At 45.2% G+C, this 72,089-nt stretch overlaps 1 pseudogene across 1 annotated transcript; it reads left to right on the top strand.

Moving 5' to 3' along the window:
- Positions 1-24,474: 24,474 nt before the first annotated feature.
- LOC311320259 (glucosidase 2 subunit beta-like) lies at positions 24,475-69,733 on the top strand (annotated as a pseudogene). Its single transcript has 8 exons — positions 24,475-24,556; positions 24,960-25,027; positions 58,388-58,431; positions 59,138-59,238; positions 61,412-61,479; positions 62,990-63,107; positions 64,951-65,074; positions 69,558-69,733. The product of its transcript is annotated as a glucosidase 2 subunit beta-like (transcript).
- The last annotated feature ends 2,356 nt before the right edge of the window (positions 69,734-72,089 follow it).

Here is a 72,089-nt window from a genome sequence, read left to right as displayed (position 1 = left end):
TGAAACAGGAAGTCCCCATAACTCCTCCATACATTATCCGATTTGTCCGATATATCTCACGCTTCATGACGGTTCTGTCCTGAACACATCTATGTGTCAGTATTGCGTCATACTTATAGCGCCACCTATTGGTGAAACAGGAAGTCCTCATAACTCCTACATACATTATCCAATTCGTCCGATATATCTCACGCTTCATGACGGTTCTGTCCTGAACACATCTGTCAGTATTGCATCATACTTATAGCGCCACCTATTGGTGAAACAGGAAGTCCTCATAACTCCTATATACATTATCCAATTCGTCCGATATATCTCACGCTTCATGACGGTTCTGTCCTGAACACATCTATGTGTCAGTATTGCATCATACTTATAGCGCCACCTATTGGTGAAACAGGAAGTCCTCATAACTCCTCCATACATTATCCGATTCGTCCGATATATCTCACGCTTCATGACGGTTCTGTCCTGAACACATCTATGTGTCAGTATTGCATCATACTTATAGCGCCACCTATTGGTGAAACAGGAAGTCCTCATAACTCCTACATACATTATCCGATTTGTCCGAGATTTCTCACGCTTCATGACGGTTCTGTCCTGAACACATCTATGTGTCAGTATTTTGTCATACTTATAGCGCCACCTATTGGTGAAACAGGAAGTGCTCATAACTCCTACATACATTATTCGATTTGCACCAAATTGCCGACGATTCATGAAGGTCGCATTCTGAACACATCTATGCGTCGGTATTGAGTCACACTTACAGCGCCACCTACTGGTGAAACAGGAAGTACTCATAACTCCTACATACGTCATCCGATTTACTCCAAATTGCTCACGCTTGATGAAGGTCGCATCCTGAACACATCTGTAGGTCAGTATTGAGTCATACTTATAGCACCACCTACAGGTCAAGCAGGAAGTCATCATAACTCCTACATACATTGTCCGATTTACTCAACATTTCTCACGCTTCATCAAGGTACCGTCCTGAACACATCTATACTTCGGTATTGAATCACGCTTAGAGCGCCACCTACTGGTGAATGGAAGTTTCTCTCAGTACTGCACACCGAAATAGCACACCCTTTAACGGCGCCACACCCCGACACGCATGGGGTGCGAGGGCCCGCTCAATGCTGCTCGCAGCCCTAGTTAGGGCCCGAGCACTGGCGGTGCGAGGCCCTATTGTATTTCGAAGGATTATTATTCTCCTTCTCCTTCTACCTTCTCCTTCTTCTCCCCAAACAAATGCCTTTTTGGCGGCCTAAACATCGATGAAAACGGATGAAACTTTGCAGATACGTCAGTCCCGGTGAAAAATTTTAAAATTCATGGGTGACGGAAATAGGCGTGGCAAAACGGGTCAAGAGCGCCCCCTGGAAAATGTAAAATGGCGAGCCCCACCTTTCAGTTTGATGTAGGCGAACGAAATTCGGTGGGCTTATGTAGTTCATCGAGACACACTAAAATGTCTCTTGGAGCTATACCCAACATGCAACAGGAAGTCCGCCATTTTGCTCTTAATGTGCCATTTTGTCCTTGTTTTGACCATTTCCATGCCTCGTACTTCGACGAACTCCTCCTACAGATTTCATCCGATCAACTTCATATCGGGTCAGCTTCATCTTAAGACCTTTGTGATCAAAAGTTATCAAAAAAATTGAGTTTTCACCAAACACCCTTGCCGTGGCGCCCCGCCAAAGTTTGACATTTCGCCATAAAACACGAAGTCCTCATAACTCCTACATACATTATCCAATTTGTCCGATATATCTCACGCTTCATGACGGTTCTGTCCTGAACACATCTATGTGTCAGTATTGCGTCATACTTACAGCGCCACCTACTGGTGAAACAGGAAGTCCTCATAACTCCTACATACATTATCCAATTTGTCCGATATATCTCACGCCTCATGACGGTTCTGTCCTGAACACATCTTTGTGGCAGTATTGCATCATACTTATAGCGCCACCTGTTGGTAATACAGGAAGTACTCATAACTCCTCCATACATTATCCGATTTGTCCGATATTTCTCACGCTTCATGACGGTTCTGTCCTGAACACATCTATGTGTCAGTATTGCGTCATACTTATAGCGCCACCTATTGGTGAAACAGGAAGTCCCCATAACTCCTCCATACATTATCCGATTTGTCCGATATATCTCACGCTTCATGACGGTTCTGTCCTGAACACATCTATGTGTCAGTATTGCGTCATACTTATAGCGCCACCTATTGGTGAAACAGGAAGTCCTCATAACTCCTACATACATTATCCAATTCGTCCGATATATCTCACGCTTCATGACGGTTCTGTCCTGAACACATCTGTGTCAGTATTGCATCATACTTATAGCGCCACCTATTGGTGAAACAGGAAGTCCTCATAACTCCTATATACATTATCCGATTCGTCCGATATATCTCACGCTTCATGACGGTTCTGTCCTGAACACATCTATGTGTCAGTATTGCATCATACTTATAGCGCCACCTATTGGTGAAACAGGAAGTCCTCATAACTCCTACATACATTATCCGATTTGTCCGAGATTTCTCACGCTTCATGACGGTTCTGTCCTGAACACATCTATGTGTCAGTATTTTGTCATACTTATAGCGCCACCTATTGGTGAAACAGGAAGTGCTCATAACTCCTACATACATTATCCGATTTGCACCAAATTGCCAACGATTCATGAAGGTCGCATTCTGAACACATCTATGCGTCGGTATTGGGTCACACTTACAGCGCCACCTACTGGTGAAACAGGAAGTACTCATAACTCCTACATACGTCATCCGATTTACTCCAAATTGCTCACGCTTGATGAAGGTCGCATCCTGAACACATCTGTAGGTCAGTATTGAGTCATACTTATAGCACCACCTACAGGTCAAGCAGGAAGTCATCATAACTCCTACATACATTGTCCGATTTACTCAACATTTCTCACGCTTCATCAAGGTACCGTCCTGAACACATCTATACTTCGGTATTGAATCACGCTTAGAGCGCCACCTACTGGTGAATGGAAGTTTCTCTCAGTACAGCACACCGAAATAGCACACCCTTTAACGGCGCCACACCCCGACACACATGGGGTGCGAGGGCCCGCTCACTGCTGCTCGCAGCCCTAGTTCGGATTGTGATTGAAAATCAACTATGATCAGCAGAATCAATAAAGTTTCTCTCCAAGTATTTGCCGTTTAAGGCATTCTACTAACTTTTCGGTGTCGACCAAGATATCATTTTTCAAAAGACGTGTCTATGACAAATCCCATTCATTCTCTCGGCATTATGGAACGCTACCACTAGGGGGCGATGAGATTACTTTCCCTCCCTATAGATGGGTTCGCCGCCTACGTCACAGCAGAGTGCGTGTACTGTGAACTGTACAAACAGAAAAGGACAAGATGATGGCCTCAGATTCTTCAGCATCCCCTCGAGATGTCACCCTTTTCAGAGGAACCGCCGAAAGCTGTGCTTTAAAGCCATAAAGAGAGCAGATTGGGGACCAACAAACACTTTTTTGTGTGGTGCGCACTTCATCTCTGGTAAGTTTTCTAGCTAACGTCACCTCGGGGTTTTTTCTCATCAAATTACATTGATTTGACTGTTGGTTTAGATACTTATTTCTTAACTTACCGGTAATATAAGATTTAAGTAAACAGAAGTAACTCATAACCTGCACGCTAAACTAAGTTCAGGAATTGGAAGCCTAATGATAGCTATCTAACGTTAGCTAATGCTAGCTAGCACGCTACCTAGTGTTAGCTAGCTAAGTCAAGGCCCGAACTTGGTTAACGTTTATACAATATTGCAAATACTCCGACAAACTATTGCAAACCTTTTGTCTGTTACTGCTGGCTTTGTGTTCGCCCCGAACATTTGCAGAAACATAAGCGAACGGTCTGAGCTGGTAGTTTGTGTTAGTTAACGTTACTCTAAAATGGCCGCTGGACTAAGGGAAATGTGAATTGTTTGACTGCTGAATTTGAGACTCACATTGGGAGCTCGCTCGTGTCAGGCTCTCTAAGGCCATCACGAATCTTAGGCTAATATTACATATGCAACAGTGAAGGTGAAGCCAAGATAATGTTTTATATATTTTCCATTTGTCTGGAAAGTGGGAGACTGAGAACGATGCCACCCACGAGGTAAGCGGGGTACCATGGACAATAACGTTAGCTCGAAACAAAGATGGAGGCAGCTTTGTTTGCCACATTAGTAGTATCGGTGTGTATTGTTGGAGTTCACGAGTCAAAAACAGGCGTTCCTGTTAAAACTGCGAGTAGTAACGCGTGATTCACGGGCCTTATATATTTAATCTGTGCACTGAAGTGGCTAATGCCTAAACTAGCAACTAACTTCATGTTTCCCACACTGATGATTGACCGCCATTGACCGCATCTGTCCTGGGCAGATGCCGGCAGAGAATAAAAAAAAAAAGAAGAAGAATAGTATAGAATAGTGGCGTGTCACTAATTACTTATCGGCTGTAATGACTTGTTGAATTGTTAAGTTTTAGTCGCTTCTTCCCCTCTGCCTACTTTCCCATAGGGTCCTTATGTGTTTATAACCTTAATATTTTTTGTTTATTGGGCAGACTGTATTGCAGCGTGGAGTTTCTGGGGGAGGACACTGTCGGTTGTCCCAGAATCCTGGCTCTCCAAAAAGGATGGGTTAAGAACATGTTTGTGTGAACAATGTTTCTGATTGGTGTGCTACTTTTCAATTGTACAGAGAAGCAGGTACTAACATGGTTTCACTCACAGTTGCAGATGTGTTCCTGGCAAATGAACAAAGTCAGCCAATGGATAAAGAGCTGTGTGGAACCTAACCCTGACTGGGCGCTCCACAGAGTCCGGGTTTTCCCAAAGTCCACAACTGGTACTGTTTGCATTTTAAGCTGTTAAAAAATACTGATGGGGGAAAAAAATCATGACTCATTATTCTGAAGAAAAAGGATGGCTGAAATGTATTGATTATGGTACTTTATGCACACAGGGTAGTATCAGGGTCCAACCCCTATCCAGGAGTTTGGTTCTGGCGCCGGTGCTGTGCATGGAGGTTGGCCCCACCAGGTGTAATTTCGTATCGTAATTGGCTCCTTCCCCCCAGCGAGGTCATGTTCCATGTCCCCAGAGCCAGCCTTTCCGCCCTCCCGGGTCCAGTCCGTCGGTGCCCCCCGCCTTCACCGCCACCTAGTTGGCAGCGCATCCGACCCCGACAATTCCTCCCACGGGTGGTGGGTCCACGGGACGATGGAGGATGAGATGGTGTTGCCACGTTGCTTGTTCGGGCTGGGCACATTTCACTGTGACTGGACATTAGGCTGCATGTGACAAATAAAGGAATCGTGAATGTTTAATCTTGAGGAGAGATATGCAGGCCACTGGAGGGGGCCGTTGTCCAAGTTCGACCAGCACGTTGGTGCCATAATAGGGACAACAGCACTGTTGGGTGTGCGCGCCGCTGGCGATATGGATACAGACACCAGGGACACGCACTACCACCCCCTCTCCGCAGCAGACTCTCCGTCTAGCGCACTAACACACATCCAACTGTAGAATTGAGGTGACCGCAATCACCAAATGATGAAATGGTCATGGATTTGTTGGTAGGCATATACAGCGAAATCTCACGGTGCTTTTGCAGAACGGTCAAAGAATTAAAACAAAACACAACACTCATTATTTACACCAAAATCATAAATTATTAACACACAATCTAAATATTTTATCTACATCTTCAAGATCAACACAAATAACAAGCAATTCGGAGCGAAATTATTTAAACTATGACATATCAGATATTCTGACGCACACGTTTACAATGGAAATTATGGTTATGATTAGGACACGTTATTGGGAATTATGCAAATATAATTGCATTTCAATCATATATCATCCAACTGTAGAATTGAGGTAACCGCAATCACCAATTTTGCATAGTCTACATTTCCGCACTCAAATGGCCTACTTGCAACTGCTATTCAGTGTTCATATATTCTGTTCTTAGCTTAGAACAAATCCCAGATGAGAAACCATTGGTGAATGCCAGAATTTTCTGGATAAGACCCTGGCCTTATCACTGATCCCAATACAAACCCACTACCAAAGATAAGAATGGAGACATGTCATTCTCCAGTTGAATGACCACACCTCTGGATCAGATGTCCTCCTCATCTGTGAAACAAATTACTAGTATAAACAGTGTTAACAGAAATTAATCTAAAAATCCATTCTGCTGCACTGTACCCATCCATCCATCTTCATCCGCTTATCCGGGGTCGGGTCGCGGAGGCAGCAGTTCCAGCAGGGGGCCCCAGACATCCCTTTCCCTGGCAGCATCAACCAGTTCTGCCTGTACCCACCAAATAAAACAGTAGGTCAACATGGAAGCTGGGGAGATTCCAGGAGTTCCTCGTCACGTGGACGACCCTTACCTTCAGATCGAAGAAAAAGGCGAAGGTTGAGGGTTGGTAGCGCTGACAGAACTGAACTATTACCACTATCCAACTATAGTTAAGATAAGGAAATCAAATGTGATTAACTACAGCCACTTACCATCTCTTGTAGGCTGGAAGCCATCCCAGACAGGAGTGAGGATGGCAACGTCCACTGTGCTGGTGATGGCAGCCTCAGCCCTCTTTCCAGACAACATGGAGGAAGCAGACCTGCAGCATGTTCCTCCATCTTATATACCCTTGAACATCAGATGGATGGCAGAGTTATGTGGCGAGAGAACACCGCTTCAACATTTGCACACAGGCACCATCTCTACAGATGCAAATGAGGACCTTCACTCACAGCTCTGTGCACTTACCATTTCTCTATCTCTGTCTTCTCTTTTTTTGGTACCATCTGTCCTGCTCTTCACTTCTCTCTTTCTTCATTTCTGCTTTCTCCCTCTCTCACCTCTCTCTTTCCATTTTCTTTTCCTTCTCTATTTCAGCGCTCTCCCTCTCTACCTTTCTCTCTCCGCTGCCCTCTCTCTCTCCCAACCCACCTTCATCTCCCTCAGCTCCTCCCTGTAAGCTGCCTCTCTCTTTTTCTCTCCTCAATCTCTCTCTCATTCTCCTTCTCTTCTTCCAGCCTGTTGCTTTCCATCTTCCTCCACATCTCCTCCAACTCCCCACTCCTAGATCGCCTCTTCTCTCCTCCAACTCCCCACTCCTAGATCGCCTCTTCTCTCCTCCAACTCCCCACTCCTAGATCGCCTGTAGGCCTGTTGTGGTTGTTCACATGCCTCTGTAATATGATCTTTAGAAACGTCTTTCGAAACGAAATAGCTTCCCCACTTGCTCCAGCACGCAATCGTTGCTCCAGCACGCTGTGCGCATGCGTGCTGGAGCAAGTGAGGAAGCTATTTCGTGTCTAAAGATGTTTCTAAAGATCATATTACAGAGGCATGTGAAAAACCACAACAGGCCTACGCTCTATGTAAGCACAACTAGCGATTCATAAAGACAGATTTATGGGTTTTCCGGTTTGGCTGATGAGGCGATAGGCAGCTAAAAAGAGGAGCTCCCGGTCAATAAATTAGAAAGAAAGTTAAAGAATCCCAAACTACTCGAAATAGATCTTGAATATGAAACAAAGTGTTAAAGTTAGAGGAAGAACAGCTGCTAATTCGACAAGAACTGAAAAACAAACCGAGACGATGGAAAAGTTAGGAACGGGCGACGCCCACGTGGAGTCTGATATGCTAGCTAGCAGCGACGAGCAGGTGCAGCCAAGCTGGGTAGCTGCGCTTCAAACTAGCATACAGGTTAGCTTGGAAGTCATGCAATCTAAAATAGGTGCTAGCCAGCAGAACATGGATGCCAAACTCGATAAAATGAGTATGCGGATGGAGGAAAATCTGAAGGGAGTCCGGGAAGAAGTGGGACAATTGAAAGAGCAAATGGACAAACTGGGAACGGAGATGAAGCAGGGGCTGGATAGCTTCAGGGAGGAGACGAGAGCTAGATTCAAGGCTACCGATGTGGAGCTGCGTGACCAACGGAAGGACATTGAGATCCTAGAGGCCCGTACGGGTGAGGCGGAGGAATGGAATATCGAGGCTCAGGAAATTATCACAGCTTCGCTCGAACAACAGAGTAGGCTCCAAGAAAAACTGACCGATTTAGAAGGAAGATCAAGAAGAAACAATATCCGCATTTGGGGGGGGAAAGAAGGGCTCGAGGGGGATTCGGTCACAGAATATGTCGACAAGCTAATTCACACGGAGTTTGGACTGTCTGGGGATGCTAAGCTAGAGATCCAGAGAGCACACAGGGCACTAGCCCCCAAACCACTACAAAACAAACCCCCGAGAGCAATTATTGTGTTAAACGACGGAACTACGTGGGTCTCAAGAAAGTTCTCAAGGAGAAAGGAATCCAGTTTCAGTCACCTATGACCATGCTGAGGGTCCACTGGAACGATGGAACCAGGGTCTACAGCAGCGCGCAGGAGGCAGCGAGAGCGATGCGACAGCGAGGATGGAAGGTGCCGGATCAGGGAGAGGAAAGACCTACATTGCTGCAGAGAATGGAGGCGATGCGCAAGTGGACCAGGGTCGGGAGACGAGAGCACGGAGATGTTCTTGGATCGCGAGCAACAGGAGAGCTTAACCGTTTCAGGAGGAGCGAAGTAGACCACAGTGGTGAGTACGGAGGAACGCTGGAGACCGCCGAGACGAACAGCCCACAAGGAGGAAGAGGAGCGAAGTGACTTTTTCGGACCTAGCCTAATTGTTATGATCCCTGGTCCTTTACTGGGTGAGTAAGAACTCCGGGGGGGGGGCTCTCTAGTGGGCTATTGAACGGACATAGATAGCCTATGACTGATCACGAAGGCTAAAATGGCCCACAGTTGAGCGCAACCCGGAGGATATTTTTTCTTGGTTAATAATGCAGAACAGTACGTTTTGGATTTGCTAGGCTAGGCCAAGGGACAAACATAATCACCTGCATAATATATGGTTTATAAACTAAATGGGGAATATAACCCACCAACTCCTGACCGGGAGCCCCGTAGTTTAGTGTATACAACGTTGGACAATAGTGAGCTTGGGAGACTAACCGCGGACAGCGCAGAGGAGATCTCCGCCACTAGGGGGGGGCCCTTTCATTAGGGAAGGCTTTACCCCCTACCCACCAACGGGGAAAAAGGGGATGGATCTAAACACCCCAGTTGCCTTGGAAGTTCAAGTTTTGATTTTCAGTTTTTATTTGTTCAGAGTATTGGTTGCTATTGATTTACTGTGTATGCTTTCTGACATGTGGGGAATAGAGGGGCATTTTGAGGGGCATTATAATGAATAGTGGTGTAAAAATGGTGTCTTTAAATGTGAATGGAATGAATAATCCGGTGAAAAGGGGGAAGGTGTTGACAAAATTTAGGAAGGAGGGGATACAAGTTATTTTTTTTACAGGAAACTCACTTGTCATCACAGGAACATGACAAATTGAAACGGTTTGGGTATGACAATACATTCTATAGTTTGTGTAAAGAGAGTCACAGGAGGGGGGTGGCCACTTTAATTAAGAATTCTGTCAAGTTTGACATATTGAAGGAGATATGTGATAAGGAGGGGAGGTATGTGGTGGTTAAGGGTAGGATGGAAGGGCAAATGGTCACACTAGTTAATGTTTATGCACCGCCAGACAGTGAGAGGAAATTCTTTGAGATAATAATTGACGTCATAACTGAGGAAACGGAGGGAATTCTAATCTGTGCAGGGGATTTTAATGTAGTACTAAATTATAAATTGGACACGACGAGAACAAAGAGGAGTAGGATGCATATTAGTAGGTATATTAACCTACAACTGGCAGAATTAGGAATAATGGATGTATGGAGGGACGTGCATACATTAGCTAGGGACTACACACATTACTCTCACCGACATTCAACTTACTCGAGAATAGACTACTTCTTTATGACAGCGGGGGACAGACACAGGGTGGAGGACTGCAGGATAGGAGTTACGGACTTGTCGGGCCAAAGTGCAATATACCTGGCAGTGAATCTGAACAGTAGGAGGAGAAACACTGATTGGAGACTGAATGTAGGATTATTGATGTTACAGCCAGTGGTCTGGCTGTGGCTTGTGTGTCGTATGTGTCTGTTTTGTCTCCCCCTGCTGTCTCCCACTCCCCTTTCAGTCATCCAGGTGCTGTGGGCGTGGCCCGGTTTCCTGGTCATCAGTCACTAACTCCCTGCAGCTGCGGCCGTCCAATCAACCCACTATATATACCCTACTCATACTCATTCATTAGCCTTTGTGCCATTTTGCTGTGTGTGCTACTGGTTTGTATGTTCAGTTGACTTTGTATTACATGTTTTGTTAACCTTAGTTATGTTGCCTCTTTGTTGTCCTCGGTTGTAGCCATACTAGTTTTGTTTATTGTATTTTCTTAGTTGTCTTTATACACTGTATAGCTTTTTTGTTTGTTTAGCACAATGTTTGTAGCATAGCCAAAGTTTCAGTTAATGACCCAGGTGAGTGGGGGGGAATAGGCTAGCCACCCCGGGGTTTACACTTCTCAGCCCGTAGGTGACTCCCCTGTTTAATACACCAGTTTAGGAGTGTGTGTCAACCCCCTTGTCCTTTTATAGTCATGCTGGTCTTCACTCAGCTGGCTATTAGGTAGGGAAGGTATAGGGAAGTCTTTTTGTTTGGGTCAGGTAGGTAAGCTAGGTAGGTTTAGGTAGGGATGTTTTCTTTTTATTTGACACCGCTCTTAGTTCCCTCTGCTCCCTGTGGTCTATTTTGGCTTTGTTAAATAAATACCCATTTTTGTTATTCCTTAAACTGGTCTCCTCCTCCACTTTGTGCCCACTCCACCTCCACTGGTACACCACGCCCTCCAGGGGGCGTAACAAATGGGGGCTCGTCCGGGATCCTAAGCTATTGGCCTGCTGTGGTCTCTCGCTGGGTTCCCAAGCCGGTGTCCCATCTGGTTGGTGGGTGACACTTTGTGGTAGAGAGTGGTAGTTGCTCCTATTCGGTAGTGCGATATGGCCACCTTTAATTTGTCTCGGTTTTTGGAGGCTCCCACCCCGGAGGGGTTGGGCAGCTGTAAGGTGGCAGACCTCAAAGAAATCGCACAGCGTTTTGGTTTCACAGTTCCCAAGACTTTGGTTAAGGAGCAACTTCGTCAGTTCGTGTTTGATCAGTTAACAGAGAGGCAAGTGTTTGAGTCGGTAAATCCTGGGCCATCACTACCAGAGACTGATATTGCTGATCGTCCAGATTTGGTGCTTGAAGAGCAAAAGGTAGATGATGATGTGGATATGGATCAGGACGATGATGAGGTGTTGGCTGGCGCGGATAGCAAGGGTGCGGTTATGCCGCCATTTGTCCCGTTCTCCCCTACCCGTCTCAATGAGTCTCAGATGAGTGAGGATCACAGTCTTAAACTGCGCCTGGCTCGCTTAGAGTTGGAGGCTCAGGATAGGGAGCGTCAGTATAACTTACAGCTGGAGATCCGCAGGATGGAAATTGAAGCTGAGACCACGGTTAAAATGCGTCAGCTAGAGCTGGAGGCACGGATCGTCACATCTGTGCCCCCTAGAGGTAACCCGTCAGCTAGCTCACCCGCTCCGGTGGAGGTGGGCAGACCTTTTGAAGTAAGCCGGCAGATCACACTGGTCCCGCCTTTCAAAGAATCTGAGGTTGATTCGTATTTTAGCGCCTTTGAGCGAATCGCCAACGCGTTGCGCTGGCCGAAGGAGGTGTGGACTCTGATGCTGCAGTGTAAGATGTCCGGCAAGGCACAGGAGGTGTTAGCAGCACTTCCCCTGGAGGATAGCCTGTGTTATGAGACAGTGAAGAGTGCTGTTCTCCGCGCCTATGAGCTTGTTCCCGAAGCCTATAGGCAGAGGTTTCGCAGCCATAAAAAAGCTGCTGACCACACATGGGTTGAGTTTGCTCGTGAAAGAGTCTCTTTTTGACAATTGGTGTGCTGCCACTAAGGTGACTACATTCTCACAGCTTCGAGAGTTGGTCCTGCTCGAAGAAATTAAAAACAGTTCACCCGAGCGTTTGGTGACCTATTTAAACGAGCAGAAGGTAACGACTCTGGCTCAAGCGGCTGTCTTGGCGGACGAGTTTGTTTTGACCCACAAACAATTGTTTTCTTCCTCCTCTCGTTACGAGAGCAACAACAGGTCTGTTGGTGCCAGCGCACAGACACCAGCAAAACCTGCCGTGGAGGGGTCAAAAAGTAAAGGGGAGCGTGAGTGCTTCTATTGTCACAAGATGGGGCATGTGATTGCCAATTGTTTGGCTCTCAAACGAAAACTGCCTGCTAAGCCGCCCAAGCCTGTTGGTTTAATCAAAACCATTTCTTGTCGTGCCGCGTTAGAGGCACCTTTAGCTTAGCGTGGAGCTCCTGCGTTGTCTGGCACGCCGGACCCTAGCTACACACCTTTCATTCTGGAGGGGCTGGTGTCCTCTAATGGCCAGGAGGCTGACCAGCAGCCTGTGCGTATCTTGCGAGACACGGGCGCTGCCCAGTCTTTTATTCTCGCAGACGTAATACCTCTCCCTGATACCTCGTCCTGTAAATCTAGCGTATTGGTGCAGGGTATTGAAATGGGATTTGTCCCGGTTCCACTGTACCGTATCTACATGAGTTGTGACCTGGTGTCTGGGATGTTTAAGGTGGCCGTCCGGCCTAGTTTGCCTGTGCCAGGTGTGCAGTTTATCCTGGGGAATGACATTGCCTGGGGTAAGGTGTTGCCCTTGTTGGAAGTCTCTGAGGTCCCCAGCCTACAAACGCACGAACATGATGTTCATGGTGTGTTCCCTGCATGTGCTGTGACGCGCGCGCAGGCAAGACAAAACCCTATTGCTGACGAGGTCAGCCTGGGAGACTCGGCGCTTGCTCCAGTGTTCGCTTCTGATTCACTGCGCTCAGAGGGAGCAGTGCCATCATCCACTACAAAGTCAGAGGTATGTGGCTTAAAACTTGTGCATGACAGTGATGGGCTGGCTCAGCTACCAGTCACACGCGAACAGCTGGTCAGCGCGCAGAAACGCGATCCCAGTCTTGGGAAGTGTTTCTCTAGTGTGGTTGGTCTGAGTGACGTGTCACAAAGAACCAGTGGTTTCTTTGTGGAAAACAACATTTTAATGAGGAAATGGGTCCCGCACAGTGAGCTGGGTAATGAATGGAATACTGTCTTTCAGATTGTTGTCCCGGTTGAATACCGTCAACACGTCCTGTCTACCGCCCACGACAATCCATGGTCCAGTCACCTGGGTGTTGGTAAGACTTATGATCGTGTTCTTCGTCATTTTTTTGGGCCGGGGCTCAAGACAGATGTGGTCCATTTCTGTAGAACATGTAATACGTGTCAAGTGGTAGGGAAACCTAACTAATGTATTCCCCCTGCCCCTCTCTGTCCCATACCAGTCATAGGGGAGCCATTTGAACACGTTCTGGTCGACTGTGTGGGTCCGTTACCGCGGACTCTTACGGTAACCAATACCTGCTCACTATGATGTGCATAGCGACCCGATATCCTGAGGCTGTCCCTCTCCATTCCATCACGGCTGCCTCAGTGATAAAGGCACTCATAAAGTTTTTCTCCACATTCGGGCTGCCGAAAATTGTCCAGACTGACCAAGGGACAAATTTCATGTCCAGAGTATTCCAACAGGTTATGTCGACTCTCTCGGTGCAGCACCGTGTGTCCAGTGCGTATCATCCTGAGTCTCAAGGTGCTCTGGAGCGATGGCATCAGACCCTTAAGGCAGCGCTCCGTAAATATTTTCTTGAGACTGGGAAGAATTGGGATGAGGGAGTTCCGCTTGTCCTGTTTGCCGTGCGGGAGACCGTACAGGAATCCCTCGGCTTTAGTCCTGCGGAACTTGTGTTTGGGCACGTTGTGAGGGGTCCGCTGAAAGTCCTGAAGGACTCCTTCATGTCTGAGAATCCGGTGCCCCCTCAGAGCGTGCTACGGTATGTGAGCCGGTTCCGGGAGCGGTTGCATGCAGCCTGTGCACTCGCTAAAACTACCCTCTCTGTTTCCCAGGGTAAGATGAAGAGCAGGTTTGACAAGAGAGCTGCAGCGCGGGCGCTGCAGCCAGGCGACCAGGTATTGGTCCTTCTGCCCATACCAGGTGACTCTCTCTCGGCCAAGTTCTTTGGCCCTTATCGTGTCGAGAGGAAATTGAGTGACACAAACTATGTAATCCACACTCCAGACCGTCGCCGGCACTCTCGAGTGTGCCATGTAAATATGCTGAAGGTATATCACCCTCGTGATCAAGCTGCGGATAAGAGGTTGGAAGACAACACAGGGCCCGTGGTGTCTTCTGCCCCTGCTGTGGTGTGTTCTACCGACAGTGTTGATGATGGTCTGCGGGTGCGGTCTGTGCCACAGGAAAGCCCTCGGTTGTCCAACTCCGAGATGTTGCTGTGTCTGGAACCCCTTGTGTCTCATCTGCAGGTGGATCAGCAGGTTGGAGTGACTAACCTTATACGTTCTTTTCCATCTCTGTTCTCAGACGTCCCCTCACGCACGTCCGTTTTGGAACATGATATCGACGTGTGCGGGGCGGCCCCGATAAGGCAGCATCCTTATCGTGTCAACCAAGTCTGTTATGCAGAGGGAGGTAACGTATTTGTTGGAGAATAATCTAGCGGTGGCGAGTGGTAGTCCCTGGAGTTCTCCATGCATACTAGTACCCAAACCTGACTCCACCTTCCGCTTCTGCACAGACTATAGGAAGTTGAACAAGGTCACTGTGCCAGACTCTTTCCCGTTACCTCGCTTAGATGACTGTGTGGACACTGTTGGGTCTGCACTTTACGTCACTAAGCTAGATTTATTGAAGGGGTACTGGCAGGTCCCGCTCACTTCCCGTGCCTCTGAATTGTCTGCGTTCGTTACGCCTGATATGTTTCTGCAATACACCGTCATGGCATTCGGCATGCGTAACGCGCCGGCTACCTTTCAGAGACTGGTGAATGCCCTGGTGGGGGATATTCCCAAGTGCACCGCCTATTTAGATGACCTGGTGGTCTACTCGTCTTCCTGTGAGGAACATCTATGTACCCTCCAATCTGTGTTCCAACGTTTAGCGGCTGCATCTCTAACGCTAAACCTAGCAAAATGTGAGTTTGGCAAAGCCACTGTGACATACCTGGGCAAGCAGGTTGGCGGCGGACAGGTGCGTCCCGTGGAGGAGAAAGTAACTGCGGTGGCTGCTTTTCCTGTTCCCACTACCCGCCGTCAGCTGAGAAGATTCCTGGGTATGGCCGGTTACTATCGTGGGTTCTGCAGGAACTTCTCCTCAGTGGTTGCGCCCCTCACATCTCTCATTAGCCCGTCGGTCTGCTTTGTGTGGTCCGCTGACTGTCAGCTGGCTTTTGATTCAGTAAAAGCCATGCTTTGCAGTTCACCTGTGCTTGCTGCCCCTGACTTTTCAAAGGCTTTTGAGTTGGAGGTTGATGCTTGCGCTGTGGGGGCCGGTGCCGTCCTGCTCCAAGAGGATGCGTCTGGTTTTGACCATCCAGTGTGCTACTTCTCTAAGAAGTTTAGCCCGGCGCAGACTCCATACTCTACTATTGAACAGGAGGCACTTGCCCTTTTATTAGCCCTGCAGTTTTTCGAGGTTTATCTTGGTTCTAGTTCGTCCCCCGTGATTGTGTATACAGATCACAATCCTCTTGTGTTTTTGGGGAGAATGTACAATCATAACCAACGTTTAATGAGATGGTCTCTTATTCTGCAGGATTATAATCTGGAAATCCGCCACAAGAAGGGCGCGGATAATGTCCTGGCTGATGCGCTCTCCCGCGTGCATTGCGGTTTGTGAGTGGATGGTGGTGTTAGCTGTGTAAGCTGTTTTTTGTTTGTTTTTTTGGTTAGGCCTGTGTGTGGGGGGTTGGTGGAAGGGAGGTTCGCTTCCAGCGGTCAACAATAAGGAATTAGTAGAAGAAATAAAGAGGGATATAAATAGATACAGGAAGGAGAATGACAACGGAGAGGTGGATCCAACTATTCTATGGGATGCATTAAAGGTGGTTATGAGGGGGGAACTAATGGCACGGACAGCAATCCTCAAACGAGCCAGACTGGGACTATCAAAATCTGATAGGGAAGCTAAAAGAGCGAGAAGAACAACATAAAGATATGAATACCACCGAGGCGCTAGAGAAGGTTAAGGAAGTCAGGGGGAAGATTGACAAGTTACTATTGACAGAGGTAGAGAAGAAAGCCAGATTTGTGAAGCAGACTTATTATGAGGGCGGGCCGAAAGCAAGCAGATTACTAGCCAGACGTATAAGGATGCAACAAAAATCAAACACTATACATAAGATCAGGGATCCCAGGACTAATGGACTAGTAAGAGAGCCAGAGGAGATAGAGAAGGTATTTGTTGACTACTATAGGTCACTATACACACAACCGACAGCAGCAGAACCAGAGAGGATGAAGGCATTTTTAGATGGCCTGGACTTGCCATCAATAGGAAAACTACAGAATAGGCTCCTAAATTCTGATATTACAGAGGAAGAAGTAGAGGAAGTTCAGACAGGAACTTAGCCCTCTATTGTTGTCATCGCTTAGGTACACTATGAAGGAGGGCAAAACTCCCCCTTCTTGGAAAGAAGCCGTCATCACTACAATTCCAAAAGAAGGAAAGAACAAAGAAATGTGCAGTAGTTTTAGACCGATATCCATACTCAATGTTGACTATAAGATATACACCTCAATAATTTCAAAAAGATTGGAGACGTTCATGCCAGATATCATAGATGAGGACCAGGCTGGTTTTATAAGAGGAAGACGAACACAGGACAACATAAGGAAGACAATCCATATAGTGGAAGAGACACAGAGGAGGGGAGAGAGTGCAGTCCTGGTGAGCATAGATGCGGAAAAGGCATTTGATTGTGTGAGGTGGACCTACCTTTTTAATGTCTTAGAGAAGTTTGGATTCAATGATGAATCTGTTAGGTGTATTAGAGCATTGTATAATGAACCAACCGTAAGAGTGAAGGTGAATGGTAGCCTAACAGATAGGTTTATGTTGGAACGATCGACCAGGCAGGGTTGTTGCTTATCCCCTACGCTCTTCGCTATCTTCATTGAGCCATTGGCTCAAGCGATTAGGCAAAACCAAAACATAACGGGAGTAGAGATAAGGGGGTCAGAATACAAGCTGGGTCTTTTTGCAGACGACTTGATAGTATATATGACACGACCGGACATCAGCTTTCCGACCCTGATGGGTGTACTGGAGGAATATGGGCACTATTCAGGTTATAAAATTAACGTGACAAAGACGCAGATCTTGACGGTGAATTACACACCTACAACAGGGATTAGAGAAAACTACAAAATTAGATGGGACTCAAACGAAATGAAATATTTAGGGGTGTATATCACAAAAGGGATGGACAAATTATACAATGCAAATTATATACGTATTACCAGGAAATCAAGAAGGATTTGAGAAGGTGGTCAGTGCTCAATCTGGACTTTGGCTCGAGGATAGAGATAACCAAAATGAACATATTGCCGAGGCTGCTGTATCTTTATCAGTCTCTGCCCATACAAATTCCACCAAATCAATTCACGGAGTGGGACAAATTGATCTCCAGATTTATTTTGGGGGGGGGAAGAGACCTAGGATTAGGTTTACAACTATGCAGCTGCCCAAAGAGAGAGGAGGTATGGCAGTGCCTTGCTTAAAGGATTACTACTATGCAGCGCAGCTCAGGGCTGTGGCGTGTTGGTGTGACGCGACCTATGAAGCCAGATGGAAAGACATAGAGACGGAAGGGGAGGGTTACCAAATTCAGACACTACTAGGGGATAGGGAACTATTTAAGACACAGGGGAAATTATTGGATCCGATCACTAAATTCACTTTAGACATTTGGAACGAGGTAATAAAGAAATTCAAATTGGAGAAAGAGACCAACATTTTGAGATGGTTATCACACGATAGTGGATTTCGACCAGGGAGCGATGACCAGAGTTTTAAGGGATGGGCGAATAGGGGCATCACGGCAATATGCACCATGGTGAAAGAAAGGGAAATACAAAGTTTCCAATACCTGAGGGACAGATTCGGTTTGGGGGAAGGAGATTATTACAGGTACATGCAGGTGAGAGATAACTATGTAAAGGAAATAAAAATAGACAAGTCTATAGAGCAGAATAAGATTATCAGAATAATGATTGATGCATATGAAGGAAAGGAAGTTAGGGCTATTTCAGCCTTTTACCAAGCACTGTTGGAGAACAGGGGGAACTCAACTAAATGTGTCAAAGAAAAGTGGGACAGAGAATTGGGGATAGAGATGACCGAAGAAGAATGGAACAATATCTGTAGGGTCCAGCACTCAACCACGGCCTCGAGGGTGTGGAGGGAGTTTGGCTGGAAAAACATAATCAGATACTTCATAACACTAAAAGTGAAGGGGAGGTATGCGCCAGCTCATGATGCGTGTTGGAGACAGTGCGGCCAAGTAGGGGCAGACCACACGCACATATTTTGGAAGTGTCCAAGGATGGAGAAGTATTGGGGAGATGTATGGGGAGTATTGAAAGAGATTTTGGGCTATGAAGTGCCTAAGACTGGCTTAGTATTATACCTAGGACATTTGACGGGGGAAAACATACAGGGGGGAGACAGATATCTGGTCAAGGTTTTGCTGGCTGCCAGCAAAAAGGCTATAACGAGAGCTTGGTACAAGATTGATCCCCCTACAAAGGCGCAGTGGCTGGGGGTGGTAGAGGAAATTTATGATATGGAAAGGTTCACGCATATATTGAGGGTGCAAGGGGGGAAATTTGATGGAAAGTGGGAAAAATTGATTGAGTATAGGAAAATGGAATAAATAGGGGAGAAAAAAAAAAAAAAAGACACCATAGATCATTAGGATTGGGAATATACAATGTTACAATATGGGGGGGAAGGGAAGCTCACATGTCTAAATGTTTATTATTTTGTGTGTATTTCATTATTGTTGTTGTTTGTTTACTTTCTGTTGGCATTGTTTCGTTTGCCATTTGTTTGTTGTACACTGTGAAAATTTAAATAAAAATCTCAGTTACAAAAAAAAAAGAAGACAGATTTATGAAAACAACCATTTTGCGGCAGAAAATTGATTTTTAGAAACTGCATTCTCGGTGCCCCAACCACCGCCATTACATGGATATACTGGCTCGCGCTGGATTTTACATTTCTTCTACATGCCTCCGAACTACACCAAAGTGATCTCGGTGAGTCAAACGTCTTATAATATGTCGTAAATAAGGTCCAGGTTGTCAAAAACGAGCATTGTCCTTTAATGTGCATACCGCCACCTACTGTACCAGAGTGTGTAACATGTAATCTGCCTCCTAAGAAAGTAGCCTAAACAAATGCCTTGCATTCTTTGTTTTACATTCATTACTCACATTTAGGTTGCAAAATTAGTACTTTATTCATATGCATATTTTTATCATTGTTTTTATTAGGCCTAGACTGTACATCTTAATACAGAGAAAGAATGTGCCTACATATAATTATCAATCTAATTACAAATTACAAACAAAACAGACATTAAAGACCCACTATGTTGTTGATTTCATCTTAAACTAGAGGGGCTTGCACTCAGAGAGTGCAGACCTCCGCCCCTGCCCCCCCCCCCCCCCCATCAACTGCTCCCCCCCTTCCACATCCCTCCCTCTACCCTTCCTCCCACCACCACCTCTCATGTGCTGTGCTCTCCTACTGGCTTTTTGAATTGGTTACTGTAGCACCACCTGTAGTTTGCTCTTTCTGCTTGACATCTTTCCTCTCCAATTTCCAAAACGTTGCTAGTTTTGTGAAGACTTCCCATTCACATTCATTAACAGCCAAGCAGAGCAGTAGTGGAGGGAGGAGTGGGCTGGTTCAGAATCTGTAGACAGTAGTTTACAAGATGTACATTTGAGATGGGAGTTATACAGCCAATGACATGTTAAATCTATAGTCTATAGGCAAGATATAGTTTTCTATGAAGTCAATCATTTTAATGTGCAGATACTTTATTTTCATCCACCTGAAAGGGTCTGCAGTTTACAGTTTGAAGTTTACATTATTGTTTAAATGCAAGTTGAGACACTAGTCTAACAGGCGTCTCTGTGTTGCTTGACAGTATTGTCTTCACGCTCACTTGCCCATGCTGGGTTCGATCTTGGCTGTACAGAAATCATCACATTTCACAATAACAGATAGTAGGACATAAAGCATTAAACATGGTAATTTAGCATACTCTATTGAGGTAGCCTACAGAATGCATCGCTTCAACTATCCACACGAATGAGAAATATAACGTTATGGTGCATTCCATTTGTCTCGGGAGGTGCGAGTGGGAACTGGCAATGGTCACTCCCGAGATGAGCGTTCCAGTTGCAACAGCTTATCTCATTATCAACAGCTAATTAGTAGCTCTAGCCTTTGTTAGCAAACAAGTTGATAACAACGCACTACCAGAAGTAGTATTGTGCGCACAAAACACCATAATCAGCAATAGCTTTAGCAGCTTGTTTGTCGCTCTCTACACTGCAGCCAGTAGTCTCGTCAGGTGCAAGGCGAAATGTAAATATTGCTGATTTAAATAATAACACTGCTGCAGCATCATCCTCCATCCGCCGGACGGAAAAATGATGGTAGGCGGCTGTAGCGTTCTACCTTCCGGATCGAGATACGGATACTTTTAAAAAAAGTAAATAGACACCAGCCTGTTGACGCGAGCATAACTGATCATGGCTGGATCATGGATGTATTATAAGAAGTGGATAAGGCATGCACAGATGCAATCCAATGAAAGTTGCTCAGTGGCGCATGAAGCAAACCCCCAAGTGCATTGTGTTGCCTCTGGGTATGAAATGCGCTATACAAATAAAGCTTTGATTGATTGATTGCCAGGAACAGTCAGTTTTTGGTATAGTGGCCAAGCTCGGTATTGCAAGTGGCACCAAGAACCTGAAACCTATAAGGAAACGGAAACCTAAATCCCCCACTACACTGAAGTTACAGTAATATGGATACTGTAGAGCCACCTATGAATGAATCATGGTCAAAATTTAATGGTGAGTTCCTTGGCCCATGTTGCACCCCTCCACCGAGTTTCATGCATATCGGGCCAGTAGTTTTTGTTTAATCCTGTCCACCTACAGACACACACACACACACAGACAGACAGGGGCGAAAACATTACCTACCGCCCTGCAGGGCTTTGCTCCTGGGGCGGAGGTAAATATCAGTTTCAAAATTGATCTATTAGTGTGCTGGATTATTATAGCGAGAACAGCACCTCTTCCATTCCCACAGAGGGGTCTGGCAGCCTGTATTTGCACTATGTAACTTTTGACCACAAGCCGCAGTTTTCTCTCGCATGAACGTTCTGCTTTACCTTTAGCTCTCCTCTTCCAATTTGCCAGCAGACTCCGTTTTCCTCAGCTTGTCAGTTGTCAACAAATGCACGTGAGAGGCGTAACAGGCGTCTCTCAGTGTTTTACGACAATGTTACTGCGGTTGTAATGGCTCTCGTGGCCTTTAGGGGCCGCAAAAGTGCACAAAACTGGACCGCTACATAATGGGGGATTAAAGGATTGCTTCTCAATATTACAATTCTGTAACTGTATGACTTCAATTTTTATTTTAAAACGTAAGTAATTTACAAACGTTCTGACCACTCACCTGTGAGGTTAGAAATGTAAATTTCCAATAAAGTAAGGGTGGGACTGTGATGTAATATCATTGTCACGTTATTTAATTACATTGTGGTTTAATTACATTACGTATTTCTATAACGTGACAGCAACGTTGCCATACAGTGTCCTTGAGGATAGGTTATTTTGGGACCATATAGGCACGTTGTCGACAACATCGCCTTTTAGTAACGTCGCAATTTAGCAAACTATGACCAATGTGTCATGTCAGCTTTACATAGTGTGCTAGTAGCGTAGGCTACTACCAGTATATGGTGCTGAATCAAAATGCACGCCTAAAATACTATGCACATGAAAATAGATAACACTTAAAACATTTCATATATGTGACCGCCGCTGGTAATTTGGTCCTCAACTAGGCATTTTCATTTTTCATTTTTTTACAGATTATGAAAGTGCAGATTGTAAGCTTTCAAATGAGGTCTCATACATTGAAATCTGAACATATTTGAAGAAGATATGCTTATTTGAATGCTAGTACTGCCAAATCAACTTAGCTGAGAAATCCCCCTCCAAAGTTCTCCAACATTTTCACACCTCTGACTGCCAGGTAATGGGCGTGAACAATAGCCTGGTAACCCCTCCCCCAGCCACTCCCCCACTGGACGATCTGTCATTATCTGTCAGAGTGGCTGTCAACTTGGGGTATTACCTGAGAGTGGCAGCCAAGTAGGGTGCTCTCTCACTGATGACCCCACACTCTTTGAGTCAGTATTAATCTTGTGTTGTGAATGCAGTTAAGAACAATATAAGATGAAGTTCAAATGTAACGTTCTTTATTGTCACATACATGATATAAAGTACAAGCATAAGTAGTTAAGTGTACAAAAAAAGGCAACAGTCTAAGTGTTAAAGTGTACAGTCAGTTGTCTGTTTTATAGACAAGGTGCATAGTGTTCATTGTGATCAAGTGTACAACAAAGTAATAACAGTCCCCAGCTCAATACTCAAGGTAATAACAACAGTACTCAGCTCAGTATTCAATATTCTAACAATGCAGTCTGTGCAAGTGTGGGCAAGTCTGTGCAAGAGAACAAGCAACGCTTCAGTATACAAACAGGAAAACAGGAAAGGCTGTGGCCTTTCTCCTGCAGTGCTGTCCGTCCTGATGATCTGCAGTGAATCTACAAGCGGACAGTCTTGTTCTGAGCTGCTGTGGAGTTTGGCGGGGGACATGTGACGTCTCGTCCCTCATCAGAACAGAACTCTCTGATCTTGTCAAAGAGATACGTCTGTCTGGCCATGTCCAGTCCGGGTGGGGCTTGCACAAGAAGACCTTCTCTGGGGGGCAGGACATCAGGCTTGCGCCGGTGCATCACAGTGTTCTCTGGCCACAACCATGCCAGGTCTCTCAGCATCAAAACTGCAATAGAATAGAAGGAGGAAAATACATTAAACTATTGCCCACAGTACTGGCACTCCATATAGATAAAATAGTACCAGAATGTGTTGATTAAATAGACTAGCTAATGCATGATAGGATGAACGTATTCTCACCTGTTGTGCAAAATCAAAGCTGTAGTGCATAGTGATCTTCTTGCTGGCTGGTATGAAGGGAGAGCTGCAATTCCTTACAAGCTGGAGCTGGTTTTTGCTCATCCTGTAAACAAAACAAAGAAAAAGGTGTCAGACTACCATAGCTCATGCTCTCTCATTCTGTTTCTCTCTATAATATAGCTACCTAGCTCGATATTAGCTGCCACGCTGGCTAGTTTAGGAACAAAGGGCTAGCTCAGTTAACTAGCATGTTAGCTAACGTTAGCTAGCTAGCCTTTGTTATGCTAGCTAGACTTAGTCACTTGTTTAGAAAGGAGCTTCTGCTAAACGACTAACGTAAATGTAATGTAAACAGCACAGATAGTATAAAGATCAGCTTACCCCAAAGCAAGGCAGAATGCTTGGCGGTGGTGTGAATCTGGTACCTCGTTCGCGTTCGCTTGGTAGCATCTTGCTTTGTTTATACAGTCATCTCTGCATCACAGGACATCAAGAATAAACTCCGTGTACGAACGAGTCCTGCTCTGCTGGAGTTTTAGCTGCTCTTCAAACTCTTTCCATGTCCTGGATGCCATCCCCGTCTTCTCTTTAGCAAACGCTGGAGCATCCATGGTTAAACTTGGGACAGTAAAATAATTGAATGTAAACAGCCGGCGTGTTTGGGAAGGGTGGGGGGCGGAGAACCCGTAAGCAACAGCCAATGAAACCAAATCATGCTAATCGATCTGCCCGCCCCCAAGCCCGGCTCGAAATCAGCTAAAAACGAGCTTAGTTTGCAGACTAATTAAACGTATTTCGTGACCCTAAAACTGTTGTCTGTTATAGTAAGTAGGTTCTTCACAACTTCAACTTTGGTAATACACAAAAAAACAAAAAACGAAAAAAAACGTTTTTTTAGTTATTTTGCCCTCTAGCGCATTTCGGGGTTTGCCGAGTTGCGGACCAAATCACCAGCCGCTGTCACATATTCATAGTCAGAAAGGAAATATGAAGTTTCCACTCCATCATTATTACCACAAAGGAGCACACATCATGGGTGGGGGACAGCAGGTGGACTCTGCACGTGTCCAACATCAACAGAACCATGCGCACGTCACATGACCGCGGTCCAGGAAGCGGTAGCACTGACGGCTCAGAGATCAGAGATGCTGAACTGATGAGTGTGAATGAGCATTCAAAACCTTTCAGTTTGGTCAAGAGAGTGGTGTTATATACCCTTGCCCTCTGACATGCATTGCCATATTATCATTGCTGTGGTCCTTTGGTCTATTGGTGTTGAGTCGCGGAAAATAAGGGGAATTTCTCTTTCGTGTGAGTCCCAGCCGATGTCTATAACCATTGACTGTATACTATTTCAATTAGCTAACATAGCGGTCTGTATTCTAGATTATAACACAGAGTGTACAAGGCAGAAAAATACATTAGCTACACATTAGCTGAAACACGTTGGCATTGTATAAAGCCACAACGTACCTGCTTTAACAAGGAACAGCCCTGTCAGAACCACAGAACATGGTGGTAACAGCTTTAGCTACCCAGCCAGCTAGACAGGCACACGCACTCCATGTCGGCAACAACTTGCAGTAGTGGTGCATATTCTAACTGTTTAATGATCTGTTATGTATTCATATCAGTATAACCCTCAATGTAGTGAACTGGAGGATAAAATGTTTATGCGGCTGTACATTTTTGTGATTAAAACAAATCTTCACAGATAAAAGGTTTTACAGAGAGAAGTCCTTCCTGTGCATTGATGGGTCCAAACTGATCTTGTTTAAGCTAGTCTGGGGTAGAGCGCTTCAATACCAGAGTAACGACCAAGCCCCCAGGATTCGAAATCTAAAGTGAAGCCCTATTGAACCGCGCCATCTTGGCTAAATTTGTAGTCATTTGGCTATTTCCGGACTTTATGTACTTGCGCAGTTGTGCTTTTCTGTCCTACGCGCGTCCACGAACAAGTTCACGTTTATGTGAAATGCAATGAAATGAAAACCGGCTTGCATATTAACCTGTTTTTGTCAAATATATCCATTGGAGACATTATTTTTTATCCAGGCATCTTAGTTTTAACAGGTTAATTATAGCTGAACATGTTTTGTTTGCTAGTAGATGGTATTCATTCCGTTCGCGATAACGTTATTGCAGCCAGGCTTAATTCCTCCAGGGAGCCAGTGACAGGCGAGTTGAAAAGCTTCACCCCCCGCCAGCATCATAGCAAACACAACATGTTCAGCTATAATTAACCTGTTAAAACTAAGCTTGCTATGATGCTGGCGGGGGGTGAAGCTTTTCAACTCGCCTGTCACTGGCTCCCTGGAGGAATTAAGCCTGGCTGCAATAACGTTATCGCGAACGGAATGAATACCATCTACTAGCAAACAAAACATGTTCATCTATAATTAACCTGTTAAAACTAAGATGCCTGGATAAAAAAACAATGTCTCCAATGGATATATTTGACAAAAACAGGTTAATATGCAAGCCGGTTTTTATTGCTAAATTAAAGCGGGGAGAGCCGGGAACGTGCGTCTGCATTTCGTGAACTTGTTCGTGGACGCGTGTAGGCCAGAAAAGCACAACTGCGCAAGTACAAAAGTCACCGGAAAGCCAGAAAAGCACAACTGCGCAAGTACAAAAGTCACCGGAAATAGTCAAATGACTACAAATTTGCCAAGATGGCACGGTTCAATAGGACTTCATTTGTGATAGCGGTCAGTGAATGGAGTGGCTGTATCCAGTTCTATTAATACATCCATGGTAACGACACACATTGGTCAAGCGGAAAGTTGGTATCGCGCCTCTAGTGGCCGGATATGGGCATTGCATTTGTGACAAATAATTCACTCATGTTCGTATTGTTGTATTGGAACCGATATTCTATTGCCACCACAAAGTGAACCACAACGCTTCACCAGCATCGGTGACCTGTTTACAGGTAAATATTTACATACTAGTGGTCATTAATTGTTGTTTCATGAATGCTTTATGAGAAATCAACACTTTGAGGTATTGCACGCATACCTGAACAGCTGTAACCTAATGTATTTTTCAGGCCTGCATATTACTTATGCAATTTACTATTTTATGTGAAATGCCTCTCTTTCCGGGTTCCATTAATGAAATTAATTCAGGCGTAAATTCAGGCGAGGCACGTACGTCACGGCCGGGGTAGTCAGCAGAGGTTAATCAGTCACGCATGACACCAGCACCAGCTGACTGTAGCTGTCATAGCATTGGTCAGCTCACTAGAGCGCATGTATTTAAGCTGTCAAAACATGTCATTGTTCGCGCTTGCCATTACTGCTGGTTGTGCATTGCATGCTCGCTGCTTCCACGTTCTCTGCTCTGGTGTCCGCTGCCATTACTGCTATTGCTCGTGTCTGCGCGCTCGCTGCTCCGCGTCTCTGCTTTCGCGTTCCGTGCTCTTGTTTGTGTTTTGGTGCGTTTGCTACCTGCTGCCCGCGGTGTCCTCGCTGCTTCCGCGTTCTCTGCTCTTGCGTTCCGTGCTCACGTCTGTGTTGGTGCGTTTTTTGCTGCCTGCTGCCCGCGTCGTCCTCTCCGGTCCGTGGTTTGGGGGTCCGTTTAGTGGCGTCGTGGAGCACCGGCTTCCGAGGCCGAGGAGCCTGTCCCTCTGTAGCACCGTCGTGCCATAATTGCATATGGTTCAGTTGCTCGCATAGCTTGCGTTGGAAGTCCATTGAAGCGTTGCCAACGCCACCGGCCACTGGGTTTCATTCATGAACCGCTGATGTCGCAGGTTGTCCATGCCTCGTCTGCCGCAATTACTCAACTGTCGTAATGTACGCCGGGTGCTGTTCACCATTGAAATGTTTGCAGTTTCGGGCGTGAACGTGCCTATGTGGATTCTCGTTAGGTATTTGGTTCGTCAAAGTCCTCCCCTCGTGGCTCGTTCGTGGGTTCGCTGGCTGGTGCTGGCTGCATGACAGGCTATACTGCTCGCTTGCTAACTAGCTGGCGTTTGTCAAGGTTCCCGTATTGCACGTAGGGGCATCGTTATGTTTAGATTGCTAATACTAGCTGGTTGATTCTCGCGTTTCAATTTTGTTGCAGCCCGAGGGTTCCAGTTGAACTGCTGCTCTACTCGCTAGCACCCATGATTTGCGAGTGCCGCCACGCAGCTGGCGTTAGCCGTTCGGTGTAGCTAATGCTAGCTGGGTCCCGTTCAATCAATCAATCTAAGCTTTGTTTGATAGCGCATTTCATGCCCTGAGGCAGCGCAATGCGCTTTCCAGAGAACAAGGGAGGTGGGTATGCGTCCCACCCCTACATATTCTGGTAGGGACCTGACATTCAGGATTGCATCGAAATAGCTTCCGGAGAATAAAATCAATAAAAAGCTATGTGAGAAATAAATAGATATATAAAGAAAGAAAGATAAATAAATACTATTAAGGCTGGCTCGCCTGTCTGGTAGGCCTGGATAGTATGGCCGAATTGCTTCAGCCATGTCCAAACCTGGTTTCGGAGACAACGACAGCGGTGATGCACTTACCAATTGTTGCAGTTTATTGGCTTTCTAAATAGTTTGGGTCAGTAGCATCGGGCTACCGCATGGTTCCTTAGGGCAAGTACTGTAAATTGTGCATTGTCATCAATTAATACAAGCCATTATGCTGCAATCTGCCGTGTGTGTGTGACTATCATGGCTGTTTAGGTTTAACGCGGTGCTTATTCTTTCCACCATTTACGTTCGTCGCCTGCTCCTCCGCGGTGTTTGGGGCAGGGTTTACGGGCTTTATTTCTAAATTTAAAAGGGATGCATGCTGCGCTTGTCACGCTTCAATGTCGGATGTGTCATACGCTGCGTTTGGAATCCTGCAATTGCCTCTTCGCATTTAGCCCCTCTGCGTTATTTCAAAGACTAATCACCTGAATGTTAATGCTGTGAAAAGAACCAGAACCACCCAGTAGAGGGGGAATCGATTTCTGGGTTGAGTCGCGGGTAACTCGCTGCCACCACCTTTTTTTTACCGGTGAGGTCCGGCGTCAGAGGTCAAGCCACACACACCACGCAACACAGGCTTATAGAAAAAGACGGTAGGTTTTTTTAACAATATATCATTTTAAAATTCATAACACCGGTAGTAGGCCTAGACAGACATATCTCCAGCCCTTCCCACTAGTACTTATCCCCCCCCCCCCCCCCACACTGAAGCTCAGGATTAGATGTATCACGCCAGATCAAACACACTGGTAAAAAAACACTAAAACCATCACTCATATAAACTAAAGGAAAACAACCGGCCTGCCACACCAGCCTTAACACTAGCAGCGCCAAGCATTTGAAACTTACCAGCCTAGCTGGGGGGTGGGTCAAATGCCCCCGCAGTCTTTAGAATGGGAGGCTGTTATTGACACACAATGGCCGCTAGATGGCGCTCGTGTGTGTGTTTGTGACACCAAATGCGGCTGTATCGGCTTGGGCTGATACACCTGTCTAGAAATAAGATGGTCGTGTCTGGGACTACGTTTTCCCAAGCCCTATTATCAAATAGAAAGCATATCACTGATAACACTTGAAAAATAAGAACACATTGGCGCAGTATGATGTAGGACTATTCACCTATTGAGCAATTTATGGATAGATTTATGGATGAATTCTATGTTTACTCAGGCCCGGTCGGATTTCTGGCTAAGCCGCTGGGGTAGGCTTGTGTTGCAGTTTTATTTTCGGAATTTGAGCTGAAAGGCATTTTTCTTAACATGTATTATGATATATAGATATATATTATACTAAATTAATATATAATATTTGGGCGGGTTTTTATCGCATTGGGGGGATTTGGAGCACTCGTTGGGGCTGCAGCACCAATCTGGCAATCCAGCTTGTTTACATCCGGACGTGAAGTATAGCAATATTCTGTGGAGGGCAGTAATAGTTGCATCGACACTGGCCGTAAGAAGAAGTGATTGAATACAGTTTCCGCATGTTTGTTGTATTCTATTTGACATGTTCCTTTGCCTCATTTAGCACCAGCTGCAACAATCTCCTCCAAATCCGTTCTCTCCGTTAGCAGGGCTAACGTTGCACTCAGTAGCTTGTGCTTATTAGCTAGGTTTGGTAAACAGCTTGTGCAGTAGAGGGGTTCTTTTGGGGGAATTATTGGATTATGCCAGCTAACGTTAGTTCCCAAGCTTGTTTGATAACTATTCGATGCAGTCTGCCAGGCTAGTGCCTGTCGCCGTCATGAATGAGACGGCCCCACTTTAGAGACGGCCCCAGCTTTTGTTAGCTTTTAACTTCAAATTAACGTTTTTGTGTTTTGGGGCAAACTCTTAAAATAATATAATACGGCATGCATAGCTAGCGAGAGATATGCCCCCGCATCATTTTACAACCTGTATTGTTCGACTTTGCAACTGCTTGCTTGCTAGTTAGCTTAGCTAGCCTAACGTTGGGTGTATGAAGCTGGATAGTGGCCATGATTGCACCACCCTCATCCCACGATGGAGGCTATCAACTGGGCTTGGGACTTTGCCTCTCATCGCTAACTGGCAACTGTCCCGGTTGAGCTAATGGTAGGTAACGTTAGCTAGCTCAAACGTAGTTTTTTATTAGGCTAATATTACTCATCCAACCAATGTTATGTAGTTGTAGGTGCTGCTGTATGGGTGGGGTTGGTATTTGCAGAGGGCTACAAACACAGCGTGACACATGAGCACAGTTTTCTATGCAATATAAAGGCTACTGAAAAATAAATTGACTCCAACAATAATCTGATTCAGTTAACACTTTATTTTTGAATAAGTGGCTCTTGTGGCTTAGAATAAGGGTCTGCAAGTGCAATGGGAAAATATCGACTATTCTAGTAGGCTAGAGTTTGTCCATGTTGCACATTAAAATTCAGGTATTGCTTAGCCTATATTCACATTTACTGTAGCTTCCTCAATGGGTCAAGACAATATACAATGTAAACATTTACTCGGTACAATAAATATCACAGCCAAGAATAGATGTGAAAGTTGTGATCAAGATGCATTGGACTTGGCCGGCTTGTGGATTTATAGATCTTTCAATCCTTTATTTATGCTCGAGAGGCACTGAGGTTGTCCTCATTTACAGTGACGACGAGCGATCTTGCACCCAGCCACTGCAAAACTGTCAGCTAGCAGTCTAAAACTGGCAGCTAGCAGCCTAGCCTATTTGCAAAACTGCTGTAAAATAGTCACCTACCATCCTAGGCTATTTGCATGTCAATGTAGGCTCATTGAGAATTCTGTGAATGGTGGGGGTTGTAGTGAGCCTGCCCACTGACTGTGCAAAACGTTGGGTTAGTGGACGAGTGTGCCTGACAAATGTGAAATTAGCAGAATCGTATTATCTAACTCAGTAGTGGCGACCGCCCATGACTGTTGCTCTCTATGTAATTTTGTGTGTGGAAAAACGAGACAGTGCCAGTTTCCAGTGCAATGTTGTTGTTTTTTTGTTGTTGTTGTTTTAGGCTTAGCCTAGCCTAATGTGTGGCTGAACAGCCAGTCAGCCCCGTTGTGATTTCAGATTATTTTCAATCTCACGCACCGTTCCTTCATGGATCACGAGGGTAGCCTACCTACACCGAAACCAATTCAATTGGGTGATAAGTGATATATATTATAGTGATATAAAAACATACATGTTCCAATAAAATGCCACATCAGATGCCACAAAGTAAACATCATCTCATCACTTAGGAGAGTTGGCTGAAATAAAAGGTTGCTCCCTGTCCTTTGACATTCGCTACCAGCAAACAGACAGCTAGGCCTATTTGCATGTCAATGTAAACCAGTGGGGGTTGGGGAGGGCTACAAGGTATGGCTTGGTTAGGGCATGCTGTGGCTGAGGAGATAGATGAGATCATGGAGGACTTCAGCATCCAAGAGAAGGTTGTGGCAGCCACAGTTGACAATGCCTCCAACATGGATATAGCTATAAAGAAGCTCCACCTTGTCAAATTTGGGTGTATATATAAATGAAATAGCATAGAAAAGTTAGTTAAAATAGCCAAATTCATCTATAATCAAAGCCTAAAATACAATTGTGACCGCCGCTGGTAATTTGGTCCTCAACTAGGCATTTTCATTTTTCAGTTTTTTACAGATTATGAAAGTGCAGATTGTAAGCTTTCAAATGAGGTCTCATACATTGAAATCTGAACATATTTGAAGAAGATATGCTTATTTGAATGCTAGTACTGCCAAATCAACTTAGCTGAGAAATCCCCCTCCAAAGTTCTCCAACATTTTCACACCTCTGACTGCCAGGTAATGGGCGTGAACAATAGCCTGGTAACCGCACCCCCAGCCACTCCCCCACTGGACGATCTGTCATTATCTGTCAGAGTGGCTGTCAACTTGGGGTATTAACTGAGAGTGGCTGCCAAGTGAGGTGCTCTCTCACTGATGACCCCACACTCTTTGAGTCAGTATTAATCTTGTGTTGTGAATGCAGTTAAGAACATTATCTGTCAGAGTGGCTGTCAACTTGGGGTATTACCTGAGAGTGGCAGCCAAGTGGGGTGCTCTCTCCCTGATGACCCCACACTCTTTGATTCAGTATTAATCTTGTGTTGTGAATGCAGTTAAGAACAATATAAGATGAAGTTCAAATTTAACGTTCTTTATTGTCACATACATGATATAAAGTACAAGCATAAGTAGTTAAGTGTACAAAAAAAGGCAACAGTCTAAGTGTTAAAGTGTACAGTCAGTTGTCTGTTTTATAGACAAGGTGCATAGTGTTCATTGTGATCAAGTGTACAACAAAGTAATAACAGTCCCCAGCTCAATACTCAAGGTAATAACAACAGTACTCAGCTCAGTATTCAATATTCTAACAATGCAGTCTGTGCAAGTGTGGGCAAGTCTGTGCAAGAGAACAAGCAACGCTTCAGTATACAAACAGGAAAACAGGAAAGGCTGTGGCCTTTCTCCTGCAGTGCTGTCCGTCCTGATGATCTGCAGTGAATCTACAAGCGGACAGTCTTGTTCTGAGCTGCTGTGGAGTTTGGCGGGGGACATGTGACGTCTCGTCCCTCATCAGAACAGAACTCTCTGATCTTGTCAAAGAGATACGTCTGTCTGGCCATGTCCAGTCCGGGTGGGGCTTGCACAAGAAGACCTTCTCTGGGGGGCAGGACATCAGGCTTGCGCCGGTGCCGGTGCATCACAGTGTTCTCTGGCCACAACCATGCCAGGTCTCTCAGCATCAAAACTGCAATAGAATAGAAGGAGGAAAATACATTAAACTATTGCCCACAGTACTGGCACTCCATATAGATAAAATAGTACCAGAATGTGTTGATTAAATAGACTAGCTAATGCATGATAGGATGAACGTATTCTCACCTGTTGTGCAAAATCAAAGCTGTAGTGCATAGTGATCTTCTTGCTGGCTGGTATGAAGGGAGAGCTGCAATTCCTTACAAGCTGGAGCTGGTTTTTGCTCATCCTGTAACCAAAACAAAGAAAAAGGTGTCAGACTACCATACCTCTCATGCTCTCTCATTCTGTTTCTCTCTATAATATAGGTACCTAGCTCGATATTAGCTGCCACGCTGGCTAGTTTAGGAACAAAGGGCTAGCTCAGCTAACTAGCATGTTAGCTAACGTTAGCTAGCTAGCCTTTGTTATGCTAGCTAGACTTAGTCACTTGTTTAGAAAGGAGCTTCTGCTAAACGACTAACGTTAATGTAATGTAAACAGCACAGATAGTATAAAGATCAGCTTACCCCAAAGCAAAGCAGAATGCTTGGCGGTGGTGTGAATCTGGTACCTCGTTCGCGTTCGCTTGGTAGCAGCTTGCTTTGTTACAGTCATCTCTGTATCACAGGTCATCAAGAATAAACTCCGTGTACGAACGAGTCCTGCTCTGCTGGAGTTTTAGCTGCTCTTAAAACTCTTTCCATGTCCTGGATGCCATCCCCGTCTTCTCTTTAGCAAAAGCTGTAGCATCCATGGTTAAACTTGGAACTGAATGTAAACAGCCGGCGTGTTGGGGAAGGGTGGGGGGCGGAGAACCCGGAAGCAATAGCCAATGAAATCAAATCATGCTAATCGATCCGCCCGCCCCCAAGCCCGGCTCGAAATCAGCTAAAAACGAGCTTAGTTTGCAGACTAATTAAACGTATTTCGTGAACCTAAAACTGTTGTCTGTTATAGTAAGTAGGTTCTTCACAACTTCAACTTTGGTAATACACCAAAAAACAAAAAACGAAAAAAAACGTTTTTTTATATATTTTGCCCTCTAGCGCATTTCGGGGTTTGCCGAGTTGCGGACCAAATCACCAGCCGCTGTCACAATTATGTAAAATACATTTTTAGTAAATTGTTGTTTTTCACTTTACTTTCCCCAAATGTAATACTGGGATGTTATAATACTGAATAATGACTACACACCACATAAACCTTCATGGAATGTCTGGAAATAAAAAGACCAAGGAAACAGGTTCTCTTTCTCCAAACGTATCATTTACTTGTAATTTTTCACTGGAATGAACAAACAAACAATGGACTTGTTACTCCATAAATTAATAAAATCAATAAATAAACCATCTCATGAGTGTATCAAGCTATGAACAAGATATCTGATAGCAAAGCCGGTGGTCTTGAACGCATCTCAGCAGAACCAACTAGGATGGAAACTGGCGTGGATAACGTGGCTGGTGTGTGCTTCTCTTTTCTGAAAAATACAAAACAGAGAAACAACATTAATGATAAATTAGATTTATAAAGCGCTTTTCAATACACCCAAGGACGCTTTACAAGAACAGAGAAGACCAATGAGACAAAACAACAGGCAGGACTAACAACACAGGGTAAGCTAACCGAGTAGGTAAACTGGCCAACTAAGGCCTGGGCCTGGGCACGCGCGCACGCACGCACGCACACACACACACACACACACACACACACACACACACACACACACACACACACACACACACACACATACTCTAGTAGAGCACTGGCAAAACAGACATTCACTGGCAAATTAAACATGCATTGTTGGATAGAAAGATGTATATTTTGCAGGACGTAAATCATTAGGCCTACTTTAGATTTGGTTTTGACTGAAACAAGAAGTTGGCGCACTTTGGAGAAGCACAGCCGCGCCTAGGCCGGATTCATAGTCGACGCAAACTACATAAGCGCAAGCTTCGCAAGGCCACGCAAGATGTAGTGCGCACCAATGATGTTTCCATGACGACGGCTGTAAACAGGAGTAGACCGGCTTGAGATGTAAACAAGACGTAAACATGGAGATGTTACAACGCCTGTTGCTCATAGCACTAGTGCTTATTTATGTCTTGTCCTCTTATTTCGGTTATTAAAGTTATAATATTTCAGTTATTCAGTCCCTCAACACCTTTGCGCTAGCTAGCTCGATAGCTAGCTCGCACTCCACTGGAGAGCCAAGTAAACAAACAGTGCGCCCCACAATGCACAGCGCATCTGACTACGGGGTCTTTTTAGGTCAAACATCCGAGAACGGGCAGTTTCACACAACTGGAGCGCCCTAGAAATCGGTTGCGACCCATGGATGTAGGTTGTGACCGCTCCGAAAACACCTCTTCAGGAGGGTCTCGGAGTGGCTGTTTTAGTGCACACTTGTCTGCGATTGTCGTCTTCACACAGGCCCATACAGAGCGCTCTCGGGCCCAAAGCTCGTTTGGTGCGCACAAAACTATATGTGTGAAACCACCCTAAGTTACTCCCTTTACGCACAAATATAATGAGCGGATATTTATTCTTGATAAGTTCATGAGGTTACTTACAGTAGGATTGATCATTTTGTGTGCATAAACAGTGGCTAAGCATAAAACATAAACAAACAGAGCTAGCTAACATACAGTGCTAACATAAACAGTGCTAGCTAACATAAGCAGTCGGCAACATTACAGTAACGTCAACATTACGGGTAAGAATGGGCTAACGTTAGCGAAGCTAGCCAAACTTACATCATCGACGAGATCCAAATTGTTGTCACGTCTCCAAATCCCCCAAGCTGGACTAAAAGACGGCCTCTAAAACCTCAGCACATCTCCTGTTTTTGTGTTTGTTTGCTCATTTTATCTTCTCCGGTAGCCTAAATTCATTCAGGTAACGTTAGCCCAGCCGGATTCAAAATATCCTCCCTAGTTGTTTGCAAACCACATGGCCCAGGTTTATCCAATGGGGGGCTCTCTTGATAGAAAGTGGTGAATAATGTGGATGGTCATTGGTTTATTATGTCTGAGACTGATAGACAGCTGAATCCATGGGGAAAGCTCCAACCAATGGAGATTCAGAGAAGGCGGCGTATGATGCCTTCAGGAACCAATCATAAACGCTGTAAATCTCAAGCCACGAAATAGACGTCTTATACACAAAACTGTAGTTTTGTAAAATTATGTATATGATTTCTGTGCGTGTTGATATGGGTGAAAAATCTATAAGAACGTACGACGCCCGCGCCACCGCGGGCGCAGACTCCAGAGGGATAAAGCACAGTTATTTTTACTCACACCAATGCTCCTATATAATTATAATTATACTCCCAGTTATATTATATATTTGCTTTGTCCAGATTGCCAGTTGAACAAAAACGATCCAAGTGCCAAGTGCAACATTGTAACATATTATTCCCTGAACCGATGCCAACGATCTAGAGGGTTGAATAGCCTGCACCCCTAGTAATTTTGCATTCATTCAATAGCCTACATAAGCATTCACATCCATAAACATAAGGCTGTGTTTTCAAGACATTTACAGCATTTCAAAATTCAACATTTGCATCATAGACTATTGAGTGCTATTCGTTTGAAGACATTTGACCTGTGTTGAGCTGATAGCATACGTTTTGAGATTAAACATAGTTTTATCTAAATGAGCCATTGTGTGAGTGTAACCTTTTGCATTAATTGTTGAAGTCACATATAGTCTACCACAAAAATATAATTGCTGTGCACATTCTTATATCCATATGTAAGGATGGATTATTCATTCAACCTTGATTCCTATTTAAAAAAAAAACATATTGATGAACCTAGGCGACATCTGCTGGGAGAAAGTAGCATTGCAGCCTAAGAGTCAGGTAAAAAAAGATGGCTGACCGGCTTTTAGCCAGAATACACTAAAAAAATGACCAAACTAGCTTTTCCTGGTGGGATTTCGAAGTTTCAAAAACACTGACACGTAAAACGCACATATCTAGGAAAAGTCATGAAAGCAGGGCGCTGTAACTTGAACGGTTGCAGAGAATTATTTTTTAATGTAGTTGCATGGGTCACCTTGACCCACCCTCAGCTATTCTAGTGTTAAATAAACCAACTCGGGGATCACTGCAAACCAAAAGGGCCTCGGCCCGGGTACCACGGCTCACACAACCCAAACCAAAAAGACCCTCGCTCCGGGTAGGTGGGTCAGTAGAAGTGGTTAGTCCTGTAGCATATCTGTCCGCCTGCCTCTCTCAAATGCCGCAACAATAGAACCCCAGAAGTCCCCACCCCTTACAAAACAAGACGTTTAACAAGAGACAACATTTAACAATGATGTAATGGTTTAAAAGAACTCAACTCGCCCGACGACAAGACCCTCCCCCGGGGTCTGAGCGGAAGCACCGTGCCAACGGGGCTCGTGATGTATTAGGCTCCGGTGCAGAATAGGAGACACTCCCCAGCTGATAGGAGCGCCCTGTAATGGAATTACTGATCTAGTAAAAAGGATTTACCAAGATTCGCTCAAAAGGTTAAGTCTGGTTTATTGTGAAAACATACGAGCGCAAGGACTTTCTGAACAACACAACAAGAGTGGTTTATCCAGACAAGTCCCGGCTCTGGGTTTTGCTGCGCCTTATATGCAATCAAAACACAGGTACGGTGCTTTCAGGATGTGATTGGCTACTCCATTGTACGTCATATGAAATGGCAGGCGTGGCCAAGAGTACAGACATGTGACATGAGAAAAAGGCGCCAATTGGGGACAAAGGATGACAAAGGATGGTTATTCTGTTGTAGACAGATTCAAAGTGTATGGCCTCCTGGAGGCCATTTTGTAGGTTAGCACAGCTATGTGAATATTTGGGGGATGAATTACAAAAGGAGAGAGAGAACAAAGGTTTAAGGTGTTTGGATGTAAATTCCACAACAATCCCCCATTTGTGCCTGAACAGGTACACAAAAATAAAATATAAAATCCAAACACAAAGTGTAAACATTCAGCTATGCTATACATGTGGAAAGGAAATAATCTCTCCACTAGGTGGAGCAAAATTTTTTTATTTTTTTATTTTGTGAAATATTTAACAAAAGAAATAGATTATTTTCTTTCCACGTGCAAAATCACGCACCAAAACCCCTTGTTTCAGAAATATGACAGGAAACAAGGTAAAAAAGATGACATGATTATATACTATTTATAGTCTAAAAGTGGACAACCATTCACCAAAAAACCTTGATTTAAAGTTTTGAAACAAGGTAAAAAGATGAATGGTTACCAGTGTAAGAAGGGCAAAAAACCTCTTGGTCAATTTAGAGGAAAAACCCAAACTTATTTATCAACTCATGTTTCAACCATTGTAACTCTTGTAAACAAATATGATATTTTTTCAAGATAATTTCAAAGTTCATTCACTCTTGTTGTGAATAATCGCATGTAATTTCTTCTGGATCATAGCTTCCATGTTTGCGTCTCTGAATGTTTAATGTAGGTTCCAGTGTGTGCGGTTAGAGGTGCAGTCATTGCTGTTGAGATTGTGTACGTTGTCATACAACAACCACGAGAAGGAGGTGACCGGCAAGGTCAGTCTCCGATTGCTCATCAGAGGAGAGGACAGTGTGGCGGTGACCGTCAAGGTCACTCTCCGATTGCTCATCAGAGAAGAGGACAGTGTGGCGGTGACCGCTTTGCCCTTGAGATCTCTGGTTCGGCTGCATGGACCGTCCTCTCAGCTACTTTTGACAGCTATTCCACACAGGCCAGAATGCCCTGGTCCTGATTGTTCCATCTTTGACGGGTAGGTTCACCCCGCAACTTCTACTTCTCTTCCATGTTTTCTGGCCTGTTCTCAGGCTGCTCATCTGCTCCTTGGTTTGGGACGCAACGGCGTCGAAGTTCTCTCAGCTACTCTGGCAGCCGTCTGCGTGGTGAGTTGAATCTGGTACGGCCCCAGGTCGCGGATCAGGACCCAACGGCCTGGTTGGAGATAAGAAGAAGCCCTCTCTGGCGTCCGGAATGGTCGCCTTCCTTAGTTGGGACTTCATACGGGGAGCAGGTCGGCAATGTCTTTGAGAGACATGGGAGGAGAGACCTGTGAATCCACAGATGAGAGAGACAACAGAGACAAAACAGAAGAGCAAAAGGAGAGTCCTCTGGTCTGGTTTCCCTGTTCCCCTCTTTGAGTCCTCTGGTTTGGTCTGGTCTCCCTGTTCCCCTCTTTGGTCAGGAACCCCCTCTTTGGTCAGGAACGGTTATCAGCAGTCTGTTGAAGATACTCAGAAACATGGTTAAGTGCAAGCCACATTCTATCATCCCCTCTTCCTGGCAGGAGATGATCCTGCTTTGGGGAAGAATTTTGTTATTCAGTCAGGAAAACTTAAACAGGGTGTCTGTTCAAGTGTCATTAGAGCCAGTCGGGCTTGTCAGTCTATGTAGTTTGTCAGTGGGGATCTAGCTTTTGTCCATTTACCGAATCGGACAGTAGCAGGGATCTAGGCTCTGCAGTAGCCTACAGTGACATCAGGGGCAGTGTAAGAATTACTTTAACACGCCCAGTCCCCAGTCGTGATCAAGGCAATTGGATTTTGCTCTAGAATTTCTGTCGCGATTTTATGAAATAAAAATAAAATAAAAACATTCTCGTCTTAACAAAATAACACCCCCTTAGGGTGAAAACAAATTCCCTGACGTCAGGATAAAACAGAGATGGGGGAAAAAAATGCATCACTCAAATAAAATAACACTAAAATGAACTCGCTTCATTTACAATTAACAAAACACCAATTATCAATTAATCAAAAATTCAATCAAAGCTTCATTTGTATAGCTAATTATTAAATATTGTATATCTAAAACTTCCCTCTTCTGCATTTGAGGACAGAGTATTGGGCACGCTTCGGACAAAATGGTCTCTTCCCTATGTCATACTTATCTGTCGCTCACGGTGAGTCGGTGACATGGCGTTGGCCCTGCATCCCACGAACCACAGGTCGCCCATCTGTAGGGAAGCAGGCCGGTAACCTCCATCTCCACTTCCGGTCCCGTGCCCGTCTCCTGGTTCGGCATTCACCCATCACTCCCGGAACGACAGTTGTCTGTAAAAACACTCAGAAAAACACTCAGCCTCGATGAATGTGCCTCAAACTATAAACATGAGATATTTAACATAACCATTTAAAAATATATAATTGGGTTAGGAGATGCTGCATGCAGATTAAGACACTGACAAACATTATTTATCCTCCCACCATCATGCACAAACCTTACGTCCTCAGCTACATCTGTCTTCTCCTGTTTATTTACCTTTAAAAAAATGGGTCTATATTGGCTAGTTAAAATCTACCTTGTGGGTTGTTCAAGTGAACTCCAGCAGGTGGCGCTCGACCCCAAGTCTGAGGCTCTTCCTTTTCATTCAGCTTGCGGTAACTGTGACACCGTTCAATCCAGTGGCCATACTGACCACAATGGAAGCATGAATCGTCTCTATCTTCACTTCGATTATACCTTTTTCCTCGCCTAACCCTACCAGAACGCTTCCTATTGTATCTCTGTCGCCACTCTGGTCGTTGTTGGTTCCACCTCGCACCAGCAGTTTGATTGTCCAGCTGTCGTAACTGAGCAGCTTGCAATCTGGCTGCACCTAGCTTCATTTCTTTCAACTCCCTCTTTTCAATGTGATCACGAAGACGCTCCGCATAGCGGAAATGGTCAACAACTTCTTCGAAAGAAGTCGATTCCCAGGTGTGGCACATCAACCTAACTTGGTCAGACAAAGAGGAGAGAGAGTTATTCATCAATTGTTGTTTCAAAATCTTTTTATAATCGGCGTTCGCTTTGTCCATGCCACTGTGTGCGGCGAAAACTGATTCTAGCCGTTCCCAAAATTTCTCGAACTGTTCATCGGAATTTTGTTTGCAATATGTGATACGGTCCCAATCCATCTTTTTAGGGAATCGAGTTTTGATTCTGTTCAACAGCGCAGCGTTTTGGCCATTAAAATCGGCATGAGAAAAAGGCAACGCTATGTCAAACGGATCTTTCACATCCCCCCATTTTAACCCAAGGCATTGTCTCATGATCATGGCGATTTCCTCTGCGTGAGGCTCATACATTCGAACTAAACTGTTAAAAAGATTTCAAACTCGTCAATGTCTTTGGTCGGATCGGGCAAGGTTTTAGCTACATAACGCAGTTCATCAGAGCGCCACAGTCTATAAACCATAATCTCTGGAGTCCAGGCCGCGTAACCAGCTGCATCATTTATTTGTGAAGGGCGAGGAACAGGGTTTGGGCAGCGTATCAGTGGCGCTTGTATTTGCGGTCCCTCCAGACTATCTCTAGCCATTTGCAGTTGTTCCAAATTAAACTTAGCCTCAGATATAGCTCTAGCCAATTCTTCCTTCCTGATCTGTTCTTGTTCGGTGTAATACTTCGTAGAAAGGGGCGCGCTTAACTCGTATTGTAGAGGGGAGAGAGAAGGGACGTGGCTAATAATGGCGGGAGCATGAAAAGGGGGAAGAACAACAGCCTGGTTGGGTGGTGTGAGCACGGGGCAACGAGTCGAGGGGGACAGATCTAATTTTAAATCAGAGTTATTCTGCTGGGGAAATGGCGGAGAGACCGTCTGCTGAACCTCCTTATCTTTCCTTCCTGACCTAAAAAATCCCTGTCGTGCTACTCTCTCCCAAATCTTAAAAGCAGACCAGTCTATAGAATTAACAGGTTTTTCCCTTAACCTAGACATCTCAAACACCTCTAGCTGAGCCCGAATCTTAGCAAATGTAACACCAAGTGTCGGATGGGGATGTAAGAAATCGAAAATGCTCTAGCACATAACGAAATCTGCCAACAAACGCTCGCAGAATAATGCTTCAGCGCACGATATCAAGCGGCAAGATAGCAGTAGAATCCCTATTGAACACGACGCAGCCTAAAACCCCAAAACAGCAATGAAAGGAAACCCGGCGGGAAATAATACAATTTCGAAAGAAACAAAGACACATTAAACCGCTAATTAACTCACCCAGCAACTGGTCCTTTGTTCTCCCTCTGGCTCGGGCGGGATCACCGGGAGAGCGGAGTAGTAGTTGTTGTTTCCTTTGTCTCCCAGACAACCAGCTAGCCTACTGGAAATCTAGCAGTTACGATTTAACAGTGTACAAAATGTGAACAATACCTACCTGGATAATAGGCGCGCTTAACAAACAATACAAGGCAAGAGCCAAAGCTCAAAAATGCCATCAAAAATCCCACTGAGCCGGCGAAATAGCGCTAGACAAACACAAAGACAGCACAACCCCGTTCGGGGACAAAAACAGACACTCCGGAGATTCCCTACTAACACAGTGGGTTGCAGCAACGTTGCACATAAGTTGTACTTAGGTAAGTTGCAACGTTACCATCAGGCGATGTTGTGACAACGTCCATCTAAGGTCGAAAATAACTTTACCCTCCCAAGTCTAATAAGACTTTTCTGCAACGTTGCAGAAACATTGGCAATATGGGTCCGTGCAACGTCACAGTTAAAGTAGGCAGGATTCTTTGCCAAACTGCTCCTGTCTTTTTTTATTTTTTTTAATTTTCGCTTATATCCTTCATATTGTACTGTATGTTGAGGTTAATAACGCATCTATGAAATGTTATTGATTGTATATTTCCCTGTTTGTTATAAATTGAATGCTTTTTCATTAATTAAAAAAAATTCTAACTTTTCGGTGTCGACCAAGATATCATTTTTCAAAAGACGTGTCGAGAAATCCCATTCATTCTCTCGGCATTATGGAACGCTTCCACTAGGGGGCGATGAGATTACTTTCCCTCCCTATAGATGGGTTCGCCGCCTACATCACAGCAGAGCGAGCACGCAGCCTCTCGGTAAAAAGGAACGAGCGAACGAGGAACGAACTCGCTAGCCACAGTAGCGAGGAGCTCCGTTTCAAGTAGCTAATTATGCCTCAAAGCTGCTGTGCTGTGAACTGTACAAACAGAAAAGGACAAGATGATGGCCTCAGATTCTTCAGCATCCCCTTGAGATGTCACCCTTTTCAGAGGAACCGCCGAAAGCTGTGGTTTAAAGCCATAAAGAGAGCAGATTGGGGACCAAAAAACACTTTTTTGTGTGGTGCGCACTTCTTCTCTGGTAAGTTATCTAGCTAACGTCACCTCTGGGTTTTTTTCCTCATCAAATTACATTGATTTGACTGTTGGTTTAGCTTTTTATTTGTTTACTTACCGGTAATAATTTAAGTAAACAGAAGTAACTCATAACCTGCACGCTAAACTAAGTTCAGGAATTGGAAGCCCAATGATAGCTAGCTAACGTTAGCTAATGCTAGCTAGCACGCTACCTAGTGCTAGCTAGCTAAGTCGAGGCCCGAACTTGACTAACGTTTAGACAATATTGCAAATACTGCGACAAACTATTGCAAACCTTTTTTCTGTTACTGCTGGCTTTGTGTTCGCCGCAAACATTTGCAGAAACATACGCGAACGGTCTGAGCTGTTAAGTTTGTGTTAGTTAACGTTACTCTAAAATGGCCGCTGCACTGAGGGAAATGTGAATTGTTTGTTTGACTCTGCTGAATTTGAGACTCACATTAGGAGCTCGCTCATGTCAGGCTTTCTAAGGACATCACGAATCTTAGGCTAATTTTACATAGGCAAAGGTGAAGGCGAAGCCAAGATAATGCTTTATATATTTTCCATTTGTCTGGAAAGTGGGAGACTGAGAACAATGCCACCCACGAGGTAAGCGGGTTACCATGGACAATAGCGTTAGCTCGAAACAAAGATGGAGGCAGCTTTGTTTGCCACATTAGTAGTATCGGTGTGTATTGTTGGAGTTCGAGTCAAAAACAGGCGTTCCTGTTAAAACTGCGAGTAGTAACGCGTGATTCACGGGCCTTATACATTTAATCTGTGCACTGCAGTGGCTAATGCCTAAACTAGCTTCATGTTTCCCACACTGATGATTGACCGCCATTGACCGCATCTGTCCTGGGCCGGCAGAGAATCAAAAAAAAAGAATAGTGTAGAATAGTGGCGTGTCACTAATTACTTATCGGCTGTAATGACTTGTTGAATTGTTGTTTTAGTCGCTTCTTCCCCTCTGCCTACTTTCCCATAGGGTCCTTATGTGTTTATAAACTTAATATTTTTTTGTTTATTGGGCAGACTATTGCAGTGTGGAGTTTCTGGGGGAGGACACTGTGTCGGTTGTCCCAGTATCCTGGCTCTCCAAAAAGGATGGGGTAAGAACATGTTTGTGTGAACAATGTTTCTGATTGGTGCTACTTTTCAATTGTACAGGGAAGCGGGTACTAATGGTTTCACTCACAGTTGCAGATGTGTTCCTGGCCAATGAATGAGTCAGCCAACGGATAAAGAGCTGTGTGGAACCTAACCCTGGCTGGGCGCTCCACAGAGTCCGGGTTTTCCCAAAGTCCACAACTGGTACTGTTTGCATTTTAAGCTATTAAAAAATACTGATGGGGGTGGGGGGAAGATCATGACTCATTATTCTGAGGAAAAAAGGATGGCTGAAATGTATTGATTATGGTACTTTATGCACACAGATCATAACGAAGGTGCCAGGCTCATGGCAAAAGTCTTTGAGCAGCAGTCGTCAATGGACGAGTGCCAAGACGTTCGAAAGAGACGGCGCAACACACGCTATCACTCCAGTGACGAAGGTAATATACTAAAGTGCATTCAACAGTCCAAAAAGAGTAGTACTTTTGAAATCGAGTAATCTGAGCTAATTTACTGATATTCCACTAGATATTCCAAGCCCCGGGCAGCCATTGGTCCCCACTATGCAGGCCAAAGACCAGGTGCCGGAGTTGAAAGGCCTCTGCCAGCGGTCCAGTACAATCCACGTGTGCTGTACAATCCATCTTGCAGATTTTCCAAGCTTGTCCCATGTGGGCGAGCGGGGCCCAGGCCCCATGTATAGCACCCCAGCCAGATTATACAGCACCCCAGCCAGACCAGGTAAGAGTGGCATGTACTGCTGTGGTGTCTACCTGTCTTGTCTTTATTTAGTTTCCCTCCAAATGCCAGAAGCCAAAGCCAACACCATAAAGTTTCCTGCTAATCCCTTTAGGTTTTCAGTTAGCTCTGTGATTGGCTTTTTTAGATTGAATACCATTTACTCATCTTGCAGATTTTCCGAGCTCATCCCCTGTGAGCGAAAACCATGCGAGCCCAGGCCTCATGTATAGCACCCCAGCCAGACCAGGTAAGAGTGGCATGTACTGCTGTGGTGTTGTGATGTCTACCTGTTAATGTCTTAATTTATTTTCCTTCAAATGCCAGAAGCCAAAGCATGCTGCCAACACCATACAGTTTCCTGCTAATCCCTTTCCTTTATCCCTTTTGTTTTTCAGTTAGGTCTGTGATGCCGTCGCCCAATAAAACGGCTCCAGCACCATTGACTCCATGTACCCCCCTACCTAATCGATGCTGCTCTGCAGATGCTGGTATGGGACTACTTCATGTTGCATGCAGGGATATATTTTGAGTTTAATTTAGTTTTATGTCAATGTACTTATAGCCACATCTGTGTTTATCTAGATCTCCAGAGGTCTGTACATCAGCAGTTCTCAGAGATGCGGGAGCAACTCCGTGAGCTTGCACGGACTGTGAGGGAACTGGCCCAGAGCACGCGGCCTGTGGAGTCTGGAGCCCAGGGAGAAGTGCTGGATGTACTGAACCCTGCCCAAACGGACGAGGAGCTGCAGGTCTGTGAGACCAGGTTGAAGGACCGGGAACATCAGAGGAAGATGGTGAGTGTCTGCAGGGCGGAACTTTGTCTTATTTTTGCAGTGCAGGGAAGGGTACAGTAAATGACTGTCTTTGTTTTGCAGACACAATACCTAGGTGCCATTGGTGGCAGAGACTTGGCGGACACAGTCCGGCGGGTGCTGTCAGCTGTAGCCACACATGCGGTGTGGAGTGCCTACAGTGTGCACGGGAAGAAGGGGAAGAAGCCACTGAAGAGTATGACACTCTTCAATGTTCTAACACGTAAGAAATGGTTCATATTTTGAATATTTTTTAATACATCGTCTTTGTTCCATGACCGATGTGAATTGAAACCATTACCTTTCTTGATAACTTAAAGGTGCAGTGATGGTCTCCATGCCAAAGGCTACGATGGCGGAGGTGGCCGCCCAGCTGCAGGAGACATTGAAACATGCCCCTGCTAAATGCAGAAGTAAAGTGATGTCTTTTTTTTTGGTTTCTCCTACCCAGTGACACTGCATGGTTCCAAAGATTGTGTACCACTTTTTTGTGCATGTATGTGCGTTGTGTATTTACGGCCATTTCATTGTGTCTTTAGCTATCTGCAGAAGTCCGCCTGAGCACAGCCCATCCAAGAACAGTCCATCTGAGCACTCCCCAGCATTCTGATGAGGAAGACTTCCCTTCCTAGCTGCCCCCCAGCCCATCTGACGCCCACCCGCAGCCCATCTGAGCACAGCCTGCCATTTTTTTGTAAATAACTTTTTTTTGTAAATAACTGTTTTTTTTTTTTTAAATCCTTTTTGTTTTTAAACTTGTTTATCATGTTGCAGGCCAGACATTGTGTACTTTTTTAATAAAATAAATTGTTCTTGACTGAATGGTGTTGTGTCATAACTTTTGTACCATAATTTTGCTTGCTGCATTGACTATGACATTAATAGGCTCTTTGCACAAGCTCCACTACTTCCTGACACTCTACAGGCGTATTTCTTTCCTGTCCTATACTAGTGGATGGAAGTGATTGATCAGGTGTGCTGCACACCGGCTTCATCGCTATTGCTATCCAATAGTATAGGACGGTAAAGAAATATGCCTGTAGAGTTTCAGGAAGTAGTGGAGCTTGTGCAAGGAGCTGATTTGTTTTGTAATGCAAATTATATATGTAGCCAACGGAAGTGTAGACCACGTTGCAGCAACGTAACAATAATATATAAACGTGTATACAACGTTGCAGCAATATACATCGAAATCATCACGTAAATCACAACGTTGTGTACACATTGCAGGCACGTTGCAGACACGTTGGACCTGCACGTTGCAGCAACTTGTGTGCAGATACCGCGTTTGCGTTGCATGCACGTTTAACTTGACGTTGAGTGGACCATACAAAAGTCTAAATTGCACGTTTCTGCAACATTGCTGCAACCTGATTGTGTTAGTAGGGTTAGCTGGTAATCGCACTCACTGCGAACTTCAACCCATTTGGAAATCGCACTCACTGCGAACTTCAACCCTGTGGGAATCGCACTATCTGCGAACTTCAACCCTGTGGGAATCGCACTATCTGCGAACTTCAACAATTTGGAAATCGCACTCACTGCGAACTTCAACAGGTTCCCTTCTGTGCTAATTCTGGAACATCGAACTAAAGCAACCCAAAACGTTATCCTAGAAGTGCACTCTCACTTCTTAACTACAGCCGAGCCGACAAACAATCTAAACTGTAGTCTACATCAACTGTAAGGGAGCGAGTCCCAAAACCAAAATTACACCTCTTCTGAAGAGAACCCCGGTAGCCTAAACAAGGACGAAGTCAGAGAACAATGCAATATCACCAATCCTAAACTGCCACTTTTAAAAACAACGCCTTATCGCCACCACCTTCCCCGGGGAGTTTGCCTTCAACAATACGCCAGACCCACAACACAATCCGAAACGAAAACAAGGCAAATACCAAGCATAAAAGGATTCGTTTTTCAACGTACCGTGAGTTTAGCCGAGTGAAACCAACGAGGCGGACTTCTCCGAACCAATGCGAATAGGCGCAAAGAGAGAAGATTTTCCAGAGCTCGCTACTGCTCCGCACGTCTGGCTTCCTTCGTTGTCCACTCCAGGCGAACCTCACAGCAGCCGATCCCGTCCCGAGTCGCCAAATTGTAATGGAATTACTGATCTAGTAAAAATTATTTACCAAGATTCGCTCAAAAGGTTAAGTCTGGTTTATTGTGAAAACATACGAGCGCAAGGACTTTCTGAACAACACAACAAGAGTGGTTTATACGGACAAGTCCCGGCTCTGGGTTTTGCTGCGCCTTATATGCAATCAAAACACAGGTACTGTGCTTTCAGGATGTGATTGGCTACTCCATTGTACGTCATATGAAATGGCAGGCGTGGCCAAGAGTACAGACATGTGACATGAGAAAAAGGCGGCAATTGGGGACAAAGGATGACAAAGGATGGTTATTCTGTTGTAGACAGATTCAAAGTGTATGGCCTCCTGGAGGCCATTTTGTAGGTTAGCACAGCTATGTGAATATTTGGGGGAGGTGATGAATTACAAAAGGAGAGAGAGAACAAAGGTTTAAGGTGTTTGGATGTAAATTCCACAACAGCCCCCAACCAGAATCGAGGAGCGGCAGTGCACTACTAATTCCCCGTCCCTAGTGCCACTCTTGCCCTCACCCAGCAGGTCTCTCCCCCTCGCTATCTGTCTTCGCCGCCGGTGGTTCTAATCAGCCGCGAACGGCCCCCACCCCCCAAATCAAGTGCAGATCGCGGGTCAGTTCGGTGCTGGACTTGGACACTGTTTTCCCAGGTTACTCACAAAACCGCAGCCGCTCCCTCGAGACCCGCTCAGCTCCCAGCTCTGTCTATTTATGAGTTCCCCAGAGTCTCGGACAGTTCATGAGCGGGCACAGGTGCGGGTTGTCAACCTGATTGCGGAGCCTGATGGCCAACCTAACTCCACCCAGGTTAGGTTTACCACAGCTGCATGCATGACATGATCGGTTTGTCGACTGGACGATGGATAGGCCTACGTGGCGCAGCGATATGCAGTATCCACCAGTTCGTTCGTGGCTAGCAATTGTAGGCTGCAGCTGTGGAATTGGCTCATGTTTGGGTTGCCGTCGGGCTGCCACTCTTATGTTGCTTTGGCCTACATCTGAACGATATGAATGTTGGTTGTTTTCCATCCACCCATAATGGGATGGGGAATAGGCACCGCGAAGCCCTCCGTATGAATGCCGGCTCCCGTTCGTTCTTCGCTGCTGGATGGTTTGACTTGTCGTTTCCCTCTGCCTGGGTGTCGCGGCCAGAACGGTAGCACGTTCTCCCGGTTGGGCGTTCCTCTGTCCGACAGGAACCGGTCGGCCCGCGCCATCGGGTGGAGTTTTTCGGTGTCCTCTTGGATAGCGCTACAATAAAATTAATAAAATAATTGAATGACAAATGTATAAATAAATTATTAGGCGGATAAATAAATTAAATAATTAAATAAATAAATATATGGCAAATGCGGGCTCTGCCCCTCGACGCTGGATCGGATTCAGGGTGTTATGCGCGACGTGCAGTTTCTCTAACGCCGCTAATATTTTCGGGGCCCCTCAGTGGTCTAGGAAACACTTTCTCTTCTGCAATAACGGTGCACCGTGAATATTATCAACTATGATCGTTCGTACATTCCGTTCGTCAATAATTCATGCGCTGCCTCGCATGGCTGTCCAGGCAGGGGGATTTATTTTCCACGCGTCCTCGTCCCCGGCCTCAACAATCGAATCGCCGACTCGCTTCCCTGTTTGATTTACAGAAGTTCTGCAGACTGTTCCCGGCTGCGGCCCTGTTCCGCCTGGTCTACCCTCTTCGGCAGATTGTTCTGGACCAAACGGTGCCCTCCCGTAATCCACTGCCCGATGCATGAGAGCTGGTCTGGCCAGGACCGCATTGACCAATACGACTGCATGGTCTCTTTTCGCTGCGTTCTGCTCTACATTTGATGTACCTTTGTGCCCGCTAGCGTTTCGGTTTATCAGCATTTATAGTCCATCGTGTTGGATCCAGACGGCTGCGGCCTCGATCGGTTAAAAGTGTCGTAGCAGGTGTACAATTTCACATGCGCTGCCTGGACCCCTTCATCGGCATACGAACGCTACCTCGGGCCCGGCGTTCTGGCCGTTTTGGATGCTCAGAGCGATGAGCTGACCGTATCCAGTTGTGTCGTGTCTCTGCGGATTCACGTGGTTTGTGCGGATGTAGCCTTATTTTAAATGCATAGTATAGTTGCTCGTGAAACTATTAATTAATAGACTTATTAGAATATTATTACATTTATTCGTGAACTTAGATTTAATATTGGCTTATAACGTTCTGCTCCACATTCAATGTAAACGTCATGCCTGTGAATATTTCAATACTATCAGCATTCATGGTTCATTGTGTCGAGTCTAGGCGGCTGCGGCCTCAGTCGGTTAAGAGTATTGTTGCAGGTGTTAAATTCCACATGCAATGCCTGGACCCCTCCACCGTTTCTCTGCTGGGGAACCCATCCATCCAGCTCCTCCTTAATGGCATCACGAAAGAGCATCCCCAAGGCAATGATAAACGTCTTCCCTTCACTCCTTCACTCGTTCATAGGTTAATCGCACGGTTGAGGCAGGGGTGTTTTGATAGTCACTCGGATTTAATGTTAGAAACAGTCATTCTCACAGCTTTCTATGGGTTCCTTAGGGTCGGTGAATATTCTACACGCACATTGTCATTCAACCCGGCGCACGACCTCACTCGGGCAGATGTCACGTTGCACGCGCTCTGTTTCGTCCTGCACCTGAAGCATTCAAAGGCGGACAGAGCCGGTGCCGGCGTGAACGTTTACTTATCAGGCAATAACACCTTGTTTTGTCCTCTGTCCTCCATGAGCTCCTACCTGACGAGCAGACCCCAGGCCGGTGAGGAGGAGCCCCTCTTCATGACAAGAGAGGCAAAGCCCATGACCGGAGCCTGGTTCGCCGCCAGACTCCGCACCCTCTGCCAGGCGTGCGGGCTCCCACCGGACCGGTACACTGCACACTCCCTCCGCATAGGAGCGGCAACCACCGCCGCCGCCATCGCCCCGGTGTCTACCCTGAAGTCCATGGGCCGATGGTCTTCGTCTGCTTATGAACGCTACCTACGGCCTGGAGTCCAAGATATTCTGGATGCCCAAAGAGCTATGAGTGGACTGTGACATTGGGTTGGGGGGTACCGTGTATTCAGGTGGTCATGTGGCTGGTGCACTATTAAATTTTGTTAAATCTGGCTCATCAGTCAGAGCGCTCTCCGTCGACCCTTCTGCGCATGCGGGCCACGGAGTTGCTGGTGTGTTCTTTTGGGGGGTATGTTTGTCAGGTATTCCACTAGTGTCGGCTAGTGGATGCCAGAGTAGACACTAGCTGGTCTCTGTGGCTCTCCGTGGGCCGAAACGTCTCCGAATGGCCATCCAGTGGTCCCTCCGGTCGCCATGGAGGCAGAGACACTAGGCTGTATCTCCCTCGGAACCCACGAAGCGTCGGCCCGTGGGGGCCAGGGACTATAATGTACAGCAGTCCCCCTGTGGCTCTCTTTGACGGTCTTACCCTACTAACACATGCAGGTTGCGCAAACGTTCTACATACGGCCGCTATAGGTGACGATTCATCTGCGCCACGTGCGGAAATTACGCGGCCATTTACGGAAACGCGAGATCTGCCGATTAGTAGCCGCTACGTTAGAACGACACGTCATTCAGAAGTTGCGGCCGCGTGCAAAGAACGCACGTGATCACGTGGGCAGGAACTTCCGTTATAAACTCACTTGGCTGACACTAGATTTACAGGTATTTATATGACTTGGTCTGCACGTCTTTTTCGCACGGTGCAAATATGGTTGCGGCCGCGTGCAAAAAACGTGGGCAGGAACTTCCGTAATAAACTCACTTGGCTGACACTAGATTTACAGGTATTTATATGACTTGGTCTGCACGTCTTTTTCGCACGGTGCAAATATGGTCACTTACTTACTAAACCCTGACCACTGGCTATATTTAGCATTTGCAGTACCACTGGCTATATTTAGCATTTGCAGTACCACTGGCTATATTTAGCATTTACCAGTACAAAAACGAATTAATGCTATATGGGGATATAGCAGCAAGCATTATGATACAAACCAATATAAGACTGAACACCATTAACAGTTTAGAACATTTTATTACACAAAGTACATTACAAATTAAAAGTATACATATTTACAAGGATGAGGTTTACGGTCTGTCACATTACGCATAGCCAGAAAAGCAAAAAAAAGTATTTACAAGCTCTGGCTAGCAACCCATTATCTGACAATTGCAAAAGTTCTAAAAACAAAAATGAAACAAAGTGCCCATTCTGTGGCAGGCAGACCGGGAACAGACCGTTGTATCCCACAAAAAAAAGGTTAAAATTTACAAAAACTATTTACAAAAAAGGCATCCATCCTGGCAGGCTGGAAAGGCAGGTTTAGGGAGACGGGCTGGGGGTCACCCACATCTGAATCGAGGGTCTGGGCAGAAGAGGTCATCCTCATCTGAATACTCCACTGTGGTCAGGGCTGGAGCTGCGGTCAGGGGCTGGGCTGGGGAGGTCAGCTGGGCTGGAGCAGATGCCTAAGGACATAATGAAATGGCTGTAAAAGCAAGTCGCATACGTTCATTGGAAGCGTGCCATGTCACTGGATATGAGAAAATTAACTGCCTGACATCACATACCTTTTTGCATTGAGCAGGGGCATGTTTCAGCATCTCCTGCAGCTGGGCAGACACCTCCGTCACAGTGGTGCTTGGCTTACAGGCCATAACTGCACCTTTTAACCAAAAAGGGAATGGTTTCAATGCACATGGCATGAAGCAAAGACAATGTATTATTTTGCGAAAATATGAACAATCCCTTACGTAATATGACATTGTAGAGGGTCATATTCTTCAGAGGCTTCTTCCCATGGACGCTGTAGACACACCACACTCTGTGTATGGCAATGGCTGACAGCACCCGCCGGACCACATCTGGCAGATCTTTGCCGCCAATGGAACTCAGATATCGTGTCTGCAAAACATAAAGACAATCATTTACTTTTACATTTCCTCAACACTCCCCTGCAACAATAAGGAACAAAGTTCTGTCCTGAAGTTACTCACCATCTTCCTTTGATGATCCTTGTCCTTCAGCTGCTCCTCCAAGACCAGCAGCTCCTCCTCCGTTTTAGCAGGGTGCAGGTCATCCAGTACTGCTCCCCGATAGCTGTCGCAGACTCGCCAGACAGTCTCTGCTCCAGCCTCATCATTGTCTGTGCCATCTCCCTCAGACTCTGCATGACGCTGGAGAACTGCTGACACATCATCCTCTGGAAGTCTGGATATTAAACACAGATGTGGCTATAAGTAATTGTACGGTCCCATAATGGATATTCAACTCAAAGTATATCCCTACATGCAGCATGAAGTAGTTCACAAAATTCAGCATACCAGCATCTGCAGAGCTTGATGGCAACACGGCTGGAGATGTTGGTCTCACAGGCGATGGCATCAGAGAACTACCTGAAAACCAGAGGATAAAGGGATGAGCAGGAAACTATGGTGCTGGCGGCGTAGTGATTCTGGCATAAGGGGAAGAATCAACTCGACATGAGACATGTCCGACCCTGACCTGGTCTGGCCGGGGTGCTAATCGCTGATGCATGCTGCTCGTGCCTGGACGTCTGAAGGGCCTGGGCTCACAGCGCCTTGGCTCAAAGGACCCGGGCGATGAACATCTACTGCCGAGTAGTGAGATGTGAGATGAGCGAATTAGTAAACTGAGTACATGAGTCTTCAGAAAGTCCTGAGTTAACTGTAAGTGTGCAAATATGCATAGACATTTCACCAACACAAACATGCATGGATACCTGCATTGATAACTGGCAGAGCAGGCCTTCCGGCTCTGGCACCTGGCATAGCTGGTCTGGTCTGAGTTCTGCCAACCAGCTGCCTGGGCACTGGAACATATAGTAGAGGTAAATTAGCTCAGATTAGTCAACTGAAGTAGTACTCTTTTGGGACTGTTGAATGCACTTTATTATATTACCTTCGTCACTGGAGTCATAGCGCGTGTTGCGCTGTCTCTTCCTTGTGTCTTGGGAGTTAATCCATTGATGACTGCTGCTCAAACACCTTCGCCAAGGCACTGGCTACTTCATAATGCTCTGTGTGTTCCTCAGCAGAGACAGAGGTTGTCATGGCTCCTCTTGATGTGCTTGTGGAGGTAGATCTGGGAGGTATAGGAGAATGGGCACTCAGAGCAGGAGAACACCCAAGTCTTGCACAACTCTAACATCACAGCTAGGAGAGCGAATGAGAGAGACCATTAAAAAGGATTATCTCACCTGTAGTACAAGTTCAAATATAGAGTGAGTATACGTCATTGTAAATGAGAGCTTACTCTCAATTGATTCACAAGGTTAAAAAAAGATTGAATGAATATGTAGCTAGTGGGGGGTTACAACCACACAACTGTGGAGAGAGAATGAGACACTTGGTTCCCTCCTCTACTGGTGTTCACGGCCATGGCCACACACCTGGAATACTCCAACCCTGATTTAAAGGCATAAAAGTGGGGAACACATTCTACCCGTCTTAGCGCCTCTTCCTGTCCCGCTCACCTGCTTCTTGCTCAGTTCAAACAAGAACTGGGAGGTTGGCAACTGAGAGCATGGGAGGGGAGAGAGGGAGAGAGAGAGAGAGTGGGTGGGTGACCCTCTCGTTGGCTGACATGCACACTCCACAGGACCACGTGATTTCTGACACGTTTAGAGGAACAGGGCAACATGTCTACCACCCTTCACACTCAGTTATTAAATAGATTTTGCAAGACACTATATTAGTAGTCCACATCATGAGTACCTATTATGCAAAATTTGGATTTGTATGTGAGTGAAAACGTAGTACACAATTCTTTACCCGTTTGACAGAATGAGCAACCATTTCAACAGTTAAGAGTAACATGAAATCCACCAAGATGGCTGCTGTAACCAAAAAAGCCAAGATGGCTGCTATAACAAATCCTGCTAGCTAGCCTAGCTCCGTTGTTGGGGCTTCTAGTATTCTGTTAACGTTAACTTCGGAAAAATGAATGCCTAAAAACAAACACATACTAACGGTGTCGTGGGTTAATGCGAAATCAATGAGTTAGCTAATTATCGCATTTTATTCCAAGCGATGAAACAGTACGAACGTGCAGGAGCTCGCGCGAGCCTGCTAGACTCGAGAAGACTCCACCATTGCCCGTAATTAGGAAACAATGGCCCACGACAACACTTCATAAAAGTTATAGTGTACACAACTGAAATATTCTCAAGTTGCCAAGCCAACATTATAATTTAAGCTACAATTACACAAAAAGCGAAAGTTATAACAATAATTGCGACAGAGTAATTTTACGTAGGCTACTTAGCTAGCCATGATGTACAGAAAAAGGCTAATCACGTTAGCTGGCTAGCTAGTTAGCTAACATTGGAAAGAGAGCATCTGCATATAGATAATCATTACAAAAGGGTAGCTTGCACATAACGTTGGTGTTTTATCTGGGACGATACCAAAATACATAGCTAGCTATGTATACATTGAAATTGAGATACTTACAGGATCTGTGTTGTCGCGGGGACAAAGACAGCGTGTTGGTCTTTCTCAATCGTTTCTGTTTCAAACGGAGCGGAAGTTTAACCCGTTGTCTTCTTCTTCTTCGCTGGGTTTAGTGGCGGATCGCAAACAACTTTAATGTGCATACAGCCACCTACTGTACCAGAGTGTGTAACTTGTTTGTCTAGTTCTTCAATTGTGTCACCTAAGAAAGTAGCCCAATGCCTTGCATTCTACGTTCACTGCTCAGCGTTCATTGCTCACATTTAGGTTGCAAAATTAGGACTTTATTCATAGGCATATTTTTTATCATTATTTTTATTAGGCCTAGACTGCAAATCTTTAGTGTTAATATTAACTGTAAATGAGAAATTACACACAAAACAGACATGCAGGATTTCTCCTCATTATTACAATTCTGTAACTGTATGACTTCAAAATTTATTTTAAAACCTAAGTAATTTACAAATGTTCTGACCCACTGTGACACATTTCCAATAAAGTCAGATTGGGACTGTGATCTAACCACATTGTCACGTTATTTAATTACATCGTAGTTACGGATTTAAGCAGCAGTGGCGGCTACGTTCCCTTACAGTGTCCTTGAGGACGGCTATTTTGGTTATTTTGCGACTGAAAAGGCAAGTGTCAGCTAGGTGTCAGCTAGGTCCGCTGCTGGTACCGTCGCAAAGTTACCACAATTACACCAATGTGTCCCGTCAGTTTTACGTACTGTGTTAGTAGGGGTTGATGCGACAGGAGGAAAATGGAGGCCGGGGAGGGAGATGGTTGGCTCCGCCGAATTCACCAGGACCAGTCGTGAGTCCGTGAAACCCAAAAGCCTCATATTATAATTGCAGAAGCTTTCGGGAGTGAAATGTTTGCTGCAGAGGCGGGCGCTAGCGGTGACAGACTCCTCTGTAAAACACCATGGCTCTTCAAAAATGCTAACCATTTGCTTCTCATTTCAGCTTTACTCGGGAGTTGAAAGAAGGAGACCTTATCATCCCATTCCTGCTGGCATCCAGGAAGGATGCATTTTCGTTTAGTTTTATGCATAGGCATTGCTAACTAAGAAAAACTAGCTAATTCTATACTGCTGGTTAAAACTAGCTAATTCTAGACTCAAGATTGAGCAGGAGAACCGAAGATTCAAATCCGTTCTAGCTTTATATAGTGTTAGGGCGGGGATATGCTAAGAACACCGCTCTACGTCAACAAGTACCATTTTAAGCCCGCCCAGAAAATCCAGAAATCAAAATGGTCAAAAACACAAAACTGGTCTTACTTCACAATTCAGTACTACACATGGTTCATCCCATTTTTACATGTTATCAGCAATGCATCACTAACACACAGAATGTGTTTTCAAGCAAATCTCAGATTTTGGTTAACTGGGACTTTAATGTAAATAAAAAGGAGCGCTTATGTCCCCTGCTTAACATGTTAACACTGATTTGATATGTCCATTCTAGTCATGTTGTAGTCAAAGAGCTCAGTGTTTTGACAATGCAATACCTGAAAACAGTCATTAATAAAATATTTCAGTCACAGATCAGAAGCTTCTCTTTTTCATAATTGTACAGTATTACCAGACATGTGTTCAATGGTCTATCAAGTGATTTTAAAACAATGGAACATTGACCTTATTATAATTATGTAGGCTACTGTATATACCTTATTATATTAGGTTGAGTGTAATATAATGTTGTTGGCCCTTACTGGAACACTTCACTTACACTTATTAACACTAACTAGCTGCTGCAGTGCTTATTACATGCATATTAGCGCATTAGCTGTTTATTATCCATTATAAAGCCCTTATTAATGCCTTATTTATTTCACATGATCATATCTACAACTAGTAGGCCATTATGTCAATAACTTCCTAATTGCTTATGGTAATAAGGCAAGTTGTTGTGCATGAATTATGATCCACATCAGTACAGTACTGTCTAGTTTGTCCAATCACTTGTCAGATTCTAAAATCAGTTGTCTACCATAATGTTACTCTATATTTTGAAATAAACAAATTATAAGCATGACTTAATATGACCAAGACATCTAAAGGTAAAAACACGGCCGTTTTCATCAACTTTCAAGCTTGTGCGTGCTAGACATAACGGCAGTGAATGGGGTTTCTTGTCACGAAGGTAATGCCCATAATGTCCCTCTAGGGGGCGTGTGACGCTTACCACGGGAGTCAATGGAAGGCCCAATCTCAAACCACCCCCTAAGCCCTCGCCCTATCCACTCCCCCTCCGTTTGCGCGTTCACGCCGAGCTTCGCCATGTTAAGGGCCGTCCCAAACCAATTATCGCGGAGTGCGCTTGGAGTGCGAGTGGGCTGTCAACCCCTTAAATAGCAAGCCTGCATCGGTGCAAGCTCCCGATAGCCGAAGCAGGAAGTGCACGTGCCAAATAGATGCCGCAGGAAACCACATATAAATTAAGTTCCGTCTTCCTACACTGTCAATAATTTTAGATTATTTTACAGCATTCAAACATTTGTTTTTCTCACACCGATTTCACTGCATCAAACAAAATCGCAGAATATGGTGTCAAAAGATACAACCAAGTGATACAATCACTTTATCCCTAGATCACTTGACTTGTAGCAAACTCTTAAAAGCCTGTATTCATAGCCGACATAAAATAAATCTAAATAGGCCTAGGTCTACGTCAAATGTAGCCTACATCATATATTCCTTTCCATTAGGCTGCGATATGCAAATGGGTCTTCACAAAAGAAGGAATGCTGCCAAAGAGGCATAGGAGTAAGTTATTAATTGATTTATGTATTTGTCTCGGGACAGTGTTATAGTATTAATTTAGTTAGAGTTCATTGGAAAAAACATTTCCGTTTGGACTTTTGACCATTTCTCATCATACATGGATTTAATTATAGTGATTTATATTTGTATTATAAATCCTAAACATTTTTCCCATCAATCACCTAAACATGCCATGGTGACGGCCCTGTCCCGGTCGGTTCCGGTGGAGTGGGGAGTCCATCCCACATTTGGCTTTCCATTTATATACCCTCCCCCTCGATTGAGAGTGCCCTCCACTGCTGCGAGTGACACTTCATTTGGAGGGACACTCGGTGGTGGAGTGGGAGTGGGTAGGGGGTGGTTTGGGATTGGGCCGAAGTGTCGTTACTCTGGTACTGAAGCGCTCGAGTCTGGGGCCTTTCTCGTTCGGTGTTGTTTCGCCGGTCTAGAGCGGAAGCGCGATGACGCATCGCATAATCATCCGGTTTGGACATCGGTTGTTGTAATGTTTTTACTGTAGGCTGCACATGGTGAAGTTTCGAGTAGATAACATTCGCGATGGCATCACCAGGCATAACACCGACGAAAATTGTAAAAGAAGATGTGAGGAGAACTACTGGTTAAGGAAAAATAAAGCAAGCGGATGTTGGAGGCGGGCTCTACAGGCTCGAGCCGGATGATGGGGCGGGCTTAAGGCAGTGAAGTAAATAGATACCAGGCTCTTCTCCCCGAGGAGAGACTGGTGACGCGAGGCTAGTTTGAGCAGGTGAATGGCGACTACTGTGACTGCCGACGGCTCTGATGAACCAGGTAACAATGTGTCTGTGGTCATGGGGTAATTTTACTGTCGACTGGGAATACTAGCATACATGACCCGCGTTGAACCAATTTTGAATTCACTTTTGAAAATCATCAACATCATGATAGTCTCAACGCCAGACCCATGAGAGTTCTTTCGCTTAAGCTACGCTAACTATGTTACTGCATGCTGCAGATCTCTCTATGGGTCTGGGACACTTAATGAAAAATCGTATGCTCAAATCCTGGCAATTCATTGGTTTCGCAGGAATCTCTGCGACATGTTGTAGTACAGTAGTATGCGGAACGCAGCGATTCAATGTAATATTTGAGTCTGGAGAGAGACTACCATCATGACATTGGCATGCTGTGTTCATGTTGCTTGATGCGTGATAAAGTATTTGTACTCAGATACTAGGAAACTCAGTTTTAAGGCATTGTAACATAAGTATCCAACTCATTGTGGGATCATGTTGAAAGTCTCTGCAGTCTTTGTCAATATTAATAGAGTGACACTGCCACCTCTGGAGTATGTTTGGAAGCACATTCATATTGACACCTGCATGGTGGTCGACATGCACGTCGACATGCACAAGGACTTAATAGGGGAATAGAGCTGTTTGTGATGTCCAATTATGTGCTGGTGAAACCTCATGCATGTTCCAAAGGATACATAATGTCCTTTACTGAACATATCCCCCCTCTGACCCCTCTGCAGGTACTGCAGCCTGCCTTAATGGCCGATTCTACTGCACCAACCTGGGCTTCCACCCTCACTACATCCCTTCGTCACGTGTCAATGATGGCATATGTGGTAAGGTATTTTCATTCCCCGGGTTAGGTATGGTCAAAGAGTACAGACCTGCAGAGTATATTCATATTGCAACATCTACTGTATGCTAAAGCCCTTTCAAGTCAATACTGTGAGACTATACACTCAGTGGCCACTTTATTACTGTAGGTCAGGGGTCAGGGGTCAACTCAAATACACAGTGGGCCAAAATTTAAAACTTGAACAAAGTCGCGGGCCAACATTGAACAAATGAAAATTTTAATATGGACCAAAACAAGTTTTGCTTTAACATTGAATATGCACTATCACTTTCGCTTTTGGTGCGCATCAATGGTGTGCACTAACATATGTGAATACGCCCTCAGACACAAGTGTTGGTGCTCCATCTGCTCAGTAGAGAAGCTTGTAAAACCCTGACTGTCCTACAGCCAGGCAGACAGACAGACAGCCGGCATGCAGACAGACAGCCAGGCAGACAGGCAGGCAGACAGGCCGGCAAGAAGGCAGACAGGATTGAATGAACAGGAACAGAGCAAACACAGCGGCCGGCTAGGTCAACACAGGTGTCTCTATCACAGTGAGACGTTACATAACGTAAAGCTTCTGTTTTCTGCCTTTCTTTTCGCCATTTTTAAGAAAGGGTAACACGGTTACAGTTGTTGTATGAGATTGCTATGACTACTGTCACAGAAGAGAGGGCGTTTCTGGGTCGTGTCTTGATTGACGCGCCAAAACAACAGCAGAGCATTATGGGATTTGTAGTATTAGCGGTGAATGCGCTGTATAATACTGGCGGGCCAGCTCTAGTAGTCATTTGGTATTGCCTCGCGGGACAAATATAATTACACTGCGGGCCAAATTTGGCCCGCGGGCCAGAGTTTGACACCCCTGCTGTAGGTGATCCTATCTTAGTACTGGATAGGACCCACTTTTGCCTCCATAACAGTCTAAATTCTTTGTGGCATGGATTCAGTTACTCTAGGTATCCTTCTGCACACCACTGTTGTAAACAGCTTTTATTTGAGCATTTGGGATCTGTCTGTTAAGCTTGAACAAATCTGGCCATTATCCTCCAACCTCTCTCATCAACAAGGTGTTTTCGCTCACAGAACCGCCGCTCACTGGATGCTTTTTGTTTATCGCACCAATTCTCAGGAAACTCTAGAGACTGTGTGAAAATCCCAGGAGGGCATCTGTTTCTGAGATGCTAGAACCACCACGTCTGGCACCAACAGTCACACCGCAGCCAAAGTCGCTTAGAACATGCATCTTAGAACATGCATCTTAGAACATACATCTTAGAACATACATCTTAGAACATGCATCTTAGAACATGCATCTTAGAACATGCCTCTTAGAACATGCATCTTAGAACATGCCTCTTAGAACATGCCTCTTAGAACATGCATCTTAGAACATGCCTCTTAGAACATGCCTCTTAGAACATGCATCTTGCCCATTATAATGTTTGGTTGAACAACAACCACACCTCCTCACCAGGTTTACATGCTTTTTCTTATATTGAGTTGCAGCCATATGATTCGCTGTTTAGAGGAGCAGGATATTTGCATCAACAAGCAGGTGTATATTAGCCATGTTAAATATTAATGGAACTTGTAAGTTCTACTATACTGACAATGACTGGGATGTACAGTCGCTTGTAAGTCACTTTGGATAATTACTAAAATGCAAAATTACTAAAATGTAACAACAGGCCTTCTATAGTATTTTACAGCTGCCCACTGCTATTATCACATTGACATTATAATTTGATGGGACTGACTGCAGAGTGAGCTACTCAAGTAGGAAGAGCACTTTCTTCGCAAGTAATGTCCCACTGGTAGGTCTTACACTGTATGTGAGAAAACTCATTTGGAACGCTGTCAGAAGATTGACAGGTTGGAAGTTGTAATACCCGCTTTCACTCCTTTGTAGTGGAAACAAACAGAGAAATAAAGACCTTTAGGCAGCAAACAAGAGCCCTGTCCCTCTCTCCCTCCAACTATCTCTTGAACAGCATCCTCCCTTCATCCTTGAGTGCCGCCCCCCTTTCCCCTTGCCCCCTCCACGTATAGCCTGCCATAGACACTCCCTTCATTAGATCGTTTTTCGGCCCCCCTCCATCTCTTCTCTAAGAGCCACCCGCTTTGGAGAAAAAGCGAAATGTTTCCTGTTATCAACGCCCCCTCCCTGTCACAGGCATCCCCATGGTTTCTGATGACACTTAGTGGCAGCGGGCGATGGAGAAAGAGACTGAAGAATGAACGGTGAGAGAGAGAGAAGGAAAGATGGGGGGTGCTTTTACTCTCCACCCCCCATACTCCATCCCCCCTCTTTCTCCCCCCTCTCTCCTCCTCGTCATCTCCTCCGTGTCTGCCTGAAACAGAGCCACTTAGAGCTGCAGCGTTTCTGCTCTCTGGTTGCTGGGGCTTTTTTTTTTTTTTTTTACCGTGATTGGCGCTGTAGCCACTGCCCACCAATATGAATTCTGGGTAATTGAGGAGTCCCTCACTGACCACTCACTTGGCCTGATGCCAGAGAAGGAAACCAGATCTAGTACTCATGTCACCATTCTCCAGGTGCTGCTAGGCATTTTTAGTGCTTTCTTCTCAAATAGACTATTTTTCTTATACCATTGTGTGTGCGTCTATTTTGTGTTATTTTCTTGGCTGTACTATTTTCTTGGCTATGTATCATAAGTCTCCACTGTTCCTTCTGTGATGCGTCCGCTGAGCTGAGCCACACTGTGCCAGAGCAGGTGCAGGTTAGCTGGACAGGAACATGTCCACAATCACACAGTGTTGGTCACAGGTCTCAAGTGCTGCATAAGACCAGCTTGATGGGAAACAACAGGGATTCAGGATTTTAGTTTTTTAGTTTTGAGGTAGAGCTACAGTACCACAAAATGACATTCTGTTCACATCTCCATGAAGGCTCTCCAAGCTTGATGGATAAGTCAATACATCTGATGTCAACAGATCATTTTCCAGCTTCCCTTCAAACCCATGCAGGGTTGTTGTAACACTAGTACAGGGTATGAAGGAGGCCATGGAGTGGCTTGTAGTGGCATCACTTCACACCACTAGGGGGCATGCTTTCACTGTGATAAAGTCCCTTAGTGCCATAGACTTATTTGGCAACCTCTACCCCTGTAATTACATTATGGAGCTGTCTTTAAGAGTTCAGCATAGACATGGATATTCTGATGAACCACATCATTACCCCATCTCATTTAAAATGCTATGTTACTTACAGTGGAAGTGTTATATTGAGAGATTGAACTCAAAACGGCTCATTAGCTCTTTATCGAAAACAGTAGCTGTTACATTCAAGGAGAGACATTACAAACATTTCAGATTATTTGTTTTCTCTGGTCTGGACACTCACTGAACGCACAATACTCCAAGACACAATCAGTGAAGAACATTTGCATGCTTGTACTGGTATTCACTGTAACTGATGGCAATTAGCATAATACTGGCATTTGTACCTTGAGCAAACCCACCTGCCACCGCTCGTCATTTCATGTACAGTAGAAGCCCATATTCTGTGCAGTTTGCCTCAAAAACACAAACAAACATTATAAATCATTACGTCCTCGCAATGTCTGTGCCTCTACTTTCTGTGACTAGAAATGAATCCACCCCCATATTATTTAGCCAGTTATTTTCCCACTTGGATGCCGTGCGCGGTGTGGGCCCTCCAGAATTGGACGACTGGCGGCGTATATTCAGTTCCCTTCAGTAATGATGAGTCCATGCTTTCTTTCTCCTCCAGGAATCTGGGACAGAGGGAACGGGCGGAGGTGGAGGGCCAGATGAGGGCCCTGGATGAGGGGCTCCGGCTCAAACAGCAGTACATCCAGGAGGGTGTTTTGCTGTGGCAAGAGAAACGGGTACAAAAGCTACTATCCGTTAGCTACAGGCTCACTAGTTAGCGGCCGCCCAGGGAAATCAGTGTTTTCCACCACAGCCTAGTTCTCCCCCTTGTGTCATGTAGTGAGATGCAATGAATGCTGCAAGAATATTTGGCAATGAATACTGTTCAAATGATCTCCTGTAGCATAGTATATATGCTTTTAACCCAGAATCTCAATTGCTGCTGCTATGTCAGATAGAGCTGAGAAACCGTCATCTCACTATTCTTTCCTTCAAACTGGATGTGCTACATTCTAGCTCAGCTGGTACACAACTGGTTTCAAGTTGTGGTGATTGAGATGTTTTGACAACTTGCAACTGTAGCAATTGTGGGGGCTCTTCTCTGTCGGTCACTCACTGGTACATGGTCTGTATGGAGTTACAGACACATCCTGCTCGTATGCACACATATGTCCCAGACGCATGTCAACACTCTTACAGAGGCTCGCTCACACACTACTACACACACACTCCTCTGATTGGCTGCTGATAAGTCCTTACTTGGGGCATTTTGTGTCTGTATTTCCATTCTGGTGTTCTTTTCTGTGGGGAAGGTGATTGACATGTCCAGGCTGAGGGCTCACGCTGCCCCCTGACCCATGCTGCACACCGAGCTCCTCTGTTCTCAATGTGTCTCTGTTGATATGACAGGAGCACCTCAGGGGCCAGTCTCCGGAACCTTACACAATGACTCAAAGTGAACTCATCCGAGGGGTCAAAGGTTAAAAGAGAGCACTGCTATTGGAGAACTATAGCCAAATATTGCAAATAGGAATGGTGCAGAGTTTTTGCAAATTTGTTAAAGCTCACAGAAGAGCTGCTAAAGCTGTAGATTTCTATAAACTACGTGGCTAGCCAAGTAAACACATATACTACAGTAGCATGCTAGAAATAGCATTACTTGAATTAACTGGTATGCTATTAGAATTTTATCCCAGTTTTATAGCGTATATGGTTTGACTACACTGACAGGTTAGTATTAATTTCTATATGTAGTGCATGCAACAAAGCATTAGCTCTGTTGTTTGGTACATACTACACTATGATGCTGGAACTTAGACAGTTGTAGACATTAAACTGATAGTATGTCTTGGATGCACATTTTATCCAGACATCACTGTAGAGAGGAGCAGGTATGCTCTTGCACACTCAAAATGGACTCCATAAATCACTTTAGCAGCTGAACGTGGATAAGCAAGCAACATGCCCTAGAAAGGTAGTCATCCCTAACCGCACCACGGCTAGAATCCATCACTGCATTATGAGAAACTCGGAGAAGAGATTGGAAAGTAATATTGACAGGCACGCACGCACACACACACACACACACACACACACACACACACACACACCACACATAGGCATCCAGACTGAAGCTTTTTATATTTTATTAATTAGCCATTTACAGAGAGTGATGATAGTCTATGCTTGCTGTCATTCTGTGTGGTGTTTGGAGCTGGTGATTTACTGAGTCTATAATGCAGTCCACTCCTCTTCTGCTCAGACAGACACTGCAGCCTTGAGAAGGAGCCTCGCTACCTGGAATCTGCCATTAAATCCTTTCATTATATCAGTCGCCCGGCATGAACTTCAGGTTCTTGGTGTTGCAATTTTTGGTCACTGTTATACGCACTCTCAACAGGTCTCTACATCTCTCATTTCTTTTTTTTCCACTCGACACACATTTTGTGATTTTGCGGTTTGCCACATGCTATTGAATTGTGGAGAGATGTTATTAGGCGTTCCATTGTACTGTGTAGAGATGTTTGAATAGGGTGTGTTATACAAGATGACACTGTGAGCCTGCCCCCCCTCCCCCAGGCCCAGCCCAGAGACCTGCAGCAGCTGTCTGGGGACCTGCAGGCCAAACGGGAGGAGCACAGGAAGAGGAAGCATGAGGCGCTCAGACTACAGGAAACAAGGCCACAGGAAACCCAGGCTGACCGTAAGTGTCATGCCACCTCAGCGGGGGGCTGCTGGAATGTGGTTAGGGATTATGTTATAGGTCAGGATTACCTTACTAAACTCTGCGGGGGTAATTCCTTGGGAAATGGATACGCAATGTTTGGCCTTAATCAGTGTCTTTGGGCTTTCTCATCCTTTTTGGTCATCCATTTTTCATCCATTATTAGCAATGTGGTTATGGCATTGCTAGGAGTCAAGGTTATACACAGAAAGGCAACAGTATTTAGTTAGGGATGCCCTCTGGCCCAAGGTCACTGTCATAGTCAGCTGGGAGCACTAGGAAGAGTAACAAGGTTGAGCTCCATTTCATTCCAATTTAGTCGGATTTGACGGAAGTGAATTGACTCAACCCTGCAGGGTTAGTGGTTAGGATGACAAATCGCCGGGCTGCAGATAGAACCGCCAGGCTACAGATAGAACCGCCGGGCTACAGATAGAACCGCCAGGCTACAGATAGAACCGCCAGGCTACAGATAGAACCGCCGGGCTACAGATAGAACCGCCGGGCTACAGATAGAACCGCCGGGCTACAGATAGAACCACCGGGCTACAGATAGAACCGCCGAGCTACAGATAGAACCGCAGGGGTTAAACACACCCGCTCAGGATGTACTTTAGGAAGAATGGACTGTAATGTGCTGACAGACAGCAGACCCTTCCTTCACAGACCCCTCCTTCCTTCACAGACCCTTCCTTCACAGACCCTCCCTTCCTTCACAGACCCTCCCTTCCTTCACAGACCCTTCCTTCCTTCACAGACCCTTCCTTCCTTCACAGACCCTTCCTTCCTTCACAGACCCCTCCTTCCTTCACAGACCCTTCCTTCACAGACCCTTCCTTCCTTCACAGACCCTTCCTTCCTTCACAGACCTTTCCTTCCTTCACAGACCCTTCCTTCCTTCACAGACCCTTCCTTCCTTCACAGACCCTTCCTTCACAGACAAACATTGAGCGACAACTTGCTAATATGACTCTTTCATTCCCTTATCATGCCGTGCACAAGCTTCCACTGATACGGTGTTGGTAGACTTTATGTGACTGGAAGGGGAAAGTGGAGACTCCTCATTATTTACACTTACAGTAGATCTGCAAAGACTCAAAATCCATAATGTATATGTGTGTGTGCATGTGTGTGTGTGGAGGGGGGGGCAAAGGTTTAGATATTTAAATTGGTTCAGAATTGGGCTCTGTTTAGTTTGCATGATTAATCAATGTGATTTAGGAGTCAGATGTGGAAAGGGAAAGAGACTGGATAGCTGGGGAGGGAGCTCAAATGAATTTGTCACTCACTTTGTCAAACACTCTCATTCTGTAATATATACCCCCCGCTGCACCAATCCCCATCTGTCCCTGCCTCCCCCCAGTCTCAATCTTAATGGAGACATAATCTAATATTCGTCATTTTCTGAGTCTGTGTCTGGCAGTGTGTCTCAGTGTTTTTCCTGTCTGCCAACAAATTCTTATAATAAACTGAAACATGAGGCTAAAAGCTAAAAAAACAACCAAACAATGCAAAAGTACACCACACAGGTCATCTGAATAATCTGCTTTTTCCCCCTGTCTTCTAACATGACATCTGTCCTTGTCTGTCCTAACCCATCCAGATTGATTTGCTGTCCGGTGCCCATCTCCCCCCCAGTAAAAGTTTTTGATTGGAGGAAAGGTCACTTGACTTTGGCAGCATTGCTGAGCGGTCATCCATCACGGCTCTCGCGGTGCCAGCTGACCTTTCCTGGGCGCTTTTTAATGACACGTTAATGACACGCATGTGGGTGTAACCGGAACCTGTGTCCCAGGGCACATGCTCTCTCTTTCTATCACAGCTCATCTTCAGAGCGTAACAACCATCAAGTTTTATTTCTGCGCCAACGCTTGCTGCACAGCCGCTCACCAGACCAGCCATCCATCCATCACGGATTCACTTTCTGTCGGTAACGACTGTTTGCGGTCCTGTGTGTGTGTCCTGTAGGTTAATGGGCATTTGTGCAGGAATGTGTGTGTGTGTGTATTCAGAAGGTATAGTGAGGTTTTGCTAGCTGCAGGGCTAGTGCACCTATCCAGCCAGCCGGCTAGCCTGCAACGCATGACATTACATGTTGATTAATACCAGACTGTAACGGAATAAGCATCGTTAATCTGCCAGCAACATAAATCAACTGCACTTTATGGATCCCCGATGGGCCCTTGGTGTTATTGTCTGGTGTTGGAGCTGATAAGGCAGCCGCATGCATTTTTGATTTCATTCCCAGAATTAAAATGCACCCGTTAACAGAGTGAAACATCTCAGACGTATACATTTTCAATCCCTAACGTTCTACCTTGACTGAATATCTGATGTGATCTTGGTAATGCATTGCCCTAAGATCATTTTCTATAGTTTTTATTTTTGTATATTCTCTGCCTGTTCCAAGATGGTTCTGGTAACTGTCATACGCACTTCTGATATCCCTGTCTCTCTGTAAACCTCTTTTTCTCAGGGAAAGTAGTTTGTTAACATAAGCAGATCTCATGTTTGCAGTCACTTTAAAATTGTAATGAATCATTGAAGAAGGGATGTTTGTTTGTGCTCAGACACAGTACCTTCCAGCAGGCTTTACAGAATGGCATTAGAATTCATTTCTTCTTAAAGTCCATCTTGGTCCACTTATATGAATATCTAAGGAGGGCTTCTGCATGGCCCTGTGTGTCAATGACTTCACCCCTAGAGGCACTGTACTGAAGACATTCAACATTCTCCTCCACATCTATAAGCCTGCAACTAATGCTTCTATAGCTGACAGCCCAACACAATGCTACAACTATGAGCTGATATGCACCATGCTTAAACCCTTGTTAAACTTTGAATCCCTTCCCTGGTCAAACAGAGGACATGCTAAATGTCACCCTGCCGAGCGATGGTCAATACAGCTTCTGGAGGGAAATGTGCCATCACCAGACTCATGAGATCTTCAATATCAACAGACTTGTCCCTTAAATATAGAAACATTGTTTTCCATGATCCACCCTTTGGAACAGTACTATTGTTATTAGGCCACACATTGACAGAATAAACGTCCGGCTAGGCCTACAGTATGTAGACACTATGGCTCCCTTGCTGCCTGTTTGTTTCTCTGTGAACACTCACACTTTTGTGAACCAAAATGGCGTCCTATCCTTTGGTTACCCCATACATGGATCAAGCCTGTCTCCAGGGCTTCATACACCGTTATTGGGATCTTAAAAGGGGCCAAGTTATTGGTGCTCTCTGAGGAAATTACACAACAACACTGTTTGTGCAGGGGGCCAATACCTCAGGGAATTTATTGTAAAAACAGGATAAAGAGGAGCAAGGGTAATTGGGGGTAATTGGAGTCGTTGACTACCACGATTTAAGGTTTGTCCCTCTCCACCACCCCCCCCCCCACTCCCGTCTCTCAGATCGTATGGCTCATCTCAGGCCCCCCTCAATCCAAGCGGTCACGGTCACAATCGAAAAAGCAGCAGGACCTTCAAAAGTATTTCTCGAGGCTCCCTATATGAAAATGTGCAAGGTGTACCTGCAAGGTGCTCACCGAACTGCGTGACAAATGTGCGTCATATTAGGGTGGATTAACGAGCGCCGGCGTCGACTCGATCAGCTCCATTACCATCCCTAGATCTTTATCCGCCGCTCCGGCGGCTGTGATTTAGTTTTAAGAACACCATTGTTTTGACAGAGTGAGGGGGAGCGGCATTAGCGAGTCATCTAGCGTTTATTCATTAGCCGTCATCCGATGGCGTTCCTCCTCTCGCTCGTTCGCTGTGCTGTTGGGAGGCCCGGAGTCTAGCAAAGCACGCTGGGAGATTCATAGCAAATCCTCATTGAATAACAAAGCCTTGCCCACATTAGGGGGGGGATGCACTGATTGTGTGGGCTTGTTGTTTACAAGAACCTCCCTTCAAATATCAAACCATCATAAGTTATGGGTTCACATGGAGGTCTCCTCAACCCGCCTAATGATGTTTGTTTTCCTTTTTTTTTTTTTTCATTCATGAACTGTATTTAACCCCACCCACGTCCTCAAACTACTACATGGTAATGGTGCAGCCTGATATGCAAAGCTCCATGGCCCTGGCATTGAAGTGGGTCACAGCCTGACAGGACATTACGCAGGGCTGCGGTTCAGACAGAGTTCTTGGGGGTTTCCTGAAGTTCAGCCGTAATCCAGTGGTTGACCTGATTTTTTTTTTTTTGCCGTCTGGCAAACCCATGCCAAATTCCCCATGTTTTTCTAAAGGTGTATTTTAGCCCTTTCCTGAACCCAGGGATGACTTAACAAGCCAATCAAGAAGAACACACGATGCCAGAGAGGCAGACACTCCTGATGGGTCATTTATTTATGAGAACTAAAATAATGAACTGAACTGCAAGAACTCTGATATTATGTTATTTACTACGCATTTACACTACGTAGAATTTACGCATATTCCTCCATATTGTTTAGACTACTACTTCTCTGACCTGTCCCGGTTTGTACAGGATATTAAAAAAGCTCCTTTGATGAAGCCACTCCCCAGTGAGCGTGATACGGTCCAGGATTCTTCGTCTGCACTCAGGAAACCTGCCCTCATCTTGATCTCCCCTTTGTTAAAAGAACAGGTGTACGTGTTGGCTTTGTGAGAAAGCTGCTCTGTAATGTATGGAAATTGCTTCTTTATGAAGAATGTCAGTTGTCGTGTGTCTTTTGTGAGCCCTCCACCCTGTAACAAAAGGAGGCTCCTGCAGCCAGTGTGTGTAGTGTGTATTCTGTGTGTAGTGTGTATTGTGTGTGTAGTGTGTATTGTACGTGTGGTGCTGTTGTGTTCCATTTTCGCTTTTCTTTGTGCACTCATTTTACGAGCTCTCTCTCTCTCTGTGTGCACTATCGCTACGGTAACGCCGGATGAGTGATGGTGTCCATTAGTAAACATAGCGAGCTATATGTACCGTCTGCCTGGAGAGACAATGCCTCCTTCCACCTCGCCTTTCTCCCTCACTTTCTCTCTCCTCCTTGCTCTCTTTCTCTCTCTTCCTCACTCTCTCTCTCTTTCTCTCTCTCTCCCCCACTGTATCTGTCTCTCTTATTCTCGATCTCATTATATTTGCTGTCTGTTTGGAAAGCTAATGTCTCAGACCTCGTGTCCCCCCCCCCCCCCCCCCTCTCTCTCTCTCTCTCTCTCTCCATCTTTCTTACCCACTGTATGTCTCTGGCAGCCGGAGCTGTGTGGTGAGGGGAGGGGGGAGATTGTCTCCCACTAGACAAGTGCAGGAAGGCTGGAGAGAAGAGAGGGAGTACAGATGGGTGGAGAATGCCAAACAGTAGGGCGGAGATAGCATGCAGCTCAAACAAAAGGGAAAAGGCCATTCAAACGACGAGATGCAGCGTATGTCGCGGAAGCACATGACCACGCCATGGGCTTGCTACATTATACACCTTACGCAACAGTTGTACGAAACGGGTTCACTCGGGGCAAATGCTTAGATGATGGTGGGTTAAGTCCATGCAGCCCGGGTGTTTTTCAAATGATGGTCATCAGGTCAAATCATCTTTCTAAAAAGCTATTGAACCAAACACTGCATGGAAACACATTGGGATTCAGGTTTTGTTTTTGCTTTAGCAGAGAACTAGGGATTTGTACGGCTGCACACACGCACACACACACGCAGCCGGCGTACTGTATTGTGCAAAAAATGCTAATTTCACAATTAGCTTTTCTGTAATTACCCAAATCATGTACAGAAAGGTAATTGCGGCGGATGTGTAATCAGCATTATGTAAAGTGCTTCTTTTTGCATCTCAGGGCTAATCAGCTTGGCCCTTTAGACTCCTGGCTCTGGTTGATGATGAGGGAGATGCTTAGCAATGAACAGAAGAGAACTTCCTGTTTCGCTCCACTGAATGGCACCAGAAAATGAATCTGGGGGGGGGGGGGGGTCACGTGGTGTGTTGATGGGGGAGTTGGGAGTGCAGCCCTTCTCCCCTCGTCTGTGAATAGGAGGGTGAACAGAGGAGGGAGATCACTTCATCAGACCAGTGTACAGCACAAATAACCCTGATTGCATTCTGGAAGCCGACACGTGTTCTCTACAGCGTGACTGACTCAAGCACCGGGGGAAGCTCAACCCTCCGCCCAACTGCACTCTATCTTCTCCTACTGGGTACTATTCATACCACCTCACAACCCTGCTCACCATTCTGGCGCTTGAATATATGTGATAAAAGTTAAAGGGGAATTCCACCAATTCCTAACTGCTTATGTTGTTTATCATTCATTTGACCACATTTCTACTTGTCAGCAGTGTTTTATCCCATGACCATTCAGAGAGACATAACCATTTATTTATTTTAGGAGATTTCCTGTGAAATAAATTGTTCTATGTTCCTCTCTAAGGTGCCAGAAGTCAGAGTAGGACTGAGATGGACAGCAATAAAGACGACAGATAAGGAGCATCTTGTTATTGTTCAGAAGAATTTTAAGAAAGGGTCACGATATTGGATCATGAGATTGACAAACATGAGAGTGACAAACACAAAGAACCCTAAGATTATAAAAAACAAAAGAATTAGATACATTTCTGCCAATCAGGATTATTTGACTCACAGTTCTGAAAGATTATATACCATGTGAGACGATGTAAGATGTTAAAGCCGCACATTTTATAAACCCATTTTTCCTAAGACTTTCAAGCTGTTCAAATGAATTCCAACAAACCCAAACTTCAGATGAATTAAACTTCCAGCATTCCATCCCTCTAAGTCAGCCTTGATATCTGATAACGATTGATACTGTCTTTGAAATCGCTCAGAAAGATTAATAGTCGACTCATGAGAGCCTTGCGTGCAGATCCTCCCACTCTTTGCTTTTGCTAACTCCGTCTCGGTGTGTCATTCGTCTTGGCGAACATCCTCCCCCCGCTAAACTACCTCGCTCCGGATCGTTTGTTCTCCCTCGGCATCAAAAAGCAATTCATCGCCTTGTTTGCGTTGTGTAATCTC

This window comes from Borostomias antarcticus (assembly GCF_949987555.1).
Source record: "Borostomias antarcticus genome assembly, chromosome: 17".
In the NCBI taxonomy this organism is placed as follows: Eukaryota; Metazoa; Chordata; class Actinopteri; order Stomiiformes; family Stomiidae; genus Borostomias; species Borostomias antarcticus.
The sequence above is the reverse complement of the archived record's forward strand: the minus strand, read 5'-3'. Positions and strand labels throughout refer to the sequence as shown.